This window comes from Apium graveolens, chromosome 1, assembly GCF_009905375.1.
Source record: "Apium graveolens cultivar Ventura chromosome 1, ASM990537v1, whole genome shotgun sequence".
Classification (NCBI taxonomy): domain Eukaryota; kingdom Viridiplantae; phylum Streptophyta; class Magnoliopsida; order Apiales; family Apiaceae; genus Apium; species Apium graveolens.
The window spans coordinates 157,315,223-157,387,311 of NC_133647.1; the positions used below are offsets into that span (position 1 = coordinate 157,315,223).

The following is a 72,089-nucleotide window of genomic DNA, read 5'->3' on the forward strand; positions in this document are numbered from 1 at the left end:
CAACAACAGTTAGGAAAGATGGCCAGACTCCAGCAGACCCAGCGCAAGCGCGTGGGAAGCGTCCCGCGTCTTCCCGTTGATGTTGTAGCTGCTATAGCTGCAGAGGTAGATCTATTGTAGATCAGACCATCTACTTTTGAGAATCAATTATGTATAATTATAACTTGTGGCAGATAATGGCAATTAACTGTAAATTTATCAAGTAATCATTTTGGGTTGTAATAACTTTTAAATTGTGGATTCAAAGACTTGTACTTATTTAAATTTCATCTCTGAGACTATAACGGGTTGTGGTGTGTGTTAGTGTGGGGTCACAGCATAAGGTTATTTATTATTAATTAAGTGAAGTGATATTGTGGAAAGAAAGACCGTGACGACCCGGATCCCCGACCCCGGATCTGGGGGTGTTACAGAAATGGTATCAGAGCTAAGCGTTATAAACCTCAGAGATGATGGGACGTTAAGATAATAAGTTAACTAAGATAATAAGAACTCTTGCCAAGTTCATAGTCGGGCTACCTAACGTAGTACTGACAGTTAAAACCCTTATGGGAACCCTTATAAATATCGTGATAGGAGCGTAGTTCGTTATCGTATATGGTAGCGGGACTCCGAACCCTGAGGTTGAGGAGCAACAGCGCGATGATGTTTTATTACTAATTGGAGATCGGATTATGGATCCGATAGAGTGTCCTAATGTAGGACCGGATGATGTTGATATTGAGGATGTAGCGGTTGAGGATGTTATCCTAGAAGGGATAGTTGTTGAGGAGGATCCCATGGAGGATCCTGATAAGATTGGATAAAGGACCACTGATGAATTGATGACCATGGTTAGGTCGACTACCAGAGGTAGGATTGGCCGGTCACTACCGGAGGTTCGTTCAAGTTGTAAAGATAGTAGCCCCTTTAACGCGGCTTACTCGTAAGACTGAGAAGTTCGAATGGACAGAGAAATGCGAGAACAGCTTTCAAGAACTGAAGCAGAGGTTGGTGATGGCCCTTATGCTGGCATTGCCAGATGGAAAAGGAGATTTTGTGAAGTGTAGTGACGCTTCGCACAAGGGCTTAGGGTGCGTGCTTATGCAGCACGGTAAGGTAATCGCGTACATGTCAAGACAATTAAGGTAATATGAAATTCGATATCCCCGCCCATGAGCTTAGGCTCGTGGCAATAGTTTTACCCTAAAGATTGGAGGCACTACTTGTATGGAGAGAAGTGCGAGAATTACCTAAGCCATAAGTGCTCTAGTACATTTTCGCGTAGAAAGAGCTCAACATATGCTAGAGGAGGCAGTTAGAGCTAATCAAGAATAATGATTGGGAGATTCTTTATCATTCGGGGAAAGCCAATATGGTGGCTGATGCCCTTAGTAAAAAGGAGAGACTCAAGATGATAATGTCTTTGGGAGAGTTGATAAGAGATTTTGAGAAAATGGAAATAGTAGTGAAGGTAACCGGAGCCGGTACCGAAAAGCTGTTTGAGATTGCAATAGAGACCGAATTATTGGAAAAGAGCATATTGTGCCAGAAAAAGGTGATGAATGAAGGCAGAGAGCCAACAATTAGATAAAAGATTAATATCGAGAAAGATGATAAGGGAATAATGAGGTATTCCTATAGAATTTGGGTTCCGAAAGTTCAAAAGCGTAAGGATGAGAACTTAGATGAGAGCCATAGTTTGAGGAATAAGATTTAGAGCAAACCCTGAACGTGATAGTCAGGGAGGTCGCCATCAAGATAGAAGGAACCCATGACATAATGGAGTGGAAAATGAGGATTTTAAATTAAAAGATGACCCCAATTATGGGGAGTAGGATGAAACATTTCATACTAAGGAAACAGAAAGTCGAGTAAGGAAAGGAGACCCGAGACGGTACTCCTATACGGCAATTCATGGACCTGTCTAAAAAGAACTTAGACTATTATCCCCAACCACCACCCTGAGGAGACAGTGCGGTGAGAAATTCTTGCAGGACCTTTAAGTCGCTAAGCTCTCAGAGTTCCATGGAACAAGCTGACCCAGCCGAGGCAAGAGCCTGGCTAAAGGGAATAGAGGAATCATTCGAGATTCTAAATGATTGACGAACCACAAAGGACTGTTTTTGTCACTTACCCTCCTAAGAGAGAGACCGCCCGCTGGTGAAAGACCAAGGAAGGCACAGAGCAAGAGATTATAATAAACTGATTTAAGTTCAGACGATTATTTTCGGGAAAGTACTTCCCAAGGTTATGGAGATAGTGTAAAAGCTTAAGAGCCAGAACAAAGGCAGACGAGTATGATGAATTATGAATCTAAGTTGTAAAAAGTTGTCAAGATTCGTTCTAAGGACACGAATCCAGAATGACAGGATGTTTGAAATCAATGCTTATGTTGTGTTGGTTCATGAAATAATGATAAGAGAAAGGAAAATAAAAAGAAACTGAAGTGGAAAGGAATATAACGGCAATAGAGTATGAGGTATGATAAGGGAGTCGGGTACGAGGAAACCCTAACGACTCGTAGCAATAGAAATAGAAAAGTATGCATTCTTCAGGATGAGGGTGATTCACCATAAGTTAAAATTGATGGTTGAGGGCATAAGAGATACATATAGTTTATCCCCTGTAAGTTGGGGGGATTCGAGGAAACCTTGAGATAATTCGAAGGATAAATAATGAGACGCGGATAGACTAAGGGGATAAGAAAGTAAGAAATTAAGAAAATTGGATGAAGGAAGTGACCTTCAAGAAGGTGAAGTGTAAGACCGGTGGCATGATACCCAGAAAGGGAGACGCCAGATATGAAAGATATCCCAACATTGAGGTGACTGTTGAGATAAACAACAAAAGTAAATAAGGAATTATTAAGAAGAAGTTCACGTTGAACACGACCAATATCTTCCAGAACATCCATGTTATCGTTACCAGATTAGGCAAGAAAAGCGGATAACCGTTGTTATCTTTTGGAGGCCATTTTGATTAACCTCATTTTGTATACAGATGTTATTGTGAAATTAGTCATTTACTATCGAGGTGGGAATGATTAAATAAGATACCCATATCAGGGATATATGACTTTATTTATCTATGGAAGGATGCTTGTACCTTTTTAAAGGTGGAATTAAGGATAGAACATCGGTAACTTAAAACGAACCCTAGGGGAATGCATAAAGGTTAGCGTTTCACCCTTAGTAGGGATAGTATGAGTTTGACAGTAGGATTTGGAAAGGGTTAAGGTAACAACAACCTTCAAGTATCAGTGGAGAAATTTTTCAGAAGTATATAGACAATGATTCTGGTATTAGTAAACGGTATTTTGATATGCCCTGTATCTAAGGAATACAGGAGGAACGATTCAAGGATAACCCTAGAGGTTTTACAAGGAGAAAGGTAATATTCAAAATTTTCAAGAATAGAAATGTTGATAAAGGAAATATGACGTAATTATAATGTTGCCAAGTGGGGCACGTGTTAAACCACGAGAAAGTATGGATCGAACCAGTAATGGTCGAAATTGTTCAGGGCAATTAGGACTTAAGATAAAAGATGTTCTAATTATGATTGAGAGTCAGTCATGACAGTGATTAACCTCTAAAGACTGAGGCAATAACTTATGGAAAAATGGTGATTTTTTTTTTACTTATCAGATTTTAAGGAAAACATCTTCACTCAAGCAGTGATCGGAAATAGGGTAGAAAATTTGTGAAAGTGGTTAAAATGAAATTGACTGTAAGGAAATTTTACTATCAGGAAAGGCCAAAGAGGTGGCCGACACTTTAAAGGTAAGAGGATAATTATAGGCGCTTGTGCCAAAATAATACAGTGAGGATGGTTAAAACTGTGAAGGTTGTATTATGGTTTGGAAGATTGACATTCCTTCTGATGACTGTGCAATACCCAACCGTAATAGTAGTTGGTAAAGGTTTAATTCGTGTAATCGCCATGAGCGGGCTATCTATCTTAGGAGGTCCTATCTTGAGATAAGCCAGGACCATGTTTCAAAAAGGACTAAATGAACCCTTGAGTTAATTCTTCTATTTAGGGCGTATGATTAAGAATGGTATTAACCTGCTATCGTTGCTTTGATTGAAACTCTTCTGTACTTTTATCTGCTTCATGTCATGAAAGTACGTCAGAGTTTGGAGTGTTCTTCATGAATTGTGATTGGTGGTTATGTTAACTCCTTAGAAGAATTAGATACGAGATGTATGGACTCCGTATGGTTAGTTATTAAGACTTCATGGAAAATGAATGACTACAGTAGGTCAGTGGTGGACCTTAGTAAGGCAGCAATGATTCTGCGAGTAATGAGCTGATTACAACCGTGAGAGTTGTATTGGAATGGGTGTTGAGATTGAGTACCACTAATCGGGTCGTGGTAGTGTATAAGTTATCATTGATAGACTAATTAAGTAGAGTATCTACCTGGTGAATAATTATTCTTTCTTATCAATAGAGAGTCGTATTATTATACGAGGAAGGTTGCGGTGCGAGCATAGAATCCTAGTAACGGTGATATATAGAATGAGATCCCAGATTCGATTTTCGATGTCGAGGGAGTTTCAACGGTGATTATGTATAAGCTCGAGGAAGAGCATGGGTCCATAGAATGATGGACGGGATAGCGAAAATATTTAGGCACGTGAAATGCGATGCTATAATACTTGATGTTGATATAAATACATATGTTTTGTTCTCCTATGACAAACCTCTATAGTTCAGAGGTAGGTTCCAAGCCAGATATTTTATGGCAATATTTTTTTTCATATATACAATTCTCTTCAGTTCGTTCTTTTCTCTTCTTTTCATTTCATGTAAGCTGAGAAGAACAACCCTTCCAGAAGGGGAGGTATTGCCGAATGACTATCTATCTGTGTGATAGAAGCCGAGTAGGATACCAGCTATTGTTTAATTGCTTGTCAAGTACTAAAGGCTGGCCACCTTCTGTACTAACTATGTGATATAACAAGTGTTCATGATCATAGTGATCTCTCAACAAATTCCTTTACTTCTATTTGATTGATCAAATTTTGGAAAATGGAAACAACTGAAAAAGGAGTAATAAAGTTATGGTGGTATTCAGAATGGGAACACATTCATAATACTAAGGTTGACGTGGTTATTAAAAGGTTATAGAACGCTAACAAGCAAAAGTATAACCAGTATAATATTAGGAACGGAAGGCAGTAGCGATTATGAACTGGAAAAGAATGGGTATTGAGAAGCAAAAGTTCTAATGATAAAAGCTATAATGAGAGTCTGTGCAATAGACTTGAAAGAATTTGGAATGATCACTTAATTCGGATTGAGTTATCTTACGACAATAGATCATATGTCATTATCGAGATGTCGCCTTATGAGATTCTTGAGGGAAGATAATGTCGATCTCCCTTATGTTAGGATGAAGTTGTAGAGCGTAAGATGCTCGGACCCGCAGTAGTCCAAAGGACCAAGGATATGATAGATCTAATCAGAGGACGGCTGGTAGTAGCCCAAGATGGACATGATAAGTATGTTGATTTGACACGAAAGGATAAAGAGTATGAAATAGGGGGCCTAGTAATGTTATAGGTATCCCCTTGGAAACCCTTGAAAAAGGATTGATGAGGTTCGGAAAGAAAGGAAAGCTAAGTCTACAATTTGTTGGACCCTTGGATATATTAAGACGTTTGGGAAGTTAGCATATGAGCTAGCCCTAACCCCGAACATGTAGCAGGTTGTAACGTGTTTCATGTATCAATGTTAAGGAAGTGTAATTCAGATGCCAGATAAATAGAGGCATATGAGCGCATAGATATGCAACCCGACGTAACCTATATGGAGCAACCAGAAAGGGTTATAGATCGAAAAGGGACAAGTGCTTAGGAGAAGGGTTATCAAACTAGTCAGAGTTTGATGGTAGAACCACAATGTGGGAAAATTGACTTGAGAGTTAGAAAGTGCAATACTAAGAAAGTATCCCTATTCATTTCTATCTGATTCCGGGACGGAATCCTTTTAAGGAGGGGAGACTGTAATAACCCCAATTTTTGGAAAATTTTTGAAACCCTTATGAATAGTGTTTTTGCTGAATGAGAAAACTTTTCATGCCACACTATGTAGGAGTTCTGATATGGATATTCTGAGATTTTATTAGTACTTTATATGGGATATAAGTGTATGTAAAGATCGTCAGAATCCAAATCCGAACACTTTGATTTTTCCCGGAAATCCACTAGATACGGAGAGAATTGAGTATAAGGTAACAGGATAAAAAGGATTTAAATTAAAGGATTATAGGAGAGGATCAAAAAGGAATATAATATATTGAGAAAGGTTAAGGGAACCTAAGTAATAAGATCCCGGGTATGATCCCTCAAACGATAAACGAAAATGAAAGTTAAGCGAACCGTATAACAGATCAGCGGTCATTAGGCAAACGATTAGGAAGTTAATCAAAGGGATTAGGGGGAAAGATGTCATCCAACCAATAGAAAGAGGACAAGGAAGGGAGGATGACATCATGAGGATGACATAAGCATGACATGGGAAGGAAGGAGGTGTGGTGGCTTTGTAACCACACAAATCCAAGGGCAAGAAGGTAATTGACTAAAGCAAGCACAAAAACCAATCAACCAAGCCAAGTAAAATCATTTTCATCAAAAATCAAAAGCAACCAAGGCTTTGTTCTTCATTACTCACGGCTTTTCACTATTCAAAAGGCAAGAGAAATTCAAAATCCAAGATCCAAGCTTCCTAAATTGGTAAGATAATTCCCTAATCATCTTCATGCTTAGTTAGGACTATATCATGAGTTTAAGCCATTAATTCCTTCTCAATCTTCTTCATTTAATCAAAGAAGAAGACAATGAATAGTGTTTTTAAGTTTTTAACTTGAACTTTTCTTGGTTTTCTTGAAGATCCAAGCATTCTTAAGACTTCTCCAAGCTTCTTAAGGCTTCCTAGCTCCACCCACCACTTCAAGGAAGGTATACCATCTCCAAACCCTAGATTCCTATATATTATAAGATGATTTTGATTAGTGGGTTGATATTGTAGCTTGTTGTTATGATTTAGAGTTTGGGATTTGGAATGGTAGTGGAATGGAATGGTAATTGTTGTGGTTTTGATTTAAAGGAACTTAAGTATGATTAAAGTTAAGTTTAAGCATAAGTATGAATGATTAAATTGAATTGGTTGGGGTTGTTATGATGTGATAAGGATGGATGTTGGTTGTATGTTGGATTTGAGGTTGGTTTGTGGTTGGTTTTGTATGGTTTAAAATTTGGAAATCGCGTAAACATAGCCGTCGTAACGTCCGATTTTCTTTGGACTGTTTTTGTGCATAGCATTAGGACCCGAGAACCCCCTGCTAGATTATGACCACTTCCATGTTTAGATAGCTCATGTTACGAGCTTCGTTTTGATATGTAGTTCGTTCGATTCCGATTTACGGTTTAGGAGAAACGACCGTTTCAAGTAACGGCGTTTCGCGAACGAAACTTTTTCCCTCGCCTTACTTTGAAACATAGGTTAAAGACCAAAAAGGGTTAATTAATGTATGAAACATTTATGGTAAGTGTGTTAGGCAGTTGGTAAGACACTCGCGAAGGAATCGCTTTAAAACTCGTAAAGGTTAAATTATTAAAAATGGTGGAGCCGAGGGTACCCGAGTGACTTAAGCGAATCAGTGAGCGCAAAACGAGCGTTAGAGTCTAAGTTAGTTAAAGTATAGATTTACAAGTGACTTTGGTTTAATTCCAACTTACTTGTTGCTTATAGGTTACCAGACTCGTCCCGAGCCATTCGTAACCCCCAGTCGCTCAGGCAAGTTTTCTACCCGTTATACTGTTGTTGTGATGAATATATGTATATGCATTATCTTGCGATAGATGCATGTTGGTTAATTAGCAAATGTTGCGATATATTGAAGCATGCTGATATGGTATATATATGCATGCCTGTTTCGTATTCTTGATTTATATATCTGTTGGTTCAAATGCTTATAGTGCATAATACCTATGCTAGAGATAAGCGGTATTTGAGTTTACCCTTAGTATAGGGGATAAAAGGTGAACATATTTCTAAACCGGGAGTCGATGTTCCCGAGTATAATATATATATTTTTATATATATATATATATGGTTATAGTTTTCAAAACTATTAATCGAATAAGATTTATTCGATAACTTTAACTTTATTTTATTATTGAGTATTAATTCGAATATTCATTCGAGGACTTATGACTCTTTTATATTATTTAATGAATATTATTTTGAATATTCATTCGAGGACTTAAGACTCTTTTATATTATTTAATGAATATTATTTTGAATATTCATTCGAGGACTTAAGACTCTTTTATATTATTTAATGAATATTATTTGAATATTCATTCGAGGGTTATGACTCAGTTTATTTTATTATTTCAATATGATTTGAATATTCATCGGAGGACTTATGACTCCTTTTATTTTATTAATTGAATATTATTTGAATATTCATTCGAGGGCTTATGACTCAGTTTATATTATTTAATGAATATTATTTGAATATTCATTTGAGGATCTATGACTCCGATTATTTGCTGAAATATATTCTTTATTTTATTAAAGAATAAGGTGTTAATAATCAAACTTATTTTCGATTATTCAAATAAAGATAATACTTTCATATAAGTATATCTTTGGTTATTTAATACTCGTTTCAAGTATAAGTTTTAATACTTCTACTTCAATTATTTTTATAAAGATTATTCTTATGGGAATATTATTTAAATAATAATATTCAGTCATTTTCTAAATATTCTGGGGACTGATTTACTTCATTAAATCAGCTTTACTCCAAACACTCTATAAAGTGTTTTCGAGTCTTCAAAATGATTTTTAAAAGTTAGAGCGGATCCCAAAACTCAATTTTATATTTAAGATCTTCCTTTTTAAGGGGATTTAAATACTCGCTTAAAACCTGAGGGATCCGGCTATGTGGTGTAATTTATATTCGCAACAAGGTTGCAGTTTTGGTAAATGAATTGATTACTTACCCAACGTTCGGGAAGTAAGTCCATCTATTGAGTCGGCATAAGCAACATGGGCTCAGTGGGCGTCCATGATAGTGTAAGTGGCTCAGTGGGAGTCCATCAAATGCATAAGTGGCTGAGTGGCAGTCCAGCATAAGGTCCTAATTATGACCAGGGTGATGACCAGTGGGGAATTCGTCCATCTACTAGTAGAAAAGGTTACTTATTGGTATCTTTGCCTGATCAGCAAGATATCAGGTTTATGCCAAGGTTTTCTCCTTTCCAAATTCATTGGATATTGCAACTCTGTTTATAATTTTCATAACAGAGGTTTTCAAGGAGTGTATGAAATGTATATATATATAGGTGTATATATATATCGGGATTTAATGAAGTATCTCGTAACTTCATTATTTATAATGATATTCAAAGATTGAATCTATTCAAATCTTGTCTTGTAGTCTCATCTATGTGATGAACTTTTGAAACTGGTTATAACTTGAACGGTGGTAGTTCAAGTAGTATTGGGACAGATATAAGTATATTGGAGTATCTTGTAACTTCATCTTTTAAACTTATATCTAGTTAATAATTATATTATGAATGACAAAGATTTTCAGAAAAACGTTGAGACAAGGTTAGATATATTAGATCACCTTGCAACGATATTTTTATACAGTTATACACTGGGACTTTGTGTATATTATGCATGGAAGAGGACTTCCAATATTTTGAAAAGTATATATGTATATATATTGAATATTTTGCGACTTCATCGCATTAAGATATCAAACTTGGTTCATTTCTTTTGACCAAGACTTTCATGAGTATTATGAGTAGGCTCATATATTGTAAATCATTATACATATTATTTTGGTGGGCTTGCTGCTCACCCTTGCTTTATTTCTTCATCACACAACAACAGTTAGGAAAGATGGCCAGACTCCAGCAGACCCAGCGCAAGCGCGTGGGAAGCGTCCCGCGTCTTCCCGTTGATGTTGTAGCTGCTATAGCTGCAGAGGTAGATCTATTGTAGATCAGACCATCTACTTTTGAGAATCAATTATGTATAATTATAACTTGTGGCAGATAATGGCAATTAACTGTAAATTTATCAAGTAATCATTTTGGGTTGTAATAACTTTTAAATTGTGGATTCAAAGACTTGTACTTATTTAAATTTCATCTCTGAGACTATAACGGGTTGTGGTGTGTGTTAGTGTGGGGTCACAGCATAAGGTTATTTATTATTAATTAAGTGAAGTGATATTGTGGAAAGAAAGACCGTGACGACCCGGATCCCCGACCCCGGATCTGGGGGTGTTACAATATTCATATTTGAAATAGATTTTTCATTGTATTAAATCATTAATTAGATAATTATTATTTTAGTAAGGCAAATGTGTATAATTATTTTACCAGAAATATTGATCCATGTAACAATCTTAACATTACCATATAGAGAATGTAACTTATTTTCTACAATTATTTATTTAAACATAATAATAAAAAATATCAAGATATTGAATTTAAGGATCGTATTAGCACGCGTAGCGCGGGCATATGTCCCTCGTTTGCTATAGAAATTAAAAGGTTAAATCTATACTATACTATAATAACCGAAGTGGGTTATAATTTGTAATTTGGTTAACCTCTCATTTTGGTTATCCCTTACCATCACGACCTTTAGATCTTCTTCATCACATAATCAGAGCCGTTACATCCAAATACTAAAAAGATATACACTCTACAGATTCCCAGGTTCGAATCACGTCAACAACAAACATTTATATTATTAGTTATAAAGATATATATAAGTTCTCAGGTTCGAATCCCGTTAAAAACAAACATTTATATTATTTATAAAGATACATATAAATTTTCAGATTTGAATCTCACTCACCAACAACAAACATTTATATTATTATTTATGAATAAAATCTCATCAATCAATCATATAGTATTTATACTATTTGAACCTAACTTGAAATTATAATTATATAATCATTATTTAGTATTTAATTATACTATACTATAATAACCAGAATGAGGTATAATTTATAATTTGGTTAACCCTCATTTTGGTTATCCCTCACCATCACAACCGTCGGATCTTCTTCATCAAATAATCAGAGCCGTTACATCCAAATACTAAAAAAATACACTCTACAGATTCTCAGGTTCGAATCCCGTCAACAACAAACATTTATATTATTATTTATAAAGATATATATAAGTTCTTAGGTTCGAATCTCGTTAACAACAAATATTTATATTATTTATAAATATACATATAAATTTTCAGATTCGAATCTCACTCATCAACAACAAACATTTACATTATTATTTACGAATAAAATCTCATCAATCATATAGTATTTGTACTATTTGAACCTAAATTAAAATTATATTATATAATCATTATTTAGTATTTAATCATACATATATAATTTTAATAAAATTATACAAAGTAGAATTGAAAATATAGATATTAAACAAGATCCGTGCGCCGTAAGCTAGTATCTATTAAAATGCATATTATTTGATTTTTTTTCCTAGTTTATGTTAAAAAAAAGTTCCCGCAAAATTGTATTTTAACCTTTATTCAAATAAAAAAAATACTGTAATCATAAATTCCTATACAAAGGAATTAAGAAGCCCATTAAAAAACCAAACAAAATTGGGATACCAAATTATTATCGTAAACCTAAAACGCCTGGGAGGATACAGAGAGAGATAGCATTATATTTTTCGCCCGCTCGCGACTTTGATTTGGATTATTCAAATCATTCTCTAAGGTTGCTTTTTTTTTAATTCGATTTTAATCATTTCATTTTCCTCTTTATTTAATTTAATCTAATTTAATTCATCTCCATGCTTTTATTCTAGGGTTTAGTTGATTGCGTTTTCACCCCCTATTTTGATAATTATACGTACACAATACATATACAACATATATCGGTATATACCACGACTATCTATACACACATTTGCAGAGGCGGATCTGGGGGGGGTCCAGGGGGGTCCCTGGCCCCCCCTAAATTTCCAAATATATTCAGTGTAGTAGGCTCAATGAATGTCTAGTTGCTGTAGGTTGGATGGTTTTAAGTAGTGTTATTTTCACCGGACACCAGGGTTCGAAACCCCTTCTTGTCTATATGCTTTTCTAGACTTCTGCATTCATTTGTTTTCCTTATTTTTTTCCTCGGTCTTAATTTTTTCCTCCCCTTAGTCTTCTAATTTATATATGTTCGATATTCTAAGGATGATAGAGGTGATGCATAGAGACTATTTTTAGAATATTATCATTTTTTATTATGTTTTTTTTAATTTTCCTGAAATTTAATTTTTCCTTAAAAATTTGGCACGAAAAATTTTCCGGACCCCCCTAAAAAACTTTTCTGCGTCCGCCACTGCACATTTGTATCTATTGATTATGTTTCGCTTCGTATCGGAACTGCATACAGGTTTGACTCGGTATGTGCTTGTTTCATGTTCAATTTCAAGTGTAAACATTATATGTACATACATAGCCTTGTGTAATTATCTGTTATGTTTGACTTTAAGTTGATATTGACTTTGAGTGTTATTGTGTTGGTCTGTTCTAGCTAGAGCTCGATATTTGGAGATTAATGTTATGTTCGATTTTGCCTCATGTGCTGGAATTTATATGCTTAATCTCGAGTTTACGCGTTGAGGGTTAGGGTTATAGTGTACTTTCTGCTGTAGCTCGATATTTCTAGAATTATTATATGCTCTAGTTTCTACTTTTAATTTGAAATGGACTCGGTCGTACTTCTTATGTAGAGGTCGAGATTGAGAATTTAGATTTATGTTTTAATTTGGAAAATTGAAGAAATATAATAATGTTTAGCTTCATTGGACTGGTGACGTAATTATAGTTGTTTTTTATTAGTGACGTAATTATTTGTTCTTAATACAGGTTGGTATATTGACGTGTCGATTAGTGCTTTTTGTTCGAGAGTAGGAAAAGGCAGAAATCTTTGACGTTAGATGTGACGTAAATGGCTTTTTATAGGAATTACTCGTGTGAACCAGTTTCGGAGGGTGTACTGGATGAGACAGGGTTAGGAGGAGATATGGAGAAAGATGAGTGTATTTTGGGAAATGATGACGCGGCTTCAAGTGATGGGGAATTTGAGGTGGATTTAAATGCTCAGTATAGGACTGAGAGGGAATCTCATGAAGGGGGGAAGTTGCAAGATGTAGCTGTCAGTGGTGGTGCATTGTCGAATTTACAGACGTCTACTAAGAAAATGGGTTTATCGGCGAGATGGGGTTCAACCTTTTGGAAGGATTGCCAACCTACACGCCCTGGGTCTGAATCTGGACATGAATCGAAAAGTAATTCCGGATATAGAGATGAGGAAGGGTCTGAGGACGAGTCAGTGGGCCGCAGGGATGATAGGTCAGAGTTGGAAGATCCGGAAAGGGTTGGTAGAGGTCAGGCTTACGTATCCGTGGATGAAATGCTGTCTGATGATTATTATGAACAGAATGGTGATGCTAAGCCTAGTGCTTCGTCACATCAGAGAGTTGGAAAAACTACAATTCGCTTTACTTCAATTCCAAAGGCAAGGCATGTTGCTGCTGCTGACAAGTATCAGTCGAGAAAGCCAAAAGCTTCCACTGATATCATATATGCCGAAGGTGATACAGATTATGAGGATGATGACGAAAATGGAGATGGTAATCATATTTGTCTAATTTTATATTCATATAATATTTGGTTGATTTGTATACTGGATTTCTGTACTATATTCCTTTACTTCAAATTTAACTTCTGGCGTTTATCCCTTTCTGCTCCACTATTCAGACATTCTGGAGTTGTATACTATATACCTATATTTTGTACTTCTAATGTAACTTCTGGTGTTAATTCCTTTCTACTCCCCTGTGTGTGTAGAAGATGATCCCGATGATGCAGATTTTGATCCTGACTTCACAAGTGAGCGCCCGGTAATGAAGATCCCATGTTAAATATTTGAATTAATACATTTCTACCTGTGCACATTTTTGTTAGAACCTTATTGGGCAACTGCCAAGGTTTCTTTTTGTTCTCTCTCCTTTACCAATGAACTTTGCCATAATGTTTCATCATACTAATAAACTTGGATTCAGTGCATTCTACTCTGGTATATATGTTTCTTGTTGAGAAGATCTTTATGAAATCTCCATTCTTGAGTCAATGAGTTGAGGTGCGACAAATAATTGTAGTGGTGAACAGTCCTTACCAACATTATGCCTATGTTTTATTTGGCTGAGAACCGGATACTTTTTTAACCTCAATTTAAGATTGAATCACAATGTGTAGAGGTGATAATTGACCCCTTCTTTGCCAGTTTTCTTTCCCAACATATGTTTTTATTCGTCATGAAATACATTTTTCTTTCATATTGTGTTCCTCCATGCGTGTGTGCGTCTCTGTTCCCTCGGTCTGTTGTAAATACTTGATACTTGTTGATGAAGAACACCGTGCTATATCTTGCATTGTCTTGCTTCTGTTTATTATACTTTACAACTTTCAAAATCCCTTTCATTAATTTAAAAAATAGTTCAAATCTTGTGTGTGGACATTAGGTGGAAATATCCAATATCTGTCAAGAGTTATATCTATGTCTACAGTCTTTTAATTTTCGCATACTAGCACTAGTAATTTCCTAATTACAAGTTTGCAATTTCTTTTGCAGAACCAGGATGATTACTGGGAGGGTGAAGATTTAGACGAAGATGTGAACATTGTTGATGATCTTGATGTATCGGATGGAGATGATTTTTTAAGAAAATCTAAAGGGAGACAACATGGTAGAGGTGGGATTGCTTTAAAACATGCAAGAGTACTCAAGTCAAGTACATCATCTAATCAGAGAAAAAGAGGGGGAATATTGTTGGAAGATGATGAATCATCTGCCAGGGATTCTGAAAATGACAGTGATGAGGGTTTTAGTGGCAGGACGAGGAGAGGAGCAAATATAAGGATTAAAAATGTTGCGTGTGACACATCTACATATGTTTCTCGTCGAGGTAGGGAATTCCGAACGTCAAGTCGATCCATCCGCAAAGTATCATATGCGGAGAGTGAGGAAAGTGAGGGACATGATGAATCTACAAAAACAAAGAGTCTCAAGGTGTGTTCTTGTCATTAGATGTAGTGATGTTCTATGTTAAGCTCACCTCAGTACATGCACTACAAGCTGCAAAGGTACCTGCCCTACTGGACCCCACTTGTTAAATGACAACCGGTCTGGTTTACGTGTAGGAGGAGATGGAAGAGGAAGACGGTGATTCGATTGAAAGGGTACTGTGGCATCAGCCAAGGGGCATGGCTGAGGAAGCCTTAGCGAACGACAAATCTTCGGAGCCTGTGCTGTTAAGCCACTTGTATGACAGCGAACCAGACTGGAATAAAATGGAGTTCTATATCAAATGGAAAGGCCAGTCACATCTACATTGTCAATGGAAATCATTCTCCGAGCTACAAAATGTACGATTTAGTTCTTTTCCATTTGTAATGTGAATTATGCCCGGAAATTAGATATTGGTTATATTAATGTTTTAATGTTGTTTTTTAAAGATCCGTTTGCTTTCCAATATTCTGAAGTTTGCCAATAAAAGATTATATGTAATGCTTTGTGTGGCTGTTATTTATAGTATACCGCTTAAGTTAATTTATTTCAGATATTGGTTATTTATCACTGCTTCAATTTTTCGTAAAGCATCTCTATGCTTGCCAATATCTGAAAATTTGTTGATAAAAGGTTTTGTAATGATTTTTTCCAGTGGCTGTTAAATTTGAAAAACCTCTCAACTCGTAAGCTGATCTGTTTGTTGTATATGCCAGCTTAGTGGTTTTAAGAAAGTCATTAACTACAAAAAAAAAGTGATGGAAGATGTCAAGTATCGGAAAGCTGTCTCACGGGAGGAGGTATGTTTCCCTACAAATAAGTTGCAACTGAATCCTGCTGAATTTATCTATTAGTTTTTTGCTAAATGCTGAATTTATCTTTTAAACAAACGGAAGTGCTGTATTTTGGAGAATCAGTGAAATATTATATATAGGTTAATGATATATATGACAACTTTACCTGAATAAACATGGATGTAAGTGGTAACTTTACTTTGTGTTAGCTCACTGTTTTGTGCTGATTTAATGGTTATGTGTTCTACAAAGTCAATTTTTTTAAATTGAGTCGGGATTTTCTCAAGTATCATTGCAGTATATTCTCTTGGAGCATAGAATGATGTACATATTCATTATTATCTAGTTGAGGGTTTAAATCTTTTGAACCTTGATGTTAGCACATTTGTACATTAAATTCATTTTAAGATCGCTTGCAGAATAGCTCCTAACATGAAAAGGGTATACAGTTTACATGTTCATCTGAGAAATCTAGCAGAAGTTGTATTTGTGCTTTCAATAGGGTTCTATGTGAGAGTTCCAAAGCCTTCTTCTTCCACTATGTTCTTTTCCTTTAATGTTTCAGTATTTATGCAACGCGCATCTATGAAAATGGTCCAAGTTTTAAACAAAATTACTCACATCTCTCCCTCTTTACTCGTGTCGTGATTTTAATATTTGAATTGTCATTTCAAATTTTGCAAGTACCCATTTTCCTCGTTCTGGTGTCTGCGAATCAGTCTGGTGTTAGGCTGTTGTGGAGAAAAATTTACAATGTTAAATTCTTGTATATTACAATAGGATTGGCTAATCTTCTATTTATACCCTCAAAAACTTTAATTTACGTACAATATGTGTTGTGTGTCTGATTACTTATTGTAATTATCATCTACAATACGTCCCAGAGCTGTGTATTTTTGTGGCCCTAGTAGAAAAGAAGTTCACATGTGATGTCATTAGTTCCTTGTAAACTAACTTGGTTCCCTCTTGGAACTAAAGAGATAAAGGTCTTCTTTGGCTAAATATGTTAAAGTACCTTTTAAGCAACTTATCAACTTATAGGTAAAATCTTTTTTTTTTTTTGAGAGTAACTTATAGGTAAAATCTAATTATCTTAATAAGACATGAAATTGGCTGAACATGCTAAAGTACCTTCTAAGCTACTTATTAACTTATAGGTCTTAGTAATCTTGTTAAGACATGGAATCGGCTAAATATGCCAAAGTACCTTTTAAGCTACATATTGATGTCCAAGTACCTTTTGTGGTTCTTGGTTTGAGGGGAGGATTGTTGGGTAGCTACATCCCAAGTACCACATCGAGTAGATATTAGAAAATAATCTGGTATATAGAGCAACCAATTAACTCTATTAAGTAGAGGCCTTTTGGGAGTGCCCAAAACAAATCCTTGCGGGCCTGACCCAAAGGGGACAATATCATACTAATGTGGAGTTATGGTTGCTCGCAGCCTAACATGATGTTAGGAGTTGCCCCATATCGTTTGCGGGAAGGACAAATTGGTAGAATATAAGCAGCCAGATAACTTCATTAGTTAATATGAGGTCTTTTGGGATGTGCCCAATACGAATCCGTGCGGACCTGAACCGAAGCGGATAATATCATACTAGTGTGGAGTTAAGGCCTGCTCGCGGCCCAACAAGTGGCCCAACAAGTGGTATCGGAGCTATGGTTATAACGGTGTATAACAATCTCAGTTGGGCTCCCAGATGGGCCTAGGAAAAGGCAGACGGGCTAACCCAGTATGGGCTCAAGGAAAAAGCAGGTGCGCCTTCCAGTATGGGCCTAGGGGGAGGCAGATTGCCAGATCGATTTCCAGTATGGGTCGGGGGGAGCCGGACCACATAATCAGGAGGCAGATGCCCGATAGGGGGAGATTGTTAGGAGTTGTTACACATCGTTTGTGGGAAGGGCAGATTGCTAGAATATATGTAGCCAGATAACTTCATTAGTACGGGGCCTTTTAGGATGTGTCCAAAAATAAATCCGTGCGGCCTCCGCCCAAAGCGGACAATATCATACTATTGTGGAGTTAAGGTTTGCTCGCGTGCCAACATTGAACAATCCTCCCCTCAAACCAAGAACCACAAATTCCGTTGTCTTAGCCCGCGATCAATATGTCTACATCTTGGAACCGACAGATTTCCCAATCGCGTTCACACCGAGGGGAACCACCCACATCGAATTACCCGCTGCATGTCCGAACTTTTGGCTCTGATACTGCTTCTTATGCCGCAAGCGAACACTTGTGGCTCTGATTTTACTTGTTATGCCGCAAGCAACCATAACTCCACATTAGTAGATATTGTCCGCTTTGGGCCAGAACCGCACGGATTTGTTTTCGGATCACTCCCAAAAGGCCTCTATTTAATAGAGTTAATTGACTGCTCTATATACCAGATAATTTTCTATTATCTACTCGATGTGGTACTTGGGTTGTCACTACCCAACATTGATTTAGCATGAGATGCTTTAAAATTTAGCAAGTGATTATGTACTTGGTTAATACAATTGAAGTATAAATTTGATTGTTTTAAAATTGCTATGGATCATGCTAATTATATCTTACAGTTAGGTTCTTTTCAGTGTATAATAATTGCCGTCTGGAGTATATAAATCCAGGAACTCACGAAAAAAAGAATTTCAGATTTCACAAGGTTACAAGAAAAAGATCAAGACCAGTATGAAATTATGATGGAATGTACATGGGCGAGAGATTTAGCTTTTAGTACACTTGATTAATCTGTAGTAGAATCAATTGTTGTGTTTCTGTTTCTCTACCCAGCCTCAGCTGTCAGTTCTAAAGCACCTCAACAACAAGCTGCACACCTCAACAACAAGCTGCACAATCCCCTTGAAGACGCAAGCCTTCCACCTGATTTTACATTTAGCTCTCTTGCATATTTTAAGAATTAAGATAGATGTCTAATGGGTCTTGAACTGAGATTGTCATTTTAGATCCATAATTGACTAGGAACAAACTATAGTTTTCCTTTGCTATTATATTTGTAAGAGCTATTTAACTACTTTTTGTGTGAAATAGTATACATATACTTCTCTTTGGTATAAAAATAGATTATATTGTTTGAAGTCTCGATTCTCTGCCAACATGGTGAAGCAGTGTGAAGTTTCATCGCTAAATTCATTATATTTAATAAATTCTCTGTATCAAAAATCCGAGTAGTTATAGTTCAACAGCTTCCCCATTGCTTGTCTTAGAGTGAAAACCAGCGGGCTGAATTATCTCAATCTCAACTTTAAGCTATGGGCATGCCATTTAGACAATCTCCTGTAAAGGGAATTAATAAAAGCTAAGCTTTTTGATATAGTCTATCTTCATGTTCTGTAGTTCTCTTTTTTTTTTCTTGTAAAAAATGTGTTGACTAATCTTAATCTTTACTATAACATTTTACTTTTTTTGAGGACAATTTACTTTGATTTTATATTTTTGATGGATTTACCATGTGATTTGGCCTGTCAGATTGAGGTCCATGACGTGAGCAAGGAAATGGACTTGGATCTCATCAAGCAAAATAGTCAGGTTATTCTTGACACTGTATTGTTGTTTATATGCATCCCATACTTTTCCATGTCTATGTGCTTGAATAATTTTGATGAAATCACAGGTTGAAAGAGTAATTGCAGAAAGAGTCAGTAAGGACAGTTCAGATAATGTGGTGTCAGAGTACTTGGTGAAGTGGCAAGGATTGTCTTATGCTGATGCAACTTGGTATTAATCAAATTAAATCAGTAATATTGTTTTGGCTACATTTGATCTGTAGTTTATTAGTATCTGAAGTGTTTATTACTCCATTTCTTGTTTTGTCACTTCAATATGTTTGGAAAAATAGAGATTGGTCAATTCAATGGTAGAACAGAGTGATTCTTTAAAATATATCAAATTCTGAGTATTACTTTGTCTTCTTAAAGAAGAAAGTGGAAAGGTATGCATTTAATTTTTGGGTCATTAACAGATTGGCCATATAAATTTGTTAAAATAGAAAAGCAAACCCTTAAAGAAAATCTTAGTACCTCCGTGCCTCTTAGTTTGTCCCTGCGTTCATTCCCACTTTTTTTCATATTATTCCAGTTTTGTCCTTGCCGGTGTCGAATTCTGGTTGATTTAGGCCATAAAATGAGAAGACTTTCGGGTTTTACTGTATGTTGTACAGTTGTTTCACAGAATCATCTATCTGCACTGAACAAATTTTCAGCCATTCTACGGAAACGATTAGAAATTCAACTGGAATTGATAAATCCGGCAAGAGTATGATGGTTATAAAGTTTTAGAAAATGATCGGTTTGTACAAAAGTACAAATGTAAAGGACCGAGTTATACAAAGGACAAACCTGAAAAGAAGAGAGGAATGATGATGTACTTTAACGGCTCATGTGTCCAAGTGGACATACTTAAGCGGCTATAGTGCTAACAAACATAGTTTTTTAATGTTGCATTTATTATTTTTATATGTCTAATTATGCGAATATTATGACTCATATAGGGAGAAAGACTTGGATATATTATTTGCTCGAGGAGCTATCGATGAGTTCAAGGTAGTTCTTCACATCTTATTGTTGTTATCCCTATATGCATCTTTCTCCTGAGATTTCTTGATTCTTGGGCTTCTAACAATATACTTGCAACGTACCTGTATCAGGCACCACTAAAATCTTCTGAGTTTGTTATAATTAGTTAGAAGTTGAGCCTTTATTAATATTTATTACTAAATGCAAGACAAATAACTATTATTAACAACTTGCAAAAGGCGAAGATAAACAAATAAGTTTTTTTTTCTTTCCTTGCAACCAAGTCGAGCCTGCACTTTTTCTTACCGTAAGCAATACTGCTTTGTCAGTATTCAATTCTGACGCTGTATCATATAGTTATTTTCAGTTATGCTGATCTTTCGTTTGTGTTGCAATGATTTTCCTGTTTATACGTTTTACAGCCTTGAAAATATTAAATGGACAAATTTTTGGTGGTCCTATTTTGATGGATAATTAATGAAATTTTTAAATGAGGAAATGTTGTCTCACTTTATATGCAGGCTCGTGAGGCAGCACTAGCAGTACAAGGAAAAATGGTAGACGTTCAACGAAGAAAAAGCAAAGGTGTGGCTTTATATTGTTTTCTGCAGGTTATCATTTATTTGATACTGCTTATTATATGGATATTGCATCTTCTGTTGCAGTCTCTGTTTTACCTTTTGTTTTAATTATACTTGTATTCATATCTTGTAATCCGATACATTATTCCATAATAAATATTGATATAGTAATGGACGTACTGCAAGTTCTACCTTTGTATTTTACCAACAAACTGAGCTGATGACGACTAATTATAAATGTAGTAGTCACATCATGCAAAGTTTGTAAAAATTACAGAACAAAAAGGTTATGAAGCTCGTAAAGAAATTATCTCTATAAATAATTAATTATAGATGATGTTTTACTCTCGACTAATTAACAGTGGTCTCTGTCTAAGATTTATTAGTCTTAATCCTTTTCAAGGGCTTCAGAAGATGGGTCTCCACGATCTTCCCAAGGAACCTAAAAATTAACTAGACAATAATTGTTGTTTATGCCACCAGTTAGTTCACAACTTGGTGGTTATACTGTACTTTGGTGTCGATGCTGTAGGGAAGGTCCTGTGGAAAAATAGCTTTGTGTTGCTCAATTAAAATTTCAATTTATAACAGTAATTTGTGACACTCTTGTTGTATATCTCAGTGTGAACACTACTTCATAATAAAGTGGACCCATCATTATATATATATAGAGAGAGAGAGAGGGGGGGGGGGGAGAGAGAGCAAGGAATCATATCAAGAATTAGTTTTTGCTCCTCGAGAATAGTCCACATCCAAGTGATGGTGGTATATCATGATACTTGGCTGATTCTTTGGACGAATTTATGTTCTTTTTTGATGTTGGAAACTCCATTGGTGTGTGTATATATATTTCAAACAGTTGGTGGGGATTTATGAAACTTAAGAAAGTTGTAGCTTTTGTAACTATAGACACTCTGAAAATTGTAACATGTAGTAAAGATAATTGTATCAATTAATGGACTGCACATCAGCCTTGATTCTAGGATACTGTCCTTTGACTTAAAAATGTCAAATTATGAGTCCTTTTTTGTTTCTTTTTTGGTTTTGGGGGGGAGTTGATTGTAAGTATTCCTTAGTTTTACCATTATTTAACTTTAAAATATATCAAGTTTGCTGGTAAACATGCAATAAAATGTTATTGTAAATATAGAATTTGGAAACTAGGACTCCCTTGATACAGTGTTAGTATATATTCTTAAATTGTCAGTTCTTCTAGGTTCTAGTTTCCCTGGTTGTGAAATGATCAAATATTTGGCATGTAAGATTTTCTATTACACTGTTTAAGTAATATTATGTTTATGAAGAAAATATAGTTTTCATATGTCGAGTGCATACTATTTATTACCTCAGTTCAAGAAATAAAAAGAGAAACTCTTTACAACTGATATCTGTAAACTAAAAAGTAAAGTCAACAAATTAGAAATCTGGATGTTAGGAACTTGTTTAATGTTTATTATATATTTTTTCTGTTGAAGCATTATTTAGTTCCTTTATATGCTTCAGCGGAAGTCCTTCCCTTTCCTTTTTTTCTTTTCATTTTGTGTTACATTTCTGCATCAATTAATCTTTCAAGAAGCCTTGTAAATAAATCTTTTATTTAAGTAATTTATTGCTTGGAACAACGCTGATGTATAGCAAGCTTGAGGAAGCTTGAGGAACAGCCTGAATGGTTGAAGGGTGGAAAACTCAGAGATTATCAGCTCGAGGGATTAAACTTTCTTGTTAACAGGTACTAAAATTTCCTAGAGGGATGAGTCTTTTAGTACTGGAATAATTATAACCTGAGTCAGTTTTACAATGTAGTTGGAGAAACGATACAAATGTCATATTAGCCGATGAAATGGGTCTGGGAAAAACAGTCCAGTCGGTTTCTATGCTTGGTTTTCTGCAGGTACATAGTTTGTTACTCTTATAGCTCTCAGGAAGCTATCTGTAATTTAGTAAAAGTGATATTTTTTTTGAATAAGCATTTTATTGTTCTCATCTTCAGAATACTCAAGAAATTTATGGTCCATTTCTTGTCGTCGTTCCATTGTCAACGTTATCAAATTGGGCTAAAGAATTTAGAAAATGGCTGCCTAAAATGAATGTCATCATCTATGTTGGAGCCCGTGCAAGCCGAGAGGTAATCGATTCATCATTTTGTTTATGTGTACATATCAACTAAAGGTAGTAGAGTTACCAACCTTCTATTATGTTAGCTCTATACAAAAAAATGCTTGTTATTGACAGCTGGACAATTTTATTTTTCCAATCTAATACTCATTTAGCTATTCTCATGCAACTGAGGTTCTCAGTTAGTAGATTTATTTTCATAATTAGTTTCAACATGTTCAATGTATACTAATTATCTTTTTAATTGACCGGAAATGTTCTTATTTTTGTTTCTGCGAAGGTCAAATTTTATTTTTTTATAGTGTAATTGCTAACCTTAAATCTGAGTTTGGTCTTTTCTAGTTGGCGACATTCAGTTGAGATATTAGAAATTTATTTTGTTCAAGTTATTTGTTAGTAAAACATGCCGTCTACTTCAATTTATTTAATAGTACATTATCGAGAAATCAGGAAGCTTGTTGATAGTACGTTGTCGAGAAATTAACTGTTTCGGATGTAAATTGTCGATTAAATTTATGGCTGATGCTTGGCTGTTATTGTTGCATTAATCTTTTGCAGAAAATATGACCCCTTCTCTGCCTAGACTTCCTCGTTACTATCATCTTTACCTAATTTATTTTCATGTCTTGTAGGTTTGTCAGCAATATGAGTTCTACTCTGATGAGAAAAATGGCAGGGGCATAAAGTTTGACGCCCTGTTAACTACATATGAAGTACTACTGAAGGATAAGGGAGTGCTTTCTAGGCTGAAGTGGAACTATCTCATGGTTGATGAAGCACATAGGTTAAAGAACAGTGAAGCAGCCTTGTACATAACCCTTTCGGTATTTCCAATTCTTGGAGTTAATTTATAGGTGCTGTAATTGCTTTTTGTGTAGACATTTGAATGCCGGAATGTACTTTTGCAGGAATTCAGTACCAAGAACAAGTTGCTTATAACTGGTACTCCACTGCAAAACAGCGTTGAGGAGCTTTGGTAATCTTGTGGTTTATTATCTTGTTTCTTGACTAGTTCTTTTTCTGCAAACATTACAGGGTCTAGTTTTTAGGAATATTTGTCTATTTGTGTATTGTCTTCCATATTCTGTTTATAACAGCAGTTAAAAATGGTCTCTAGACAACATGATTCCTAATTGCAATATTCTGACAAGTCAGCTAGGAATCTACATTCACCATGTGGTTTTTCACGTCTCGAAGTATATTTTTTCTTTTGCAAAGAGATCCATGAATGGTTTGATTTTATGTGATGAAAAAGATCTAGATAAAGCAAGTGTAAATTTTTAAATTGAAATGATGTATTTCGAGACACTGTAGAAAGGAAAGTCCTAATGTGGGATTGTGGGAGTAGTAAAAGTGAAATAGAAAAATGTTGGACAGGCCCGGCAGGGATGGTTTTCGTAAATGAAGAATTTTGAGATTTGATAGTGCTATTTGCAAACAATAATGTTTTTGCTTGGCCCTTCTCACCCATGCTCAAGCATATACGTGAAATACATTTACATGTTATACTCATTGTACAATATCTAATAGTACTTGTCCTGAATTTTCATTTGACGTATCCCAGAATAAATGTCTTACATGTTTAACTGGTTTAAAATTCAAAGTTTTCAGTTGCTAACTCTTGTTAGATGGCAACATTTATGATTGTGTATGTTGGTATAGACACCATGTGTTTAGAAGTATATGAATTTTCTTTTTCATTCTGCTGATGAAGAACTCGTTTTCTTTGTAGGGCTCTGCTTCACTTTCTTGATCCTGATAAATTCAAGGGCAAGGATGTGTTTGTTCAAAATTACAAAAATTTGAGTTCGTTCAATGAAAATGAGGTATAAAATTCTCAATATATTCTATAACCTCGTCCCTTTAGTTTCATTCTTACTTTCAAATTCTTTATTTCTGAATGGCTTCCTTATCTTTTTATTTTTTTATTAATTTTATTTCACTCTTTTTTTCAAGCTCGCTAGTCTGCATATGGAATTAAGGCCGCACATTCTTCGGAGAGTTATTAAGGATGTGGAGAAGTCCTTGCCTCCAAAAATTGAACGTGTTTTAAGAGTTGAGATGTCTCCTCTGCAGAAGCAGTAAGTTACATGCTGCTACCCTTTTTAAAACATTTAATAGTTGATAGATACTGAATACTGGGTTGCTGGTTGTCATATAGGTATTACAAGTGGATTTTAGAACGCAATTTCCAGGACTTGAACAAGGGCGTTCGTGGGAATCAGGTGGATTATCATTATTTTAAATATAATTTATTTTCATATTAAGCACTTGCATCGAAATGGCCATACACATGGTTGTCATAACGTTCTCATTGTTCTAGATTTCTAGTTATCAAACACTTTATTTGAATTGATTATCCAATCTTTCCAAGATGAAGTGTTGAAAACAGTTATTATTTTATTTCCTGCGACGTGCTTTCGCCTTTTGGGTAGTTATTATGTTTTGTAAGATAATTATCTAGGAATTGGTAGCTTTTACAGAGACTAGTGTCTGCACAAAGTCTATTGAGATGAACATGGTTGTCACGTCGATGAGTCGAGGCGCGTCGACGGACCTCCGCTAGTCGAGGTCGACAAAAAAATAATATATAATTAAAATTAAAAATACAATATATATACACACACACACAAATATGTATATATATTATGTATTTTAGATTTTTAAGTTCTAGGTTCTAAGTTCCAACTCCTTCCACAATGTTTTATTTCACATTCTAAGGAATTAAGAATCCGACACATGGAGAGAATGATGAAAACGCTAGAAGAGTTGATTAATAACAATAAAGAAAAGTACTTGCAATCATGTGAAATATGTAACAATCGATCAATAACAATTGTCTGATACAACTGTGATGTGATGTGGTAGTGTAGCATGCAACAAACTTTATGCAGAAAAAATATATACATTCAGCAGCTCGACTAGTTGACTGCTTAGTCGACTAGTCGACCGATTAGTCGACCAGGCGACTGAAATATCGACATTTAGCTAGTCGACATGTTGAGTCGACATCCTATCACCGCTTAGTCGACTAGTCGCTGACTAGTTGACCGACATGACAACCATGGAGATGAATGATGATTGTTTGTTTGTTCCATTACTAAAACAATTTGTTGCAGTTTGTGTATTAAATCTAGGTATCTGTACGGGAGTTGGAGTTCTATGATATAGGAACCACTTGACAACTTAAAGGAATAATCCTATATACTCAGTTATGTGCTTGTTTTCCCAGTTCTAATTTTTTAAATTTTAGCATAGACTTCGCTTAAAGCTAGTTATCTCCTGCACAATAGGGATGTTAGACAAGATATAAAGGTTTTGGATACACTGAATCTTGGTTCCCTTGTATTAGCAAGTGATTGTCGTATCCACTTCTCTAACCGTTTGAGCTTTGACAATTTTCCTGCGGAAGTTCACCAATTTTAGACTGACTACTCTCTTAAATTTTCAGGTTTCTCTTCTTAATATAGTGGTTGAGTTGAAGAAATGTTGCAACCATCCATTTTTATTTGAAAGTGCAGATCATGGTTATGGAGGGGATAAAAGCATTACTGGAAGTAGTAAATTGGAAAGAGTAATTTTAAGCAGCGGGAAGTTAGTTATACTTGATAAGCTTCTTGACAGATTACATGAAACAAATCATCGTGTTTTGATATTCTCACAGGTGGTTTGAAATTAGTTTTTTGTTAATGCAATTAGCTTCTGTTTTGATGTATCTTTTGCTAAGAGGCCTGCTTCAAATAAGTTGTTGCCAAGCAAATATTTCTAGTCTTGCATGATTTGATCAGCAATTCTAGGTTTTAGTTGTTCATGCTTACTAACATAGCTTGCTTTTACAAAAAGATCTTTCTTGTAAAACATATAATAGATTTTTTTTTCACCTGACAAAAAAAAACTTCGTTTTTTTTCATTGCATTCTGTTTTATTTCCCTTCCCAATAGTCTACTTCATGCGGTGTGTTTCATATTACATTGATGTTATATTTTTCAAATACGATTGCAATAATCAACAAAACAATGTTTCTATACTACAGATGGTTAGGATGCTTGATATTCTGGCAGAATACCTGTCAATCAAAGGGTTCAAGTTCCAAAGGCTTGATGGGAGTACAAAGGCCGAAGTACGCCACCAAGCTATGGAGCATTTTAATGCACCCGGAAGTGATGATTTCTGCTTCCTTCTTTCAACTCGTGCTGGTGGCTTAGGCATCAATCTTGCAACAGCAGATACAGTTATCATATTTGATTCTGATTGGAATCCCCAAAATGATTTGCAGGTTTAGTGTAGTACAGATTATGTTCACTTCTACTCCTCAAAATCTTATTTCTGTCACCTGTTATATGTTCTTATTTATGCTTCTCTTGTTTTGAATTAGGCTATGAGTAGAGCTCACAGAATAGGGCAGCAAGAAGTTGTTAACATTTATCGGTTTGTTACAAGTAAAAGTGTCGAGGAAGACATTTTGGAACGTGCTAAGAAGAAAATGGTATACGTTCTATAGAGTGGTCCTTTTTATCTTTCCTTTTGATATTGTCTTGTCTGTTCTACATAATTTATGTTTAAATTGCGAATAATTAGATCTCTTATTCTGCCATCTGAAATTCTGCAAGTAAGGAAGTGCCAAAATCTCATGCCCATTCTATTTATTGTATTAAAATCTGTAGTTAAACATTAGCAATGATTATGAACTATGTATTGAGATCTTTTTTTACTAATATAAAGTTTTGGATTAGATACAATGATATCATGAATTATGCTCACCACACCCTTCGAAATTTGGATTGTTGTTTTGGATGTAATGACTCTATATTGAATCATTGATCATTGAACAGGTTTTTCACTGTAGCTAGAGTTAAACTATTTGCAGTATTCACTTTCTTAATTTCAGAATGGTACCTTTGCAGGTTCTTGATCATTTGGTAATACAAAAGCTGAATGCTGAGGGAAAGTTGGAAAAGAAAGAAACCAAGAAAGGGAGTTCCTTCGACAAAGTGAGTTTTTAGAGACAACTGTTGTGTGAAATTACTATTTGTTAGCGCATGAGTTTGTTTTTAAATTTTAATTGTAATATATATATATATATTTGTTTTTAAATTTTTAATTGTAATATATATATATATATATATATATATATATGGTTGCAGAATGAGCTATCCGCAATCTTGAGGTTTGGTGCAGAAGAACTATTCAGGGAAGACAAAAACGATGAAGAAAGCAAAAGGCGGCTTCTAAATGTAGACATAGATGAAATCCTTGAGAGAGCAGAGAAGGTGGAAGAGAAGGTTGCTGATGAAGAGGAAGGGAATGAATTACTGAGTGCTTTTAAGGCAAGCTTATATTTTGGATTTTTTTTGTGTAGGGGAGGGGGACATGGAAAATTTTCCGGCTTACAAACTTCCTTAATAGGAAAAATAATCTGATGTCTTTTTTGTGGTACCTTTTACGTGATAACATTTGTTTAAAAAGTTGTAAGGTTTTTAAAAATACTTATGTAATTGGCTACTCTTGAGTGCTATATAGGAATTTTGCATTAAATTTTGGAGATGCCTTCTATCTTTTTTTGGTCAAAATTGAAAAACATGCTGAATGAACTGATGTGCTTTGCAACTAATCAGGTTGCTAATTTCTGTACTGCTGAGGATGATGGTAGTTTTTGGAGCCGTTGGATTAAACCTGAAGCTGTTAACCAGGCAGAAGTATAAAATTTACCTGCAATTTATTTCCATTGTATCTTTTCATAAATTTTTCTGCTCATATATATTTTTTCTGCTATGTTATTAGGAAGCTTTAGCTCCTCGAGCTGCAAGAAACAGCAAAAGTTATGCAGAGGCTAACCTTTATGCACAGGCCAGCCTTCCTGAAAAACTTAATAAAAGGAGAAAGAAAAGTGCAGAGACACAGGAAAGATTTCCGAAGCGCCGGAAATCAGAAACTGCTAGTTTTTCGATACCTGCATTAGAAGGAGCAGCTGCTCAAGTAAGAGGGTGGTCGTTCGGGAATCTGCCGAAGAGGGATGCAACACGTTTTTTCCGTGCAGTGAGTTGTTGCTCTCTTTGAATACTGTGACCTTTTTCCATCCCGTAGCTCTTTCGTTTTTTTTACATGGTCCTGCTCTAATTCTATCATGGAATACAAATTTGGGATCCTTTTACCAAAGTTTCTTCAAGAATGCATCTTTTCCGTATTCTGCTCTACCTTATTTTAACTTATTCATTATTATTTAGGTTATATCTATGCGTCGTTTCTAATTTTTTGGCAAGTTAAAAGGTTTGACCTTGGTAGAATGCATTAGAGGTCTCCTGGTGGTTAGGCTGAAATTATTAAATTTTATTTTCACAAGGATAGATTAATGTGTGTATATGTGTGTGTGTGCATACAGAATGAAGCAGTACATAATGATCTTAATCATAATGGTCAAAGTGAAATTTGAAAAAATGCCAAAAATACCACAATTTTTAGAATAAGCGACGTGAATACCATTTTTTAATTTTTTGGCCAAAAATACCACTCTAATACGTATTTGAAAATGGGTAATACTAATACGCATTTCTAAAATGAGTATTTCGTTTAAAAATGAAAATTTTAAAAAAAAATTGGGCAGGTGAGATACGCATCACCGAGATGCGTATCACATGGATCGAAAGTAGGTAATACACATCTTTTAAATGCGTAAGATGCTTTAAATATTTATTTATTTTTTTTGTAATTTTTTTCTCTTTTTTTTAAACATGATACCCAATTTTTAAATGCGTAATATTAATACCCTACATTGGAATGCGTATTAGAGAGGTATTTTTGGCCAATGTTTTCAAAATATGCTATTTATGTCACCAAGCGTTAAAAAAAGGTATATATCATTATCATAAATGGTTGTCTTGGCAGAACATGATGATACATGGTTGTCAAGGCACAAATTATTGCTTATTTTTATTATATTTGTCTTTAATAAACCAGACAGCAATAAATATCATTGACTGTCCCTTGATGATACGTAAACATCACATCTCTGCACTGTTAGTCTGGAAGAATTTTGTGTTTGATTTAGGACCTATGCTTCCCCTTATGCTAGTTGGATGAGGTTTTAGGACCTTGTTATTTATGAATTTGGCTATGCTCGTGTTTAATCCATATTCTGTTATATGTTTATAGGTAAAGAAATTTGGCATTGATAGCCATATTGACTTGATAGCTGGAGAGGTTGGTGGGTCAGTTGAAGCTGCTCCAATGGATGCACAAATTGAGCTTTTTGATGCTTTGATAGATGGATGTCGAGAAGCAGTTAATGGAATCAATATGGACCCAAAGGTTTGCTTCTAATTGTTTACAGTGCATTACAACTTCTTGCAATTTACATGAATAAAGGAAGAACAATGGTAAGGAAGAAAGGGAATATTATGTCAGTATTATTTATCTTTTATTAAAAGTGAGAAAGCCTGGAACTCTACTGCAGCTTCTTCCAACTTGTAGTCTGACTGCTGCTAAATATGCTTTTCTATATTAGGGGCCCATTTTAGATTTTTTTGGCGTTCCTGTCAAGGCTGATGATCTATTAACTCGTGTTGAAGAACTTCAACTCTTAGCAAAGCGTATTATCAGTTATGAAAAACCCTTGTCACAGTTCCAAGCATTGATGTACCTGAAACCTGCAACTTGGTCTAAAGGCTGTGGATGGAATCAGAGTAAATTTGCTGGCTTACTTTTTATTTTTAGAGTCTTCACTTTGTCAAACATGCCTATTATTAATGGATGAATGCATTATTCCTCGAAATTTTCAGAGGATGATGCAAGATTGCTTCTAGGGATCCATTATCATGGGTTTGGCAATTGGGAAAAGATAAGATTGGATGAAAAGCTTGGTCTTGCGAAGAAAATTGCACCAGTGGAACTTCAGCATCATGAGACGTTCTTGCCTCGGGCTCCTCAGTTAAAGGAGCGGGCCTCTCAACTACTGGAAATGGTATAGTATATTTCAAAAAATTCTATTTTGCTTTTTTACTAGCTAAAATGTTTAGCGTAAGCTATGTTTATCTTTCAACTACCTTTGTTTGTATCAGGGTAAGGGCAAACAATTTCGGGGTCCCATGCCATTTTTTTAAAGTCGCAGCCAGACTTTACTGTATGCACATAATTTAAATTTTTTAATAAACATTACTTGATACCGAGCTCTGGGTCTCTCTCTTAAATTTTTGAAAATGTAACTTCTAAACACCATTTTTTTTTTGTTAAAATTTATAATTAATACGATCATATATGCAGAGAATTGACATTTTGTGGCCCAGTCTTTTAGGGGCCCTGTGCGGTCCCTCACCTGGCATTTCCCTAGCACCTCCCCGGTGTGTATAGAGATTTTGTTCATAATTTTCCAAATTATACTCGAGGAAACCATAAGGAAAATGTTAATGCTTGGAAGGATGAGGAAGTACATTTAGAAATGGAAGAGTAATGTTCATTAGTAGTACATTAGCATCCTAAAAAGACTTAAGGTTTAGCAAACTATGACTGGAATTTATGGATGGGGATTAAATGTGGGTGGTGAGAGATATCGTTTGATTTGGTTGTCACATTATCCCTTCGTAGCCTTTTTTTGGGGGGGGGGGGTTGTTTTTATAAGTTTAGTACTTTTGTGCCAATGTATCTGGAGATTTCTAGAAGATCTGATGGTAAATGTGGATAATGAAAGAAAAAATCTGAGTGAACTAGGAAGCCAGGTCACTAGTTAGATAAAATTACCAAATGGGTGTACAAGTGTGGTACTGGGGGTGCAAAATCTCATCTGATTTTCCTATTCATTTGATCAATATAATTGGGAAGCTGCTGGCAGGCCCATTTTACTTGAAAATGTCAATTTGCAGAATTCAAAATTCTGGAATGCACACAATTCATCAAGCTGAGAAGTAAAACATGAGCTAGTAATTATTGTAAGTAGTTTACTGTAGCTACTAATTTATTAACAAAAATATAGGGTTTTAGAAATGAAGTAGTTAAAACAGATTAAATTTATATTTAAAAAATGTATGGGGTACCTTATCATGAAAATTAAGGCATTTGTATGAAGGACTGTTGGTAAAATCATTTACAGGTGTGCTTTTTTCCAGACCATTAGGTCACATAAGTTTGTAGTTCGAATGCTTGTGTGTTTTGTAAATTGTGAAGGTATTACAGAGATTTGCGAAAGCTCAAGCTCGGGAGAGGAATAAAAGGGTTGGCTTTTTTTAATTAAGATCTTTCACCGGGCCCTTACTGATTAGGGCGGATTGCATGCTTTTGATTATGAGACCCGATTGTATGAAAGCTTTAATTTAATGTAAACTGCCCGTTTATGGAAGTAGCAGGTTTCTTTTCATTTGAAGTTATAGTGGGACTATTTTTTATAGGAATTTGTTGCTGTTAGCGGAAGCAATTCAAATACCAAAGCTAGCCGCAAAGCTTCTAAGAAGCAGAAGGATACTTCTTTGGCCATTCCATTGTCACGAGGAAAGGGCAAGCAGGGGAAACCAGGAACCCCCACTTATAATGCTCAGATAAATAAGGTGAAGGCTGCGAGAACCCAGAAGTCTGAACCTTTGGTTAAAGAGGAAGGTGAAATGTCAGATACTGAAGAAGTATACGAACAGTTTAAGGAAGTTAAATGGATGGAATGGTGTGAGGATGTCATGGCTGATGAAAAAAAGACACTGACACGTCTTCAGAGGTTGCAAACTACCAGTGCAGAGCTCCCCAAGGAAAAGGTCATCTATATATTATTGATAATTGTTCATCGAAGTGATGTTACTTATTAGCTAATTTGCTTAACAGTGTCTGCTAATTCCAGGTGCTTTCTAGAATCAGAAATTATTTGCAGATTCTTGGGCAAAGGGTTGACCAAATTGTTTTCGAGCATGAGGAGGAATTACATAAGCAAGAAAGTATGAGTTCTACTTGTATTAGATTAGTCATTCATTATCTGTTGGCTCGTTGTACGTTTCATTTGAAATATCCAGCACTCTGACATCCATAGTTAAAAACTACTTGCACACGAAAGTGCACATGTTGTACTTGCGGCAGCGATTAAATATCTTGAGGCACAGGGATTTAAGCATTCATCAGTCACTTACTGATGACTTGACGACTGTCAAAGACATGTTACATGTCATTTTTATATAATTTTTTTTGTTTGCAGGTCTCACCAGGCTTTTCATATTATCATATCAATTTTTCTTCTTTAACCACTTTCTTATGAGTCTAAACATTATAGAATCACCTAATATTGCATATACATGTACTTATCTTGATCCAGTGCTCTTGATTAAATAAATACACTTTCTGTAGGGATGAAAACACGATTGTGGAACTATGTTTCAACATTTTCGAATTTGTCTGGCGAGGGACTTCATCAGATATATTCTAAACTAAAGCAGGAACAGGATGTGGCAGGAGTAGCAGGTTCCCACATCAATGGTTTATCACGCAATTACAGATATGAATCTTGCAATCAAAATTTTGGAGTATATCCAAGGGGCAATGATTTAGGAAAATTAGATTCTTGGAAACGAATGCAAGGGGATGAGGCTGATATTAACTCTGCAGTTCAACCTCTACATGAAAGAACTTCAAGTAATGCTACACGTATATCAGACCCAAAATCATCTAAATTTCTTGGAGCAGGACCATCTGACAACAGACACTCTGGTATTGAAAAGCCTTATAGAATGCGCCAGACTGGTCAAACCCCAAGGCAAGGCTTCTAATCGGGTGTAATATAGACCTTGTTACCTCGTTGTCAGAGAACTGCCTACTGGAAAGTGAACTGGGGTTAATTCCCACTATCCTCCTGTTTAATTCAGTTGCCTGGGTCGTGAATGTTCTCTGGATTTTTTCGCAACGGAAATAAATCTGCAGATTTTGTGGACTATGTTCAGAAGTTGTCTCAAGTCTGCATTGGAAGGTGGAACAACATACCTCGTAAGCATGTGGAAGTGGAGAAGTTGTCGACAATATACATAAAATATTGAGAGAAAAGTATATAACAACCTAATTTAAGAAAGCTCACTAAATTCTTGAAGTACATAGTGAATAGGCAAAGAATCAGTTGATCAACAGTTGTATGAAGAACACATGGAATGTAATATGCATTAGAAAAGGGTAAGATACCCAGTTTTGCTTGAATATCTGAAAATCCTATAGTTAATCAAAATTCTTTGTTGTGAACTGTAGTGCACAGTTTGTATTTGAAGCACAGTTTTCCAAGTTTAACTTTAAAGTTTGCAAATAGAAATTATTTTTATTGTTTAGGCCTTGGGGTCAGTATCTTTAGATGGCAATGCCAAGTATCTTATAACTTGTTTCTTTTATACTTTTTTTTTTATTTTGCTGTGTGCTGATTATAAAGTTCAAAAGAAATTTATTAGCATAGCAGGAGCTGCTGTTGCAGTTATACACTCGTGAACTTAAAAGGGCTACGAGCCGGATGGCCAGAGTTTGCCTGCTGGTTCAGGAAAGTGGTTACCTTGAGTCATATTTTCATAGTAGATTGTTTAAAATTTATTTGCAGGGGGATACAAGTGTCAGTCCTGGCATATGAATCTCTTTCAGGTATAAATTTCGTACTAGTTAAAACATCTTTTAACTTGTAGTGCTGATTTCAGATTTTTATGAGAACTTGGCAGAATCATTAGGTGATGGTCCGGGCCCTGAATTGGCTACATGATTACATTATGTGTCAAAGTAAATGTTTTCATAAATATAGTAATGTATGTCCATGCGAGAACAAATACTACTGTTAATTGATGACCTTTTTACATTTATAGTTCACCATGTCCCCATGATCGGCACAGTAAATTATTGCCACCCCTTCTTCACATCATACTGTTCGATTTGACTCATGAATCAGTTATTTTCTGGAACGAAGTTGATTCCTGTTTACTTCGAACTTCTACTTCGGGAAATAGGGAATGTTGGTTTGACGTCCCAAAATTGTTGAAATCTAATAACTGTATATTAGTAGTTTCACAATTATGTTATCTTGCCTAAAGATTTTTGCGACGGCTAATGCCCCTACATTGGTTTCTTTCAAGTTTTGCATATATCCTTTGATGTCTTAAATTATTATAATCTTATTTGATTTGAGTACTTGTTCCCTGATCTGAAATACAAGCAAAGCAATGGATCATGGATGGATGTTGGTTTCAATTTTTTGATTCTGTGTGAATTTTTTGGTTGATTTACCTTCAATAATGATGAGCACAGGACCAATGTTACTTTTGAGTTAAGTTAGTCTTTACTATTACATTTTTAGTTTTACGTACTTGGTTGCCATTTGACATAGGTTACATAAGGCATGATTATACAGCAGTGGCTGTAGTTCAAAATTGTTTCACTGGTAGCAGAAAATTTTATTATAGGTTGCAATTGACATGCGATCATTTTGAAAGCAAGTTTAGCTTGAATTTGCAGATTTTGCTCTGGGCCACTTTGCTCGGGATTGCAGCACTATCAACATCTTGCTCAGAAGTGTAAGATACGGATCATCGCAGGCCCTGTTGATTGTTTTAAATCGTGCTATCTTCGATTAACTGTGGCGCCCCCGACCCCGTAGGACTTGACAGTGTTGTAAGTTCTTTGTTTTGTTAATTACGTTGGGTCATGTAATAATATAATGAGTCATTTGGTTTGTTTGACGTTCCCATTTTGGGTTTCTGAGGTCATCCCGCGATCGGGGCGTCACATCAACGCTCTAGCAACTCCAGCTGTAAGGATTGTGGAAAATTATGCTTCATTTTTGATGAAAACATATAGATATGTAAAAAAGTAAATGATTTGTCAAAGAGAATCAAGGACGAAAGTCGAAACTCTTAGTGGTAGAAACGGTCTAGAATTCGATTTTTTCCTTCCAACCGAACTGATTAATAATCACAATACGAAGATAAAACATCGATGACCGACTGATTATGTGTTTCATATCCCAATTGCTTGTAATAGATTTGGTTGTAGAATTCACACAAGCCAAAGCTATCCTTTTCCTTATCTAGTCATCAACATAACATAGCCTCAAGGCCCTTAACACTAAAGGAGATGAAACAAAAAAGATAAAAGTAAAAGAGTTGTCACAAATAATAATACATATAAATAATTAAAAATCACATAAAACCAAAACTGGAGAAGCGATGTTGTGTCATTTTTCTCCCACAGATGAGAGAGTGGTTGATACTGCTTTATCACGTTATCTTTTTCTTCTTCCTTCTCAGCCTCATATCTCTTTCATTTCTTCTTTAGCCATACAATTTTTTCTTTATTTTTGGCTTGAAATACTTAATCCATATTTTAGTAATATCAATACATATAATTTGGTATTATGGAACTAGTACTAATATCAAATAAATTGTAGTAGCGTGTGCATGAACATAGGCTGCACTTTTACAATTTCTTTACTAATAGCATATGTAGTAAAAGTAGTCGAATCATCTGTCTTTACGTTCAGTATCTTCCTTGCTCTCTTTCAAGAAGGTCGGGTCAAATGTGTTCCATTATTTTGAAAGTGAAAAATTTGAAATAACTACTAAAAGTAGTACATCAATTGTACACTAAACAGCATTTCATTACAGAATGCTCGCAAATCTTTTAGAAAAGAGAAACCATTTTCGTAAATGAAAGATTATAAAATGTACGCAAATTTTATCTTTAGGAAAGAAAGCACATTTCGGTGTGACAAGAAAATACGATAGAAAATAACATAAAAACACGGTATATGAAGGGCTAAAGTAATGATGCAGCAATGAAAAGATGTTACAAACATATGAGAATTCGAACTTAAAAATTACTGTACAATTTAGTTTTTACCCAAAAGATAACTAAAACTAGAAATACTATAGTAAAATAATTAAAAAGAAGAGTGAGTTTGTAACATGATCCATTCTTAGCCAGCAGAAGAGTTCCACATATTCATCTGGTGTGTTTCTTTCTTATCTGTCCGAGTGGGGACTCACGGGAGAAGTGAATGATATATATCCCCGGCCTCTTATAGCAAAAAATATGCACCCTTGAATTGTTTCACCTTTGGGTAGAGACTACACAACACTACTGCTCTCTTTACTTATCCTATATAATATCATCTGCCAACTTCAAACATCTCTGCTCTTATCCATCAGCTTAAGGTATGGCTCTCTTTTACCTCTCTGATTTTTCTGTTATGCTCATCATACTCTACGTCTCCAATTATAGTTTGCATGTTTGTCTATATTTATGTCTATGAATAGATGTTGCTGGATATGAAATATTGCAGCTCTTGCTCAACTTTTTGAACCTTGTCTAGTACGTGACCTTATGTAAGAGTTGCTGATTATGCAATATTATGCTTCTTGCGGAATTTTTTACATTTGTTTTGTTTTGTTGCCTTTGATGCTGTTATGCTATATTTTTTTAGTACTTGACGTATCCATGTCCTGTCAGTTGTTTGCACTTGCACACCTTTACTTTGTTATGACTTATTAGTTAGGACTTTGCAGCACACCTGTATTTTGTTATGTCGCTTTTTTGTTATTAATGCTCTGCATACATCTAATTGGTGATAAGTGCTATTTCTGAGTGATACATGCTGAATTTCTTGAGATTGGTTTGGTTATATAGAATTATTGCTCCTAATTAACCTTAAAAATTGTGAGCATACTGTTTTCTGGTTTGTTGTGTGTGCGTGAGAGAGAAAGACACTTCATGTGTTGATTTTAAAGCATGGTGGAATCAATATCACAAAACAGCCTGGCCTAAAATGAATTATCGCTAATTTTTAGAGATTAATTAGCCGGGCCTTAAAGTAAATTTTTACTGATTTTTAACTAAAAGTTGTGACCTCAAAATTTTCTTATTAAAATTTTCAGTTTATCAGCCTAGGTTAGAAGTATGCATCAACGAGGGAGAGAGGGAGAGAGGGAGAGGGAGAGAGGGAGAGAGAGAGAGAGAGAGAGAGAGAGAGAGAGAGAGACTTTGTAAGTGTTGATCTTAGAACTAAGAATTAACAGCAGTAACTATCAACATTTAATATTTTTGAAACTTAAGTCACTGCTTGATAGTTCGGTTGGTTGAGGTGACAAGGTATATGATAAACTATTAGTTGATTTTTTTTTTCTTTTACTGATCGTTCTAGCTGAGATTCTGTCTTTGGAGCACAACCTTTTCAAGGGGAAGATGGATTACTTTAATGCGCCTGGGAGGAACCATCTCTTTGTTCCGGGACCAGTCAATATCCCGGAACAGGTCCTTCGTGCAATGAACAGAAACAATGAGGATTACCGCTCTCCAGCCATTCCAGCAATGACAAAGTCCTTACTTGAGGATGTCAAGCAGATCTTTAAGACTACTTCAGGAACCCCGTTCCTTTTTCCAACCACAGGTAGTGTTTTCTTAGCTCTCTATATTGGTTTGAGATTACTAAGTTCACGATACATCTCATCCTTTTGGTGTTTGTGTATAAGAATTTGCAATTGCTCGTTTAGTATCATCTAAGTAAATAACAAATTGGTTTCAGTCATTTCTACTAATTTATATATGGAAACTTTTGTTTTTAAACTAGACTGCCGCTTACTCTTGATCTATAGGTACTGGTGCTTGGGAAAGTGCATTGACAAACACGCTGTCTCCTGGAGATCGAACTGTGTCTTTTCTCATTGGTCAGTTCAGTTTGCTTTGGATTGATCAACAGCAACGCCTCAACTTCAACGTTGATGTCATCGAAAGTGACTGGGGACAGGGTGCCAACCTTGAAATTTTGGCGTCAAAACTTGCTGAGGATACTGCACATACTATCAAGGCTATCTGCATTGTGCACAATGAGACAGCTACTGGTGTTACCAACAATTTGGCTACAGTTCGAAAAATTCTTGGTAAACATTTATTTAAAAGAGAACTAGACTCTTTATATGCAAGAACGTGATTTCTTGTATTAATAGCTTCTTTTCCTTGCTCCGTTTCTTGCATGTGACTTGAACTTGTCTACTTGCTCTCTTTTTACATATTGGATTCGAATAATACTTAGTAGGCTAGAAACTATCATAATAACATCATTTACATTTGTTAAGTTTCTTCCAAAAAGAAAAATTCTATAGAGAATCAAGTAACTACATCTACAAACTTCCTTTCAATATTTAACAAAGTCTGTAAATGTATGTAGAATTTAATTGTACTTATCAATGTCAGATCACTACCAGCATCCAGCACTTTTTCTTGTTGATGGGGTGTCCTCTATATGTGCACTCGATTTCCGCATGGATGAATGGGGTGTGGATGTGGCTTTAACTGGCTCCCAGAAAGCTCTTTCTCTTCCTACTGGATTGGGAATTGTTTGTGCAAGCCCCAAAGCTCTTGAAGCAACCAAAACTGCAAAATCAGTCAGAGTTTTCTTTGACTGGAAAGACTACTTGAAGTTCTATAAGATGGGAACATATTGGCCATACACTCCTTCAATTCAACTTTTATATGGGCTAAGAGCAGCACTTGATCTTATTTTCGAGGAAGGACTTGATAACGTAATTGCAAGGCACACTCGCCTTGCCACAGCAACAAGGTAATGCTTTGTTCTTATACAGAGAGGGCTATGCAGCTTAAGCAAAACAATGAAAAAACCTTATTGCTTGATTATATCTTCTCTGTGAGATGCATAGAAAGTAGAACATGTTAAAACCTTTTGTTTGTAGCTACAATGTAGATATTACAAACCAGTTCAGTTTATAGATGCTATAAGAATTAGAAATGCAATGATGTTAATTGTGGTCGATTCTTATTTTATCATCAAATTGCATACTGAGTTTATAAGAACCAGATTGTTTTGTACTCATCTCTGTTCTATATTTTTCGCTATTGTCTGACAATAAGTTCATATCACAGGCTTGCTGTGGAGGCGTGGGGGTTGAAAAACTGCACTCAGAAGGATGAATGGTTTAGTGATACAGTTACTGCAGTTATGGTACCTCCATACATTGATAGTTCAGAAGTTGTTAGAAGGGCATGGAAACGATACAACTTGAGCTTAGGACTTGGACTTAACAAAGTAGCAGGAAAGGTTTTCAGGATAGGTCATCTGGGAAACCTAAATGAGGTATGTTGTCATATCTTATATTCAATGTTATAATTTTTTGCATAAACATATTGACCAGAGGCAAGATTCATGGTAGACCATGTTAGTTTCTCAATTCACTTTCAGAAACTTATCACAAACTACGGCAAATTCATAATATAAAATGATAACCTTATATCCTACTTCCTTTTGCTAAGACCAATCATGAACATGACAAGTTTTAAAGTTTTTTACCTATTCACCTCTCCTACCAACCATTTTGAAAGACAATGAACCCATTCTGTCTAAAACTTATGGGTGTTTTTCGCAGTTGCAACTGCTGGGCTGTCTTGCAGGTGTGGAGATGATTCTTAAGGATGTTGGTTACTCAGTACAACTTGGAAGTGGAGTTGCTGCTGCTTCGGCATACTTACAGAACAGCATGCCAATGATTCCATCCAGGATCTGAGTTACAGATCAGTGATTGCAGCAACTATTTCTAAATCATTTTCTGCAGAATACTATGTAAAAAACATACGTCATGTCCTGTGCCAGTGGCAGTGGTCTATATTAGGCTTACTATATCTGAAACATTGCTTGTTGCATTGATCTGTATGTACATCTAATATAAAACTTTTATATATCTCTTATTTGCATCTTTTGCCAGTGGCGGAAATGACAGGGGGCGTCTGCCTCGTTTAGCATCTTTACCCTTAACCGAAAAATTTGCCTGCAGTACAATTAACGTCTAACAAAATACACACTACATTTTCATATTTATCTGATCAAATATGACTGTCTGTTGCGATTGCCAAAATAAAAACTGTTAGCAATTTCTTTAGTGTCATAAGCTTGGCTGTGAACATGAGTTGATCATCTTGTAAATTGTAAATAGGTTCACAAAGAAAACATGATCGAATTGAATGCTTTGAAAGTGGACACATTAGTCGTGGTAGATGTAAAAATCAAGAAAACAGATTGCTAAATTCCATCCGACTAAAATGAACTTACCCGTCTTCCTATAAAGGCAGTTTTGACAACATAAAGTTCCGTTAACATGTTAAGAAAATACTTTGGTAAGACAATGTGTAAATGAACATATTCTGAATCACTAGGGAGATATGAAGAGGATCCACCTTCAGGCATTTATAATTCACAAGAACATTTTAAAAAATTGTTGGAACTAAAGTACGTACAATTAATGTGGATAAAAATTGTCAAGAATACTGCAGGAACAACAAGACTTTGAATGTTGACAGATAATTATAAAGTGATGTGGTAAAATCGCTAATCGGAACTAATAGATAGAAGAATCCTGATGTTGAGATTGACATAAACTCTAAAAAGACCCATCTTAAATTTTCTTAAAATCAAGTCAAGCATGTCGATTTAAGAGAACGGGGGATCAGACCCACCTTACATATAAAATGCGGATATTAATTTTATCGAAAACATTAAAGATGAAAAAAAGTTCAACGACAGACGTGAACTTTAGGAAAGCATGATAGTAGGTTAGGCGCACTAGTAGGACCTCTGTATCCTAGAAGAGATTCGGATTCTCTACCCCAGCAGGGATAGCTTTCTTTGCTAGCAGAATTTAGGCTCTTTCGGGCTCTCTTCGCTAGCAAAAATTTGGGCTCTTTACGCTAGAAGTGATTTATGATCTCCTCTCTCTCATCGACTCGAGCTATCCTCTCACTCATGACTTCGGGCTCTCCTCACTCTCATGAATTCGGGTTCTCCTCTCACTCATGGTTCGAGCTCTCCTCTTTTTCATGGATTTGCGCTCTCATTTTATTAGAGATTCGAGCTCACAATTTTTTCATGGATTCACGCTCTTTTCTTTCAAATTCGAGCTCAACTCGGTAGAAAAAATTCAGGCTCACCTCCTCTCACTTAGAGATTCGGGCTCTCTTCTCACTCAGAGATTCAGGCTCTCCTTGCTAGAAGAGATTCCAGATCACTTTTCTGTCATGAATTCAAGTTATCCTATCTTTAAGGGATTCAGCCTCTCCTCACATATAAATTCGGGCTCTCATCTCACATGGATTCATGCATTCAGGTTCTCATCGCTCTAAGGAATTTGTGCTCTCCTTGCTAACAAGAGCTCGAGCTCACTTCCCTAGGTTTCACCGATTCTCAATTTGGGTTTTAAAGTTGTTATGGATTAAAAACTAAGATATATAATTGCTGTATTTATTACTAAGGAACGTGAGTTTCGAGTCTCGATTTGACTGCTCTTGTGTTTCGTGACTCAATCTGCCTTAACAAGATGCCTACGTACGTTGCTGATTGCCAATGATCAAGTCAAAAAACGTAGTTCTGATTTGTGGGGTGAGGCCCCTTATATAGATGTTGGTGGTCCTTGAATTGGACTTGGTATAGGAGACTTGGTAGCCAAGTCTCAGAATTAAAATGAACTTTGGAATCCTAAATAGTAGGAAACTGATTCCTTATCATTCTAGGTCCCTTAGAGGCTAATCTGTAAGGATTTATGTCCTTATTGTGACTCTTCTCAATAGCTGATTTTTTCCTTATTAATTAATTACGAAATTAATTAATATTCAGGGTTTTTGGGCCTTCTTTGTTCCATCAGGCCTGATCTGGTCCACCAGGCCTGATCAATGAGTTACCCTTTTTGGTCTGAATGTCATACATCTTTTTATTGGGCCTAGCAGCCCAAATATAATATTTAATTTACACAACCAGGATTTATTAATCCCTATCATTTGCCCCCCAACTTTTGGGAAACCGTATAAGATTTTGCAAAAGTTAAGTTCAATCATTCCCTTACAGGGTATCGTTTTGCGTAAAGTGTGGAACGACCTACACGTTTACAATGATTCGCCTTGTACGCGGCTTCAGGATCGTTTAAAAACTTCCTTTTATTTTTTTTACCCTTTCCCTATTTTTAGGAATTTGCTGGTATTTTTCAGGAATTTTCCCTTTATTTCCGAGATTTTTCCAAATTTTCAGCAATTTTTCACAAACATTTTTCAATTTTCAGCCCTTTTTCCACCAGAATCCTAATAGAAATTTCGACCTGGATCCTAGTCGAATTTTTGGCCAGCCTTTCAATCTTGGTCAAAGGATTTCGACTAGGAATCACGACCTGGATTTCGACCAAGATCCTAGTTGAATCTTCGACCTGGATTTTGGTCGAAATTTGTGTCTTTCTTTGCTTCCTGGTTGTAAGGTTTTCGACTAGGATTTACAACCTGGATTTCGACCAGGATCCTAGTCGAACCTTCGACCTGGATCTTAGTCGAAATTTGGGTCTTTCTTTGCTTCCTGGTCGTAAGGTTTCGACTAGGATTCACGACCTGCATTTCGACCAAGATCCTAGTCGAACCTTCGACCTGGATCTTAGTCGAGGTTTCTGTGCTAATCCTCGAAAAATATTGTGCTTGATTCAGGAATCCGACCCCAATCCTGTTCTTATTTACCTGGCTTCTCGACCTCAATCCTGTTAGTTTTTACCCGTAATTTTTGGGTGTCTGTTCGAAAGAATTCGAATAGAATTTACGACTTAGAATTCGACCTCAATCCTGGTCTTTTTTACTCATGATTTTTGGGCACCTGTTCGAAAGAATTCGAATATAATTCACGACCTGGAATTCGACTTCAAACCTGGTCTGTATTGGGCTTCCTCCTAATTCAATTTGGATTGGGCCTTGTTTAGGCCTTCTCTTTTTAGGGCTTTGATTTGGGCCTGTATTCTTTTAAATCCTAATTAAATTTGGGCCTTCTATTTTTTCAAATCCTAATTGGATTTGGGCCTCCTGTTTTTCCAAATCCTAATTGGATTTGGGCCTTCTATTTTTCCAAATCCTAATTGGATTTGGGCCTTCTGTTTTTCCAAATCCTAATTGGATTTGGGCCTCCCATTGGGCCTCTTCCATATTAATCTAGACTTTAATATATTAAAACACCTTCTTTAGAATTCTCTAGAATTCTCGGGAATTTTCATTTATTTCCTTTGGAATTCCTTGGAGTATTCTGGAACGTTCCATTTATGGGCTTTCTTCTTTGGGCCTTTAATCTTACTGGGCTTTTTTTTCCCTTCGACTTCACTTTTTCTTCTATATAAAGGAGTGAGTAGAGTCTATTGCTCCTCACTTTCTCATTTCTAAATTCTCATTCTTTTTTCTTATGTTAAGGATCTCAGAGAAATAACTGTAGGTCGGAGTATTTTGAGCCCCAAAGCCTCCATTTAGCAAGCCAGCCTCTTTTAGCAGCATTACTTCAGGTAAACACTTTTCCCTTTTTCTTCTTGTGCTCACTTTTGCATAGTTTGCGTTTAAAATTATCTTCTTATGTGCCCTTTTTTTAGATGGCTGATAAGAAAATGACTCGTTTGGCCAAGATGAATGTGGCCAGAAAGTCCAATAAATTCCCCATTCGATCAAGGTACACTTCCTTGATTGATATGATCAACATCCGAGGGGACGAGTACCCGTCTGATGCGCATTTAGACGCGCACGACCATATCAGTGTCTTGCGGGATCCAAAAGAGCTGGACAAGTTGAGTGGTTGTTTCAAAATCAAGGAACCTTTCAAGCTAGTTCTTGCGGGTCCGGCCGACATGGCCTGTCAGTGGAGGAAGGATGCACTATGCGTCTACAGGGACACTCTAAGGGTAGGTATCAGACTCCCCTTTCACCCATTTATCCCTGTTTTGCTAGTTGATGTGGGCATCAGCCCTTGCCAACTCCCTCCTAACTCTTGGAGGTTGATTCTGTGCTACCTGTCGCAATGCGCCAAGCACAATGCCCCTACCTCGGTTGCTGTTTTTAGAAAGATTTTTCAGTACAAGAACAGTCCTGACAAGAATCCGGGGTGGGTTTCTTTGAACCAGTGCCCAACCGTTCCCCACATAGTGAACGGGAAGTCCATCCCTGACAACAATTTGGGGTGGAAGAAAGATTTTCTGTACGTCCTTTGGGAGGGTGGCGATTTGGGCACCCTATTTCGTTCGTCTTTTGGGCTAGCCGTAAATGGGAGCCCTAATGATATAGTTTTGTCTGAGGAGGAGACCAGAGCTTTCAACCTCCTTACTCAAGATAATGGGACTTCCCACTCTTGGGATCTTATCAGGGAGACCGTTCTTGTAGAACGTGGTCTTTCTCCCGTTCCTAAAAAGAGTATGTTTCCTTCCTTGTCTAGTTGTCTTCGTTTCTTCCACCTTTTACTTTGCTAATTTCTCAACTCACTTATCTTATTTGCTAGTCTCATTAGCTTGGCTGTGAACATGAGTTGATCATCTTGTAAATTATAAATAAGTTCACAAAGAAAACTTGATCGAATTGAATGCTTTGAAAGTGGACACATTAGTCGTGGTAGGGGTAAAAATCAAGAAAACAGATTGCTTAATTCCATCTGACTAAAATGAACTTACCCGTCTTCCTATAAAGGCAGTTTTGACAACATAAAGTTCCGTTAACATGTTAAGAAAATATGTTGGTAAGACCATGTGTAAATGAACATAATCTGAATCACTAGGGAGATATGAAAATAATCCACCTTCAGGCATTTATAATTCACAAGAACATTTTAAAAAATTGTTGGAACTAAAGTATGTACAATTAACGTGGATGAAAATTATCAAGAATACTGTAGGAACAACAAGACTTTGAATGTTGATAGATAATTATAAAGTGATGTGGTAAAATCGCTAATCACAACTCATAGGTAGAAGAACCCTCATGTTGAGATGGACATAAACTCTAAAAAGACCCATCTTAAATTTTCTAAAAATCAAGCCAAGCATGTTGAGTTAAGAGCGCGGGGGATCAGACCCACCTTCCATATGAAATATGGATATTAATTCTATCGAAAACATTAAAGATAGAAAAAATTTCTACGACAGACGTGAACTTTAGGAAAGAAAATGATAGTAGGTTAGGTGCACTTTGCTAGATGGACCTCCCTATCCTAGAAGAGATTTGGACTCTCTACACTAGCAGGGATCCAAGCTCTCTTCGCTAGCAGAATTTCGGCTCCCAACGCTAGCAGGATTCAAGTTCCTAGCAGAGATTTGAGCTCTCTATGCTAGAATTGATTCATAATTTCCTCTCTCTCATCGACTCGAGCTATCCTTTCACTTATGGCTTCGGCCTCTCCTCTCTCATGAACTCGGGCTCTCCTCTCACTCATGGTTCGAACTCTCCTCTTTTTCTTCGCGCTCTCCTCTATTGGAGATTCGAGCTCACATTTTTTTCATGGATTCACGCTCTCCTCTTTCAAATTCGAGCTCAACTCGGTAGAAGAAATTCGGGTTCACCTCCTCTCACTTAGAGATTCGGGCTCTCTTCTCACTCAGAGATTCAGAGATTCAGGCTCTCCTTGCTAGAAGAGATTCCGGATCACTTTTCTATCATGAATTCAAGTTCTCCTCTCTTTAAAGGATTCGGGCTCTCCTCACATACAAATTTGGGCTATCATTCAGGCTCTAAGGAATTTGAGCTTTCCTCGCTAACAAGAGCTCGGGCTCACTTCCCTAGGATTCACCAATTCTCATTTTGAGTTTTAAAGTTATTAAAATATTTATAAATATGAATAAAATAAGAACAAAACATTTCTTAAAATAACACGTTAAACTTAGAAACATAACAATATCTAGCATTTTTGTTAAAAAAATAAAAAAATGCAAAACAGAACTTCAAATTGATTTTGTCCTTCGAAGCCAAACATCAGTCTGCGTTACGGCATAAAAAATAAAAAAAAAATGAATAACAGAGCACACAGTTGCGTTCTCAATGTTGAAAAATTAAAAAATTATTAGAAAACGGACAGCGCAATTGCGTTTTCATTAAAATAGAAAAACGGAAAGCGAGACTTCGTTTTGAAGTGACATTTAGGGTCATCTTTTTTCAAAGTGACATTCAAGACCATTCTCCCTCAAATAGCAGGAACTTTAGCTCTCATCACGATCATGATTTAGATGATAGGTCGCGAGCCAGACGTTGAATCTCATAACTTTTATTATCAACAAAAATAGATAATGGATAACTTTTATTAGGAGGATATAAAGAACGAGGTGAGGCAAGGGCGACTCGCTTCATGAATTTCTTTGAGAGGTGGGAATGGCCCCACCAGGGCCCCACCAGAAGGGTTGGTGCGAGCTGAGGTGGCCAGGCCGGCTCGCATCACCCAATTTTGATTATCATCTGGACAATAACTCATAAATGAATGGGTTATTCATGAATTTGGGTTTCGAAATCGGATATTCCTATAATTATGAGAAAAAATATGAACATTTCCTGAGATTATAGGGAAACGTGTGGTGCTGGTCGAGATTTACATGATTGATTGGCTGAAGGACTGACTTTGATATGTGCTGGGCTGAATGGGCATGAAGACCCTAACATTAATTATTTGACTTATTCCCCAAGAACTACGTTAGATTTGATCCCTATAAATATGGTACGTAGGCACTTTGTATGATTATGTGAATTAACACTCGATAAAGAGTAAGAGAAAGAACACATTTTCTATTCATTTATTGAGGAATATCATACAAGCTCAGTCACCGCCACAAACAACCTTCCTCCGTCACCAAATATTGTTGTACTAAATTCTCCATGCAACAAAATGGGAAACTTTTATCACTTCATCCATGACATCTCATTCAAATTCTGCAACCAAAATTAAGAGAATATTTTGAATTAATAACTTCACCCGCTTGAATTTATTTATAAGTTAAGCATGAAAGGCCTCCTACTTATTTGAATAAAAACTCAATTGCTCACTTCGGTTTCACTTAAAGGTGCATCAACATTAGTATAACACCACTAGTATAACACTAAGGGGAGGGGAGACTACAAATAGATATTCCCTCTGTCTTTTTCATTTCTTTACACTTTCCTTTTTTGGATGTCCCATTCATTTCTTTACATTTTAAAACTCATCAAAAATAGTCAATGGGTCCCCTTATTTCCCCACTTTTTCTTCCTTTTCACACTACTTCTACCCCACTATCTCTCTTTTATACATTAAAAATCAATGGGTCCCGTCACTTCACCCACTTTTCTTTCTCCTTTTCACTATTTTATATATATATATATATTAATTTCTGTGTCCAATCCTTTTGATAACAAATCAAAAGGACGGAGGGAGTAATTTCTAAAAAGTATCTCTTATAATTTTATTATAAATTATAATGGATACAATGTAAGATGAAAGAAGTAGGAGAGAATAATATTGTGCAAGATATGCCTGTATAATAAAAAGACTAAGTCATATTGACAACCCTAAGATTTAGTTGTTCGATAATCAATTTTGTATTTTGTATTGTTTTACTTGAGTCTATAAAAAGGTTAGAAGATTATATTGGAGTATTTTTATATAAACAGATTCAAGCTAAGGAATAAACCCTGGAAGAAGATCAAGCCATGATCATGCCTCAGAGAAAATTAAAGAAGCTTAGAGTTGAATAAAACTATTTTAGGAAAAATATTCTAAGTCAAGATATCGACAAGTCATAGAGCAAGCAATATCGAGAAGTCATTCGAGAAATCCAGAATAACTTATCGAGAAGTCCAAAATGACTTATAGAGAACTCTCAGGAATATCGACAAGTGAAATGAAGATGTGAAGATCAGAGATATCGACAAGTCATTTCTACATGTAGAGAACTCAGAGATATCGACAAGTCAAATGAAGATGTGAAGAATTAGAGATATCAACAAGTCAATTTCTCATTAGAGATCTCAGAGATCTCGACAAGTCAAAATGTATATAGAGATCTCAGAGTCCTCGACAAGTCAATTCTACATGTAGAGATCTCAGACATCTCGATAAGTCATTTCACATGCAAAGATCAAGAGATCTCGCCAAGTCAAATATACCTATAGAGAACTCAAAGATCTCGATAAGTCATTATACTTATCGAGATGTCACTTCTCTATAGAACAAACTGGAGATCTTGATATGCCTCTCAAATATAGAATGCAAACAATTCAAGATTCAAGATTATCAGTCAACAAACGATCTATCAACTAGATTGAAAAGTCTACAAAGTAGCTGGAGAGAATACAAGATCAAGGGTCAAGATTAACTGGACAAAGGATGGTCACAAACCTGCAAGATTCTGCACATATTTGCTAAGCTAGAAATGGAAATAGAAAAAGGTTGCTTTAGAAAAGAGTTTAGTACATTTTAGTGCAAGTCTTATAAACCCGTGATGCTAGTGTATAAAGCATGCACCGGTCCTTATTTTAGTATTAACAAACTAATTCATATTTCATTCTCTCAAGGAAGAAGCTGAGTTCTTATATTTTTAAGAACACAAAATTTGTAGCAAGACAAACTTAATTAATACAAATTAAGTTAGTTTTGAAATATTGTGCTTGTGGTTTTATTTCCGTTGAACACAATATCTCTACAAATTATAAACTGCTTTGTTTACCTAATATCCAAACTGTTAAAAAGGCTAAAAATAAAAAGAAACACATTCACCCCCTCTCTATGTTGTACTCAATATCTAACAAGTGGTATCAGAGAAAAATCTGAAAATAAACAGATCAAGATCTTGAAAGTATGAGTGCACAAAAGATAAGCAGTATCAAGATACCATCCTTTGATAAAATCAACTATACACTTTGGAAAAAGAAGATAATGTCGTTCATAAGGATGGCCAACCCAATGTACATCCAGATTCTGAAGAATGGCCCTTTTACCCCCATGGAAAGGATTGATGAATCTACTGATGGAGATATGGTCAATCTAGCTCATTATGCCCCCAAAGACCCCTCAAAATACACTGAAACTGAAAAGGAAAAAGTCTCTCTGGATAGTGGCCTACAACTAATTCTGATAGAATCACTTGACAATATTATGTACAACAATATTGTCAACTGTGACACAGCCAAACAAATTTGGGAGAAGATTGAGAATTTGTGTAAGGGTACAAAGGAAGTTAGATCAAATCAAAGGAGAATACTGGTGTCTCAGTATGAGGATTTCATGGAAAAGCCTAAATAAGGAATTACTGAAGTTTTTGAAAGGTTTAACAAATTGATAAATGACTTGCAACTTTATAATAAATATTATGAAGCCGAGGAGGTTAACCTAAAGTTCTTGCTAGCTCTTCATGACCATCTTGAACATAAAAAATCAACTATTAGAGAAGGAAGAGACTTGAGCAGAATAACACTGGAAGTTTTATATGGGATCTTGAAAACTTATGAGCTTGAAATGCTGTAAAGAAAGTCATTAAAGGCAAACCAAAGACATGTGGTTGATGGTTCCAGTGCCTTAGTTGTAAATGACAGTGAAGCAAGTGAAGATGAACAAGATGCTCAAGCTCCAGTTATTCATGATGTGGAGAAAAAAGAATAAAGGACCTCGGAAGTAAATGTTTTTGGAGTTAGAGGAAGATGAGTTATACACCCTTGATAAGCTAGATGAAATGGATCAATATATGGCTTACATGGCTAGGAAATTCTCTAACATTAGAGTTAAAAAGCCAAGGTTTTCCAAGAATAAGGGATAGTCCTCCAATAGCAACAATTGGAAACCAAAAACTCAGTATAACTCAGCTAGAAAAGGTGGATACAAGACTGGATCTGTTGACAGATCCAAGATAAGGTGCTTCAACGGTGATGAGTTGGGTCACTTTGCTACTGAGTGCAGGATGCCAACGAAAGTGAAGAAGGACAAAGCCTATTTGAAATTAGAGGCAAAGTATGAAGCTCTCTTAAAAAAAAGCAAAGAAAGGCTTATATAGCTGAAGGCAAGAGTTGGGATGACACTGATGATGAAGATGAGAATGAAGAGTTTGGAAACTATGCACTTATGGCTCTTGATGAAGGAGAATCTGTTAGGAATATATGTATTAGTTTGATCATAAGTTAAACAAAACACTTAAGTAGAAATCTAGTGTTTGTAGCCTCAACGGATAAGACCATCTTTGGCTATCCGTTGATGGAGTAGCTTTACTTAGAAATAAGTTTAGTATTGTAGCACATTTCAGTCTCTGTATTTAAGTTATAATTCTTAGAGGTTGTGGGAAATTATAAGTCATGTTGACTACTAGTGGATATGCAAATAAGAGGGCTAATTGTAAATATTTCATGCCTTGTAATTTTGTGTAAATGAAGTAGTATCAACTGATAGATTAAAGGCCTTCAACGGATGAGAAACAAAGCTTCAACGGATGTCTCTAAAGCTTCAACGGATAACATCCATCAATGGATGAGTGCATCAACGGATAAAGATTCAACTGTTAAAGCATCAACGAATGTCACTAAAGCATCAATGGATAAAGCCATCAACGGATGAAAGCTTCAACGGATGCTTAGTTCCATAGCAGTTGATAGTGACAATTCATAAGCTGACAGAGGCACATGGGTTGACATAAATAATTGGAATGTGGTAGCCTCTTGGAGGAATCAAGAAAACGCAGCATTTCCATTCTGGTGCAAACAAGGAAGTATTCAAATATTCACAGATTATCTTAGATTGCATTGGATAGAGAAATGAAGAAGAAACATGTGAAGAACTATTTTATAATTGTATTTTATCTTTGTCTTCACTTGTAAACTTGGTGATATATAAACCAAGTTGCAGCTAGTAATTAGGTGTGAATTTTCCAGAGCTATTTAGAAAAATATAGAGAGAAAATCATCTAGTTTGTACTAGGAAGCAGCTGTGATCAATTCTTTGTATCACAGATTTTCTGAAATACACATCTCTGGTAGAACAACAAATCCACCAGCAAAGTTTTTAAAGCCTTTGTGTTCTTTACATTTGTGTCTTGAATATACATTTGTCTTCACCTGCTCAAAGCAATTCACACACATCTGTTCATTATACACTTAGCTTTTGAAACTGCTCAAAACTTAAAAAAGTTTTGAGATTTACATTCAACCCCCCTTCTGTAAATCTCATTGTTAGTTCCTTGGGAATAACAATTGGTATCAGAGCAAGCTCTTGATATACAAAGAGTTTAAAGATCTATTCTACTAACATCATGAGTAAGAAGGATATTGGAGTGAAGATTCCAATCCTGGAAAGAGATAATTATCATCACTGGAAAGTGAAGATGCATCTACATCTTCTCTCTCAATATGAAAGCTACATCAACTGCATTGAGAATGGTCCTCACATCCCTCACAAGGTGGCCACAACTGCCACTGCCACAGTTGCTGTTGGACAGTCTATTCCCAAGCCAAAAGCAGAATAGAATGATGAAGATATTGAAGAGGTTCACAAGGACAAGAAGGCCATGAACATTCTGTATAATGGCCTAGACAAAGATATGTTTGATAATGTCATTAACAGCCAAACTGCTAAAGAAATTTGGGATACTGTACAACTTATCTGTGAAGGTACTGAACAAGTTAGAGAAAACAAAATGCAGCTTCTCATTCAACAATATGAATATTTTCATTCTGAAGAAGGAGAATCATTGAATGATACCTTCAATAGATTTCAGAAACTGTTGAAGGGATTAAAGCTGTATGGCAGGGTGTACCAAGTCAAGGATTCCAACTTAAAATTTCTGAGGTCTCTACCAAAGGAATGAAAGTCTATGACTGTTTCACTAAGGAATTCTCAAGATTATAAGGACTTCACACTTGAAAGATTATATGGAATTTTGAAGACCTATGAACTTGAGATGGAGCAAGATGAGCTGTCGGAGAAGGGAAAGAGAAAAGGTGGATCAGTTGCACTTGTAGCTGAAAATGAGAGAACTGAAGCCAGGAATGAAGAAAAGACAATGCCTAGTCTCAAAACTGGCACAAGCAAATCAGAATCAAGCAAGGGAAAGGAGCAAGCAACTGAGGTTGAAGATAATTCCAGTCAAGATGACTCTGATGATGTTGATGAACATCTGGCTTTTCTGTCCAGAAGGTTTGCAAAGATGAAATTCAAGAAAAACACTAGAGCCACTAAGGCAAACAAGAACATGGTGGACAAATCTAAGTTCAAGTGTTATAACTGTGGCACAAGTGGACACTTTGCAAGTGAGTGCAGAAAGCCAACTTCTGAAAAGAAGAAATTTGAGCAAGTGGATTACAAAAAGAAATATTTCGAATTGCTCAAACAAAAGGAAAGGGCTTTTCTGACTCAGGAAAATGACTGGGCAGCTGATGGAGCCAATGAAGATGATGATATGGAGTATGTCAACTTAGCCCCGATGGCTAATTCTGATGAAAATGAAACTAGTTCATCAAGCAACCAGGTAATCACTACTGACCTCTCTCAGCTTTCTAAAAATAAATGCAATGAAGCTATAAATGATATGTCTAATGAATTATATCATTTACGTGTTTCCCTTAAATCACTGGCTAAAGAGAACACGAGAATTAAAGAGAATAATTTGTTTTTAAGTGATAGGAATGGCGTGTTAGAGGGTAAGGTAATTGAGCTTGAAAAGATTAAAATCAAATGCTTATTTGTTGAGAGTGAACTAGAAAAGTCTGTTAAGAAAGTAGAAGTTCTTTCTAAATAACTAGAACGTGAGCAAGAGGTAATCAAGGCTTGGAAAACATCTAGGGATGTTAGTGCTCAAATTGTCAAGGTTCAAGGAATTGAATCACTCTGTGAGAATGCCTGGAAGAAAAACAAAAAGGAAATGGAATTAATTGATGGATTGTCAACGGATGATGAAAGTCATCCGTTGAAGGAAGAAAAAGAGCATCCGTTGAAGGCTTATCAATTGAAACAGGCAAATGATTCTAAAAGGGATAATTTGAAAAATCTCAGTAAGAAGTTTGGTTCAACTTCCAAGAACTTTGTCAAAGAAGAAGTTAGCACATCCAAAGATGCTAGTAAGGTGAATATATGACACATGACTCTAGATCAGTTGAAAAATAGGCTTAAGTTGGTTGAGGATAAAAAGGAAACTAAAAGAAAATCTAATAGAAATGGGAAGGTAGGGATTAACAAATGCAACAACTACACACCTGATAAGTATGCTCCTAGAAAAAGTTGTGTGCATTGTAGTAGTGTTAATCATCTATCTGCTAACTACAAATCTGTTAAGAATACTCCCATGCCTTTAACTCCTTCCATGCCTAACATGTCTATGCCACCACTGCATGCTATGCTTGTTATGTCTCAACAGAATCCACATGCACACTTTGCAAACATGCCATATGTTAATAATCCTTATTTTGCTGTATTTAGTATGCCTCAAATGCCATACAACATGCCTATGTGGAATAATATGTTTGCACAATCTATGCCTTATCAAATTCAATCAAATGTGCTAAATGATTCTGTGACTAACCCTACACTTCAACCAACTACATCTGAGATCAAGGTTGACTCAAAGTTACCTAAGTCAAAAGGTGCAGGAAGTGTGAAGTCTAGGTAAAAGACTAACAAGGCCGGACCCAAGGAAACTTGGGTATCAAAATCAACTTGATTTGATTTTGTTGTGTGCAGGGAAAAAGAAGGAATCTATGGTACTTGGACAGTGGTTGTTCAAGGCACATGACAGGAGATTTCACCCTGCTCACAGAGTTCAAGGAGAGAGCTGGCCCTAGCATAACCTGTGGAGATGACATCAAAGGGTTCACTATGGGATATGGCTTAATTTCAAAGGAAAATGTCATCATTGATGAAGTTGCATTAGTTGATGGTCTCAAACACAATCTATTGAGCATCAGTCAACTATGTGATAGAGGGTATACTGTTTCCTTCAATACTGAAGCCTGTGTTGTCACGAGTAAAAAGGACAACAAAGTGGTTCTAACTGGAGTTAGAAAAGGGAATGTGTACTTGGCTGACTTCAACTCTACAAATGCATAATCAATCACTTGTCTTATCAGCAAAGCAAGTCAAGATGAAAGTTGGCTATGACACAAGAAGCTGTCCCATTTGAATTTCAAGACAATGAATGATCTAGTCAAAAAGGACTTAGTTAGAGGAATGCCTCTAGTGGAATTCTCAATGGATGGACTGTGTGATGCTTGTCAGAAAGGAAAGCAAAAGAGAGCATCATTCAGTAAGAAGCTTGAATCAACAATTGATGAACCATTGCAACTGCTACATATGGATCTTTTTGGACCAGTCAATGTATTGTCAATTTCAAGGAAAAGATATTGCCTAGTGATTGTAGATGATTTCTCAAAGTTTTCATGGACCTATTTTCTTGGATCAAAGGATGAAGCTAGTGAAATCATTATCAATCATATCAAGCAAGTCAACAACCATCCAGATTTCAAAGTAAGGAATATCAGGAGTGACAATGGAACTGAGTTCAGGAATTCTACCATGAGGTTGTTCTGTGAAGAAAATGGGAAACAGAATGGTGTGGTGGAAAGGAAGAACATATCACTAATTGAAGCTGCGAGAACAATGCTTGAAGAGTCAAAACTCCCAACATATTTTTGGGCTGAGGCTGTTAACTGTGCATGTTACACTCATAATATTTCTCCAATCAATCAGGCAAAAGGCACGACTCCCTATCAATTGTTCAAGAGAAGAAAACCAACCTTAAACTTCCTTCATGTCTTTGGTTGCAAATGCTACATTCTAAGGAACCAACCTGATCACAAAGGAAAGTTTGATGCAAAGGCTGATTAAGGAATATTTGTTGGTTATTCTGCTGGAAAATCATATAGGGTCTACAATCTAAGAACCAACATTGTTATGGAATCTGTGCATGTTGTGTTTGATGATAAAAAGATTGATGGACTAACAGATGAGGGACATCATGAAGAACTCAAATTTGACAACATTGAGATATATTGTGATGATAGTGAAGATGAGAATGATGAAGAAGACACTTCAAAAAGGATTCAAAATCTGCCTTTGGATAATGCACAAAATGCTGCATCAGTTGAAAGTCATAACTCAGCATCCGTTGATAGAAGTAATGCAGCATCCGTTGAAAGACAAAGTGTATCATCCGTTGAAGTACATAATGGAGCATCCGTTGATCATAGTTCATCAACAGATAATCAATTTACATCATCAGTTGATAGAACTCCCAGTTCCTTGCAAAGGACCAATAACTCAGGGGGAGTTTCAACCAATCAACACTCTATCTCACATCATGACAATACTGAGGCAACCTCATCTAGAGCCAATCTACCACCTCAAAGGAAATGGACCAAGAATCATCCCTTTAACTAATCATAGGTGATGCAACATCTAAGGTGCAAACTAGAAGGGCTACTCAAGATGAATGTCTATACAGTAGTTTTCTATCACAGGAGGAACCTAAAAGAGTGGAAGAAGCTCTATTGGATCCAGTTTGGATTTTAGCAATGCAAGAGGAGCTAAACCAATTTGAGAGGAACAAAGTATGGAAGCTGGTACCCAAGCCAAAGAACAAGAGTTCTATTGACACAAAATGGGTATTCAGAAACAAGATGGATGAAAATGGCATTGTCATAAGGAATAAAGCTAGATTGGTTGCCAAGGGCTACTCTCAACAAGAGGGAATAGATTTTGATGAGACATTTGCTCCTGTTGCAAGACTTGAAGCCATCAAAATTTTTCTAGCCTATGCAGCCCATGCCAATTTCAATGTCTATCAAATGGATGTCAAGAGTGCATTTCTGAATGGAAAATTAGAGTAAGAAGTCTATGTGAGCCAACCTCCAGGGTTTGAAGATCCAAATTTTCTAGACCATGTGTATTATCTGTTGAAAGCACTCTATGGACTAAAGCAAGCACCTAGAGCCTGGTATGAGACTTTGTCAAAATTTCTCCTAGATAATTACTTCACAAGAGGTACTGTTGACAAAACTCTTTTCTTTAGAAATGTTAATGGCTCTACAATAGTTGTTCAAATGTATGTAGATGATATTATATTTGGTTGTACAGATGATAAACTTTGTAAAAAGTTTGCTAAGTTAATGCAAAGTAAATATGAAATGAGCATGATGGGAGAGCTAACTTATTTTCTTGGTTTACAAGTTAAACAAGTTAGTGGTGGAATCTTCATTAGTCAAACTAAATATATTTATGATCTTTTAAAGAAGTTTGACTTAATGGAATGTTCATCTACAAAAACTCCCATGGCCACTGCCACTAAGCTTGAATTAAACAAGGCTGAAAAGTCTGTGGACATTACAAGCTATAGAGGCATGGTTGGTTCACTTCTATATTTAACTGCAAGTAGACCTGATATAATGTTTGCTACATGTCTTTGTGCTAGATTTCAAGCTAATCCTAGAGAATCTCACTTAGTTGCTATTAAAAGAATTTTCAGATATCTCAAAGGGACTCCAAATCTAGGAATTTGGTACCCTAGAGAGTCTGGTTTTGATCTAATTGGCTACTCAAATACAGATTATGCAGGTTGTAAAATAGACAGGAAAAGTACAACTGGCACCTGCCAATTTCTAAGGAATAAGCTTGTGTCATGGTTCAGTAAGAAGCAAAACTATGTTTCTACATCAACAGTTGAGGCTGAGTACATTGCTGCTGGTAGTTGCTGTGCACAGATATTATGGATGAGGAATCAACTATTTGACTATGGGCTAAATGTTGACAAAATTCCAATATTCTGTGACAACACAAGTGCCATTGCCATTACTGAAAATCCAGTGCAGCATTCAAGAACCAAGCACATTGACATCAAGTACCACTTCATAAGGGAACATGTGATGAATGGTACAGTGGAACTTCATTTTGTTCCAAGTGAAAAACAAATTGCAGACATATTTACCAAGCCACTTGATGAATCAACATTCACAAGATTGGTAAGTGAGCTAGGTATGCTTAATTATTCCTAAATTCATGTCCTAATTGTAATTTGTTTTGTAGCCTGAAATAAATTTGTTGCAAGAACAAAGTTGGCTTTAAGTAAAGTTATTCTATCAATGAATATTCCCTATCCGTTGAAAGCCAAAATTGTTCTATCAACGGATTTCCATTATCCGTTGAAAGACAAATACATTTCTGGTAATTTTATCCTTCAACTGATAAAACTGTGTTAATCTTCAATGGATAACTGTTTACCTCATCCGTTGAAGTGTCACATCAGTCATTTTGAGTGAGTCACAGTCGTTGATTCTATTTACTTAACTGTTGATACATATATATACACAGTTGTATGTATTTGTTTTAAAGGCGGTTTTTAGAATACATATAGTTTTTCTTTTATTCTCAAATGGCTGTAATTCACTTAAAAATATTGTTTAATCATTCTCTTTATGTTTTAATTTGAGAAAGTATAAAAGCCCCTTTGAATTCTTATTTTCACTTTACGCTTTCTTGCAATTTTCAAAAGTTTTTACTCTCTTTCTCTCCCAAAACTCTCAACTTTTCTCTGCAACTTCTACCCACAATAATGGCACCAGTAGTAAAGATAATGTCCCAATCTGGGTTTGTCTATGAGAAAAACAATTTTGTAGCTTTGGTGGAAAAGAATGAAGCCCACTCAGATTATCACAAGATGATGGACTTCATCAAAAACTGCAAACTGAGCTATGCAATGCTGGAAGCCCCAATAATTTACTGTGAGGTAGTTGAGGAAATGTGGATAACTGCTGAGTTCAACCCCACTGATATGACCATCTCTTTCTCTCTCAAAGGTAAGGATTACTGTATTAACTGTGATGATATACAGTCCTATTTTAAATTACCTGAAAACAATGCCATGACACCACACACTGATAATGATGTATCTAGCATGTTAGATTCCATAGGCTATTCCCTTGATTCTACTAGTTTAGGCAGTATTAAGAGAAAATGCCTTAGGAAAGAATGGAGTTTTCTTAGTGATGCCTTTATCGAGTTTTTCTCTGGGAAAATTAGTAATTTTGATGCAATAACTTCATATCTTGTTAATATGCTCTATATGCTGGTTTCTGATAGGTACTTTAATTTTAGCAATTATGTTATGCTAGAATTGGGTACTAGGTTAGGTAACAAGGCTAATAGACCTCATAACATCTACTATGCTAGATTCTTTATGTTATTGGCTAACCATGTTGCTGAAGGTTTGGTCATAAATAATGAGAGTAATAAAATCAAATGCTAGGCACAAGAGAAGAGGGTCCTTGTAGACCTTTTAAGGATTAACCTCAACAGTAAGGTGCCATTGGTAAATACTTCTTCAACTCCTACTACTTTCAACCCTATCATTTCTTTGCCTTCAAGTGTGGCCATGAAATCTGTGTTAATGCCCCAACAGGTTCCTACCAAGGCCACCAAACCTAAAGTTTCAAAATCCAAGTCAAAGAAAGCCACCACTGTTGTCTCTCAAAAGACAACAGTTGTAACACCTACCATAAACTTTGAGGGGAGTGTACAGGGTGTTAGTGGTGAGGGGAGGGGTGAACATCAAGAAAACCCCCAGAATATAGTAGGAAAGGTGAGTGGTACCCAAGCTAGCCAAGCCACAGTTTCTCAAAAGACTGTGGTGGTTGAAAAGGATTCAAACTCATCCCTAGTTGCATCCTCCCAAAAGGGTGCATCTATTGAAAATAGTCCCCAACCAGGGACACAGAACAAAAGAGGGAGGGACACTGAAACCACACACTCACCTGTAAAAGCCTTCACAAGAAGAAGGAGGGTCAAAACCCTAGTTTCCATACAGGGTGTACACACTGCACGGATACAACCACCTGTATCTATGCCTTCTCAAATTCAGCTTGATGTGACTCCAACAAATGTGGAGTCACAACCCCATTCTCTCAAAATTGACACACATCAATCACCAAATTCTCCATCACCATCTCTGGATGTGGATATGATATTCACATCAATTCTCGATTCTCCCCCTTCACAACTCAGGGAGGAGCCCCACTCAAATACTGGTGATCATCATCTTTTAGATGATTTGTTGGATCATCAGCCAATTCTTTCAGACTTAGTTGAAGAATCCGTGTCACCTAAATTAAAATCAATCCACACAGATTCAACAATTATGTCACTTTCAATTTCTACTTCTTTTCCTTCTTCAACGGATATTCCTCATCCGTTGAGAAGTGGTTGTTCTTCAACGAATAAGTTTAACAGCAATTATCCGTTGATACCATCAATTTCAACTTCAACGGATATTCCATATCCATTGATGGTCTCTACATAAACAACTGAATTAACTCCAAGTGTAGAAGACATGGTTACTGTACAATCACTTCTGGGATTGAGGGAAGGGAGTGAAAACTTGAGTGAGAGGCTGGGTTGCTCCCAGGCAAAAGGAGAGCTTGAGAGTCTAAATATGCATGTTATTTTTTCCAACATGGCAAAAGAAAGTGGGAGGAGTACCACCTTAGTAGGTGAAGGTGAGGGTGTGAGGAGTGTAATAACCCCAAAATTTTTAACTTTTTTGTAACCCTTATGAATAGTGTTTTTGCTGATTTTGCTGAATGAGAAAACTTTTCATGCCACACTATGTGGGGGTTCTTATATTGATATTCTGAGATCATATTTGTACTCTATATGGTATATAAGTGTATGCAAAGATCGTCAGAATCCAAATTCGAACACCTTGATTTTTCCCAAAAATCCACCAGATACCGAAAGAATTGAGTATATTCTGAGATCATAAAAAAGAATATAATGTATTGAGAAAGGTTAAGGAAACCCAAGTAATAAGATCCCGGGTATGACCCCTCAAACGAGAAACGAGAACGAAAGTTAAGCGAACCGTATAACAGATCAGCGGTCATTAGGCAAGCAATTAGGAGTTAATCAAGGAGGTTAGGGATGATGATGTCATCAAACCAATAAGAAGAGGACAAGCATGGGAAGATGACATAAGAATGATGACCTAAGCATGACAAAAAGAAGTGTGTTGTTGGTTGATTGTGAACCACACAAAATTTACCATGGTAATAATCTAATTAACAAACAAAGTGGATCAACCAAGCCAAAAACAAATCATAACATCAAAAACACAAAACACTTCCATTTTTCAAGAAGATCTCTCGGCTTCTTCCTTTTTTCAAAGAAGAAAATTCAAAATCCAAGATCCAAGCATTGTTAAATTGCAAGGTAATTATCCAAGGTTCCTTATGATTAGTTATGACTATCCTAGGAGTTTAAGCTCCAAATTCCTTCACAATCTCTTTCAATAAATCATTTAAGAAGAGAGTGAATAGTGTTTTCAAGAAATTTAAATTGTTAATCTTGTGTTTTTGGTCAGATTAAGCTTTGGTAAGGACTTTCAAGGGTGATTCCAAGCTCCTTAGTTACTTTTACTCACCAAGGAAGGTATAATCTCATACCCTAGCCCTACTTTTGTACATTTAGAGTTTTTGTGTTTGGTATGGTTCATGAGAAGCATGATTCTTGTAGACATAGAGTGTGGTTGGTTTTGTAATGAGTTTGGAGTGTAAATCTTGGATTATTGGTTAATGAACTTAAGTATAGTTTTAGTTCATGTTTGAGAATAATATAAATTGGAGAACTTGAGGTGTTGGGGCTGTTGTAGTATTGTATGGATGGAGTTTGGTTGTAGTAATGATTGTGGATTGATTGTGGATTGATTTGGAGTAGGATAAAATTTGGTAATCGCGTAAACATAGCCGTCGTAATGCCCGATTTACTTTAGACTGTTTTTGTTCTTAACAGCAGGACTCGAGAACTCACTCTTAGGTTTTGACCATTGCCATTATTAGATAGTTCATGTTACGACCTTCGTTTTGATATATGGTTCGCTTGGATCCGATGTACGGTTTAGGAGAAACGACCGTTTTAAGTAACGGCGTTTCGCGACCGAACCTTTACCCCTCGTCTTACTTTGAAACATTAGTTAAGGCCCTAAAATGACTAATTGGATTATGAAACAATTATGTAAAGTGGTTTAGACAGTTGATAGGGTAATCGCGAAAGAATCGCCTTAAAAATCTTAATGGTTAATTTAATAAAAATGGTGGAGCCGAGGGTACTCGAGCAACTTAAGTGAATCGTTAAGCGCAAAAGCGAACGTTAGGGTCTAATTGGTTAAAGTATAGATTCATAAGCGACTTTGGTTTAATTACAACTTATATGTTGTTTATAGGTTACCAGACTCGTCCCAAGCCATTTATCACCCCCAGTCGCTCAGGCAAGTTTTCTACCCGTTATACTGTTGTTGTGATGTATATATGTATATGCATTATCTTGTGATAGATGCATGATGGTTAATTAGCAAATCTTGCGATATATTGGAGCATGCTGATATGGGATATATGCATGTCTGTTTCGTAATCTTGATATTTATCTGTTGATTCCAATGCTTATAGTTGCATAATACCTATGCTAGAGATAAGCAGTAATTGCGTATACCCTTAGTATAGGGGACCCAAAGGTGAATATTTTTCTAAAACCGGGAGTCGATGTTCCCGAGTATATTATATATATATATTTATATTTATATATATATAGATATAGTTTTCAAAACTATTAATCGAATAAGGTTTATTCGATAACTTTATTTTAATTAATGAATATTATTTTGAATATTCATTCGAGGACATATGACTCGGTTTATTTTATTTAATGAATATTATTTTGAATATTCATTTGAGGACATATGACTCCGTTTATTTTATTTAATGAATATTATTTTTGAATATTCATTCGAGGACTTATGACTCCGCTTATTTACTAAATAATATTTTTTATTTTATTAAAGAATAATGTTTCGATAATCAAACTTATTTTCGATTATTCAAATAAAGATCATACTTTCGTATAAGTATATCTTTGGTTATTTATTATTCATTTCAAGTATGAGTTTTAAAACTCCTACCTCGATTATTTTTATTAGGATCACCCTTATGGGAATATTATTTAAATAATAATATTCAGATACTTTCTAACATATCGGAACTGATTTATTTTATTAAATCAGCGTTACTCTAAACATTCTTTAAAATGTTTTCGAGTCTTCAAAATGATTTTAAAAGTTAGGGCGAATCCCAACACTCACTTTTATATTTAAGGTCCTCCTTTCGAAGGGGATTTAAATACTCGCTCAAAACCCGAGGGATCCGGCTCTGTGGTGTGTTTTATATTCGCAACAAGGTTGCTATTTTGATAAAAGAGTTTTTGATTACTTACCCAACACTCGGGAAGTAAAATTCTTGGAACAAGTTAATCCATTAACAGGCATCGCCTGGGAAATATCGGTGAGTTTTCCTTTCCAACTAGATACGACTTCTTGGTGGAGCCGTATCAACAAGTTTCTACTTGGGGAAAAGGGGGACGAGCTTTACGTTTCAGAGTCATGGATTTCATCTGAACTAGGAGTGGCGTAAGTGGTCGAGTGGCGCTGGCCCAGCCTTATTATATTGGCCCAAATGGCCTGGAAGTTCCGCTAAGACGGTACATTCCTTAGGAGTCCAGTGTTCGGTTGACAAGTAAATCCGACAGGTTCTCCTCTACATGTAGAAAATGGTGGGGTTGCACTACTGCGACTGATCATCGTAAGTGGTCTTCCTGGTGCGGCAAACTCCCGTAATGAGTTCATTATCCAGTTGGATATTTCTGCAACACTACCCGGAGCATTTTGATCGAAAGGCTACGAATGGGTGGTTGCCGAAGCATTGACAGGGTCAAACAGTTATTATGGTGTTTCCATTGAATGAAGTATCTCGTGACTTCATTTCCTTTAAAAATTATTTCAAAGATTGAATCTATTCAAGTCTTAACTTGTGGTCTCATCTATGGGACGAACTTTTGAAACTTATTAAACTTTGAACAGTGGTAGTTCAAGTAGTTTCTGAAAAAAATGGTATAAGTATAGTGAAGTAATTGGTAAATTCATCTTCCTTTAAGCTTATATCCAGTAAGTAATTACCTTACACTTGATAAAGGATTCTAGTAAGTTATCCATGTAGATACTTGCATTATTGTTTACACTATATATTATCTTGCGAGCTGTAATGCTCACTCTTGCTTTATTTCTTCATCACACAACAACAGTTAGGAAAGATGGCCAGACTCAAGCAGACCCAGCGCAAGCACGTGGGAAGCGTCCCGCGTCTTCCCGTTGATATCGTAGCTGCTATAGCTGCAGAGGTAGATCTATTTGTAGATCAGGCATTCTGCTTTTGGGAATCAATTATGTATAATTATAACTTGTGGCAGATAATGGCAATTAACTGTAAACTTATCAAGTAATCATTTTGGGTTGTAATAACTTTTAAATTGTGGATTCATGGACTTGTACTTATTTCAATTTCATCTCTGAGACTATAACGTGTTGTGGTGTGTGTTAGTGTGGGGTCACATCATGAGGTTATTTATTATTAATTAAGTTAAGTGATATTATGGAAAGAAAGACCGTGACGACCCGGATCTCCGACCCCGGATCTGGGGGTGTTACAAGGAGTGTGAGCCAGGGGGAGCCCCTAATGCAAGAAAAGAGAAAAATTGAGAGAAAAGCAGGTATATGAGGTATAAGGGTGGATCCAGCCATTGCTAGTGAGTCAATGATTGTGGATGATGCTGAAAAGGAAAGACAATTTCAACAACATTACAAAGCTGTAATTGATAACATTTCCTTGGATGCTGACACTTTTACTCATCCTGTGCCAGCCTATCAACTGTTGGCTATTCAGGGAAATGAGGAGGCAGAAAAGACTTTAAATCTAGTACATACTTCAGAATCTCTACAAAGGGATAAAGCTGCTGTCAATATGATGCCTTCTACAGCTGGTGAGCCATCTGAAGAATTTGGAGTAAATTCTAATGATGATGACTCTAATTCTTTTATTGGAAGCATGAACTTAGGGGGAGATGAAGGCCCAAGTTCTATTCCAGAGTTAACTGAATGGGCATTGACAAATGAGTCTACACCAGGGTATTTCAATGTATCCTTAGTCAAACAAGTCATGTTTATCCAAAAGGCCATTCAGGAAACTTCAAATGCTGGTACCAAGGCCATTCTTCAAGCCCACCTAGATTCTCTACATCTCATGAAGCTACAATAATTAAGACAGAATCTAAGTGTGGATGAACTCAAGAAGGATATAGCTGACTTGAAGTCCTACAATTCTGAGAAGCTGGATTCAATCATGCCCTTTGGTACCATGCAGAAACTATTATTGAGACTGAGAAGAGAATCAGATGCTGAAAAGAAGATGGCCAAATTGGAGGAAAGGGTTCAAGTTATTGAAAACTCTGTGGTCACCATTCTTCACAATCAACAGTCTCAGACTAGTCTTCTAATGCAACTAGCTAAAGCACAGGGCTTGACCCCTCTCCTTGATGATAACAAAAAGGGGGAGAATAAAGGGGAAGGGGAAGGGGAAGGGGAGCCATCTACACATATACAAATATCAAAAGTGCAAGTTCCAGCCATCACTACTTCTCCAACACTTCAAATTAAAGGAAAGCTTGATGGAATTGATCTAATCCAGCTAGCAGCAGCTGAGATGAAGGTGAAAGAGCAAAAGAGAAAAATTGATGAAAGGATGCAACAAGTGTTTGGCTCTTCAACTACAAAATCCTTATCTGTGAAACATAGCACAAAAGTTGAGCCAATCATTATAGAGCACAAGCCAGTAAGAAGGAATAAGGTTGGAGAAACTTCTTTCAGGAACCTGAAGCCCATGGTACTCAAGCCAACCACTAGATTCAACAAGGACTCTACAAAAAACCCTCTAAGCTTTGCTCAACTAAAAGAAGTGGATTTTCCTCTTCCAAAGCCTGATGAAGACAAAGTTTTGGGTGGTAACATCATAACGCACAAAGAGACCAAGGATGTAGTGGAAAGAATGAATATGGCTATCACCTATAGAGAGGGAAATAACATCTGTATGATGCAAGGACATCCCAAATTCTCAATATCCAAAAGGGAAGATACCAAGAGGCTAAAGGAAGAAGCTAAAAAGCTGAAGGCTGACAAAAGAGCACAAGCAAAGCTTGAAAAACAGCTAAAGTCAAGTCAAATTAAAGAAAAGAAGAAGATTGAAGACAAGAGTGAAGGAGACAAGACTGAAAGCATAAATGTGGATATGGGGAATATGGTTGGTGAGAGTGTGGAAGAAATAAGTGAGGAAAGAAAGGAATGGAAGAAAGGGAACAGAAAGAAGGCCAAGGCAAAACGGAAGAGTGAAGATGACACTGAGGAAACCCAATCAAAATCTAAACCACTACCTTCTATTCCTGAACCTGTTGTGGCTGATCCCAGTATAAATATTCATAGTGAAACAATCATTCCTAAAGAGGAACCTATTGATTGGGACACCATCAAATTGCCTACCTTCCTAACTACTTCTCCACCACCAAAGTAACTGAAAAGAAAATCCAAATCAACACCTCCTCTAACATCAAGTAAATTCACTCAGAAATATAAACCTAAGCCTAAGCCACAAGCCTCAAAGGATGATTATGTTCATATTTGTGACATAAAAGATCATACAGATATTGAACTCTTCCTGGATGAGCTGGAGGAAGTAAGGGGAATAAATGCCTATAGACAGCTACGAGAAAGGCTAGTGTTCAAGTATAAAGGAAGTGTGGAAAGGACTTGGCCTCTTCAAAGAATTCTAAGTGAGGGCTACTCTACCTTGATTAGAGTCTACTCAGCTATCAAAAGGGATACTGGCTTTACTAGGACTGCCAAAACTGAGATTCTTAACAAGATTGCCAGCATAAGGAAGAATTGGTGGGATTCAAATTCCTTGCCTAGAACATTACTCATCCCTGAGCATGGAATTACAATTCATAAATCACCTCATTGGTTGATGGAGTTCAGAGACAATAAAGGAGTCAGAAGATTTTTCAGACTTGAAGACCAGCTTAAAATTGCCAGTAATGGAACTCTCAAGGACATGCAATCTAAGTTGGATATCAGTGAAGAAGATGAAGCTGAATTCTACAGACAACTCTAACTCCAAGTAGAGGAAAATGACAGGAGGCTAGGGAAGAAAACAAGGGAACAAAGTAAAAGGAAATGATTTGCTCAGACTAAAGGAGCACCCTTGGAAACACTGTAAATCTTCAATTCTATCTCAGTACATACACTTTTACAACACTTTTGAATTTCTACTTGGTTTCAACTCATATATTTGTTAAGTGTTTTGTTATCATCAAGTTAACCCTGAATTTATGCCTACAATTCTAGTAGACATAAATAGAGAGAGATTGTTAGGAATATATATATTAGTTTGATGATAAGTTAAACAAAATACTTAAGTAGAAATCTAGTGTTTGTAGCCTCAACGGATAAGACAATCTTTGGCTATCCGTTGATGGAGTAGCTTTACTTAGAAATAAGTTTAGTATTGTAGCACATTTCAGTCTATGTATTTAAGTTATAATTCTTAGAGGTTGTGGGAAATTATAAGTCATGTTGACTACTAGTGGATATGCAAATAGGAGGGCTAATTATAAATATTTCATGCCTTGTAATTTTGTGTAAATAAAGTAGTATCAACTGATAGATTAAAGGCCTTCAACGGATGAGAAACAAAGCTTCAACGGATGTCTCTAAAGCTTCAACAGATAACATCCATCAACGGATGAGTGCATCAATGGATAAATCTACAACTGTTAAAGCATCAACGGATGTCACTAAAGCATCAACGGATAAAGCCATCAACAGATGAAAGCTTCAACGGATGCTTAGTTCCATAACAGTTGATAGTGACAATTTATAAGCTGACAGAGGCACATGGGTTGACTGAGACAATTGGAATGTGGTAGCCTCTTGGAGGAATCAAGAAAAAGCAGCATTTCCATTCTGGTACAAACAAGGAAGTATTCAAAGATTCACAGATTATCTTAGATTACATTGGATAGAGAAATGAAGAAGAAACATGTGAAGAACTATTTTATAATTGTATTTTATCTTTGTCTTCACTTGTAAACTTGGTGATATATAAACCCAGTTGCAGCTAGTAATTAGGTGTGAATTTTCCAGAGCTATTTAGAAAAATATAGAGAGAAAATCATCTAGTTTGTACTAGGAAGCAACTGTGATCAATTCTTTGTATCACAGATTTTCTGAAATACACATCTCTGGTGGAACAACAAATCCACCAGAAAAGTTTTTAAAGCCTTTGTGTTCTTTACATTTGTGTCTTGAATATACATTTGTCTTCACCTGCTCAAAGCAATTCACACACATCTGTTCATCATACACTTAGCTTTTGAAACTGCTCAAAACTTGAAAAAGTTTTGAGATTTTCATTCAACCCCCCTTCTGTAAATCTCATTGTTAGTTCCTTGGGAATAACGGAATCATCCTCATCAAAATCAGAGGTACCAACTCTAACTACCATTGATTTAAATACAAGCCAATATAAAGAAATTATTGAAAAGATGAGTGCATAAATGTTTCATATCCACACAAGCATGGTGGCAGCTACTGAGGATGTGAGTAGACTGTCAAAGTTAAATGAGAAGCTTGAGATTGAGAAGCAAGATTTGGAACTGCAGCTTGTTGAGTTTGAAATTGTCAAGCAAGAAAATGAATACCTAAAGAACAAGCTGAAGTGTGCAAGTGAAATTGAAGCTATGTTGAGGGAAAATCTAGAGAAGAATAAGGTGAAACTGAAGTCATTCAGGAATGCATCTTAGTTGATTGGACAATACCATGACAAGAACAAACCATGTGATAACATAGCTATTGGTTTGGACTATGATGCCTTGAACAATAACAAGAAAAATGAAGGTGACAAAGGAAAAGTAATTGCAAATCAAAATGTCCCAGTTATGCTGAAAAAAGTTGATGCAACTTTTATTCAAGGCATGTGAAGTCAATTTCAGTGAACTTTTATTCAAGGCATGTGAAGTCAATTTCAGTGAAGTCAAATTCTACAAGGATAAGGATATTGTTCAAGAGTTCTTAACTGCAAGGACACCTCAGCGAAATAGGGTAGTTGAGAGAAAGAATATAACTCTAGTAGAGGCTAGTAGAACAATGCTACAAGATGCCAAGTTGCCAACAAGTTTTTGGGAAGAAGCTGTGTTAGGTCACACACACTGTAGAAGGGGGTTGAATACAGTGTATAGTACAATCAAATCGAATTAAGAACACAAGTATGTAACAAAGAATAATCTTATTAATAAAACAGTATTGCAATGGAACCGTTCTCTCTCAGTGATGAACAATTATCACGAGAGCTGCTAGGGTTACAATGAATAATATTCTCGATTAAGATAACACTTCTAGTGTAAACCCTATGTTGTGTTTATATACCACACAGTTACAAGATAATCTTCTAATTGATATCGAATATAATTCTGTATCCTAAATTATATCAATTAGTTATTTTTTCCTTCAAGTTTTCTATTCTTCATAGAATTCTTCTCCATGCATATCTCTTCTTGTTTTAGTCTTGATCTTCTTTCCTTTCAATCAGCCGCCTTCCTTATCTGAAAGTCTTCTTAAGTCCTGATATTATCTCCTGATGAATATCTTCTGATATCTTAAGTTCTGATAACTTAAGTTCTGATATCTTAAGCTCTGACTTCAGTATAAGTACTGATTTCCAGTTAAGTCCTGATTTGTCCTGTTAGTCAAGATCTGAAAACTAAACACAAATTATTATTAGATATGACGTCACAAATATATCTAACAATCTCCCCAACTTGTAAATTAGCATAATATACAAGTTTAATAGATATTTGATGATGTCAAAAACATTAAGTACAAATGCATATGCGAATTTGACTAGATAACTACAACTCACAGTCCTTGTAGCTTTTATAATCCTTAAAGTTTGATATCAGCTTTAGCCTGTATATCCTTCAAAATTTAACAGTTGTAGTCCTTGACTTGGCTTCAGTGTTTGATCTCTTGAATGTCAGGAGTTGTTCTGAGATAGTTCTTCAAAAGAGTTCTCTCAGCATATTCAAGTTCATTTATCATCCTCCTTTTAACATCTTTAAGTTCAACTGTATCTTCTCATGTCTAAAAGATAGCAGCCCTGAGATCATTAATCTTTTCTTTCCTTATTTCCTAATCCAGTCTGATCAGATGAGCTTTGTCAGACTCCAGATTAAATTCAACACCCTTAATACCCATAAAAGTAGTGATCTTGGCGGTATTAGGCTTCATCTCAACTAATTCACCATTGTGATCTCTGTACTTTGGATAGTATGGTATGTCATACTTTACAGAATAAAGTTTCTTCTGCCTTTGAATATCAGATTTTAAGTAACTGGCAGCACCATCTGTTGACCCGTTCTTTACTTGAAGTAGAAATAAAACATGTTGCAGTTCTTCATAATACTTCAACCGAATTGCATCCTTTCTTATCTGGAATACTCTCCCATCTGTCATAAAATAAAACATTATGTCTTCTTTCAGATTGGAGTTGTAATCCATCTGTACAGATTCCAATTGATTTAGTCTTTCTGGAGTTGTTCCTACTCCTGGTTCAGAAAGAGATGTAGGATCTAAGGTAGAGTTGTTTACTCTTTTCTCATCAGCATTACCCAGTCCTGTTTTTATCTCTAGCTTCCTTCCCTTGAAGCAATCTACCCTTAAAAACTTTTTTGAAGTCTTCATAGATTGAGCAGATTATTGAGCTTTAGTAAACCCAGGTAGTAGAATTTTTGAAGGTTTAACATGAGTAATGTCAGAGGTTTCCTTTTTTTCTGATGTCAAGACAACTTGAGCTTTGTCAGAGGTTGCTTGAATATTCCTTTTCTCCTTCAAAATCAGATTTGTATCTTCATCAGCATTTACTTCCATATCCATAGGTGGCATATATATCTCTACAGGTTCATCAACTTTTGCCTTACCTTTGAATCTAGGATCAACTTCCACCTGTGATTTGGACTTGGCCTTAGATGCCTCAGTATCTGTCCTCTCTTTGATCACAATGCCCTTAGGCTTAGGTGGTTTCTTTGCAATGACTTGAGCTTTAGACTTTGACTTAGATTTGTCATTTTCAGCTTTCAGTCTAATCTCTTCTTCCTTCAGACTTTCAATATCCATGCCTGGATTGTCCTTTAGGAACAACCTTTTGGAGATCTCTTCATCAAGTTTCAGAATTTTTCACTGGAACTTATCCTTTTACCAGTATCAGAACTTGTTCTTTGACTTGTAGTTCTGGCTTTGCTTGATAAAGAACCCATGCCTTGACTTAGACCTTTACTCTTTTCAGAGTTTCCCTGGTCTTCATTATCATCATCCTTACCCTTCAGTGGTTGATCAGATTTGCATTTGGACTTAATCACTTTCTCCCCCTTTTTGGCATCATCTGGTAGAAGCAGGGAGACAAGCAATTCCACATAGTTTTGGATTTCATTGAGTTGGTCTTGTTGAGCAGCTTGATTCTTCAAAATATCATATATTTAAGCTTGCTGCTTTTCTTGAGTCTTTTCTATATACTCAATGCGGTCAAAGGCTGGCTTGAAAAACCTTTTCTTGTCCAATTTGACATTCATGTCTTACTGAATCAATGTTTCTTGAATTTTGTCCACCTTGGCTTGAGTTATTGAGTGTTGACCTTGAAGGTTCCTGGTACTCAATGGAGTAACTCTGAGCTGTGCTTTGAAGTCATCATTCACCAGCATCTCATCAGCTTTAGCCAGGTGCTTAGCAAGAATATTTGCAGTAGGAACAAAATCAACTTTGTTCCACTCCTTGATCCATTCTCTTCCTCTGTTAGTTTCACTCCAAGGTACTGGTGCATCCTCTCTCATAAACTTTTTAATCAATTCAGCTTTATCAACTGTTTGTAGAGGTACATGTCCTGAAGGACCAGCTGCATCAACATTTACATTTGTAGCAGCTTCACCAGTATTGTCAGCATTTACTTCAACATAACTTGCAGAATCTTCAGTATCAGCATCTTGTGATAGAATAATTGTATGAGAAGTAATAGAAGATTCATCTGCATGGACATCAACATCTAGCAGTGGAGTTGCGGGTGGAGTTTGCTGAGGAATGGTTGGAGCTACCAAGTACAGAACCTCAGGCACATTCAAGTTGTGAATATCTAATACAGCATTTGTACCTGGAGTATCAGCATGTACTTGAACAATGATAGGAGATACAGGATGTGTATGCATGTGTTCTTGAGTATTCTCTGGCTCTTGAATAGAAGATTTGTGAGCTTCAGT

The 72,089-nt window shown here is 36.1% G+C and overlaps 2 protein-coding genes across 4 annotated transcripts; both read left to right on the forward strand.

The window, feature by feature from the left end:
• Positions 1-11,661: 11,661 nt before the first annotated feature.
• Positions 11,662-34,410, forward strand: LOC141668637 (protein CHROMATIN REMODELING 5-like). 2 transcript variants are annotated; one of them, XM_074475603.1, is made up of 32 exons: positions 11,706-11,779; positions 11,871-12,458; positions 12,925-13,691; positions 13,909-13,961; positions 14,693-15,130; positions 15,262-15,486; positions 15,844-15,927; positions 19,399-19,458; positions 19,544-19,647; positions 20,420-20,471; positions 20,966-21,029; positions 22,661-22,754; positions 22,829-22,916; positions 23,016-23,150; positions 23,773-23,964; positions 24,049-24,116; positions 24,873-24,966; positions 25,097-25,221; positions 25,302-25,365; positions 26,592-26,804; positions 27,174-27,416; positions 27,516-27,626; positions 28,045-28,131; positions 28,285-28,467; positions 28,756-28,836; positions 28,922-29,176; positions 30,290-30,445; positions 30,642-30,819; positions 30,916-31,097; positions 32,515-32,868; positions 32,952-33,045; positions 33,449-34,410. In XM_074475603.1, the coding sequence occupies exons 3-32, from the start codon at positions 13,007-13,009 to the stop codon at positions 33,865-33,867; spliced, it is 5,181 nt and encodes a 1,726-aa protein (XP_074331704.1). In that variant the 5' UTR covers positions 11,706-11,779; positions 11,871-12,458; positions 12,925-13,006; the 3' UTR covers positions 33,868-34,410. The 2 variants fall into 2 exon arrangements, with proteins under 2 accessions (XP_074331697.1, XP_074331704.1); XM_074475596.1 differs by lacking the exon at positions 11,871-12,458 and having other exon boundaries at positions 11,662-11,779.
• A 2,701-nt stretch (positions 34,411-37,111) lies between these two features.
• On the forward strand, positions 37,112-40,818 carry LOC141668646 (serine--glyoxylate aminotransferase-like). Of its 2 annotated transcripts, XM_074475625.1 has the most exons (7): positions 37,137-37,269; positions 37,372-37,440; positions 38,256-38,501; positions 38,707-38,991; positions 39,305-39,671; positions 39,992-40,202; positions 40,492-40,818. In XM_074475625.1, exons 3-7 carry the CDS (start codon positions 38,297-38,299, stop codon positions 40,627-40,629), a joined length of 1,206 nt encoding a protein of 401 aa, XP_074331726.1. In that variant the 5' UTR covers positions 37,137-37,269; positions 37,372-37,440; positions 38,256-38,296; the 3' UTR covers positions 40,630-40,818. The 2 variants fall into 2 exon arrangements, with proteins under 2 accessions (XP_074331715.1, XP_074331726.1); XM_074475614.1 differs by lacking the exon at positions 37,372-37,440 and having other exon boundaries at positions 37,112-37,269.
• The last annotated feature ends 31,271 nt before the right edge of the window (positions 40,819-72,089 follow it).

Coding starts and splice junctions, on each gene's coding strand:
- LOC141668637 (XM_074475596.1), top strand. CDS start 13,007: ATGGCTTTTTATAGGAATTACTCGTGTGAACCAGTTTCGGAGGGTGTA. Junction 25,366..26,591: donor AGGGCGTTCGTGGGAATCAG/GTGGATTATCAT, acceptor TTAAATTTTCAG/GTTTCTCTTCTTAATATAGT. Junction 33,046..33,448: donor GGAATTACATAAGCAAGAAA/GTATGAGTTCTA, acceptor CACTTTCTGTAG/GGATGAAAACACGATTGTGG.
- LOC141668646 (XM_074475614.1), top strand. CDS start 38,297: ATGGATTACTTTAATGCGCCTGGGAGGAACCATCTCTTTGTTCCGGGA. Junction 38,992..39,304: donor TACAGTTCGAAAAATTCTTG/GTAAACATTTAT, acceptor TATCAATGTCAG/ATCACTACCAGCATCCAGCA. Junction 39,672..39,991: donor CGCCTTGCCACAGCAACAAG/GTAATGCTTTGT, acceptor TTCATATCACAG/GCTTGCTGTGGAGGCGTGGG.